General features: G+C 45.9%; 8 protein-coding genes and 1 pseudogene across 9 annotated transcripts; 4 read left to right on the top strand and 5 right to left on the bottom strand.

Annotated features, from left to right (window-relative positions):
- The first annotated feature begins 13,090 nt into the window (after positions 1–13,090).
- LOC133895630 (probable 26S proteasome non-ATPase regulatory subunit 3) lies at positions 13,091–16,559 on the top strand. Its single transcript, XM_062336087.1, has 8 exons — positions 13,091–13,375; positions 13,475–13,665; positions 14,538–14,675; positions 14,751–14,887; positions 15,001–15,055; positions 15,142–15,252; positions 15,468–15,707; positions 15,782–16,559. The coding sequence occupies exons 1-8, from the start codon at positions 13,288–13,290 to the stop codon at positions 16,292–16,294; spliced, it is 1,473 nt and encodes a 490-aa protein (XP_062192071.1). The 5' UTR covers positions 13,091–13,287; the 3' UTR covers positions 16,295–16,559.
- Positions 16,560–20,303: 3,744 nt separating this feature from the next.
- On the bottom strand, positions 20,304–21,222 carry LOC133895893 (uncharacterized). The gene has a single exon (XM_062336417.1). It carries the CDS (start codon positions 20,896–20,898, stop codon positions 20,476–20,478), a length of 423 nt encoding a protein of 140 aa, XP_062192401.1. The 5' UTR covers positions 20,899–21,222; the 3' UTR covers positions 20,304–20,475.
- A 2,489-nt stretch (positions 21,223–23,711) lies between these two features.
- On the bottom strand, positions 23,712–24,301 carry LOC133895220 (uncharacterized). The gene has a single exon (XM_062335376.1). It carries the CDS (start codon positions 24,072–24,074, stop codon positions 23,712–23,714), a length of 363 nt encoding a protein of 120 aa, XP_062191360.1. The 5' UTR covers positions 24,075–24,301.
- Positions 24,302–29,718: 5,417 nt separating this feature from the next.
- LOC133896085 (protein FD-like) lies at positions 29,719–31,687 on the bottom strand. 2 transcript variants are annotated; one of them, XM_062336598.1, is made up of 3 exons: positions 31,127–31,687; positions 30,944–31,024; positions 29,719–30,231 (listed from the first exon to the last, which is right to left on the bottom strand). In XM_062336598.1, the coding sequence occupies exons 1-2, from the start codon at positions 31,478–31,480 to the stop codon at positions 30,947–30,949; spliced, it is 432 nt and encodes a 143-aa protein (XP_062192582.1). In that variant the 5' UTR covers positions 31,481–31,687; the 3' UTR covers positions 29,719–30,231; positions 30,944–30,946. The 2 variants fall into 2 exon arrangements, with proteins under 2 accessions (XP_062192582.1, XP_062192583.1); XM_062336599.1 differs by lacking the exon at positions 29,719–30,231 and having other exon boundaries at positions 30,479–31,024; positions 31,122–31,687.
- A 1,476-nt stretch (positions 31,688–33,163) lies between these two features.
- LOC133896252 (small ribosomal subunit protein uS15-like) lies at positions 33,164–35,322 on the bottom strand. The gene is made up of 6 exons (XM_062336826.1): positions 35,300–35,322; positions 35,135–35,207; positions 34,997–35,030; positions 34,403–34,407; positions 33,429–33,528; positions 33,164–33,351 (listed from the first exon to the last, which is right to left on the bottom strand). The coding sequence occupies exons 1-6, from the start codon at positions 35,320–35,322 to the stop codon at positions 33,164–33,166; spliced, it is 423 nt and encodes a 140-aa protein (XP_062192810.1).
- Positions 35,323–41,909: 6,587 nt separating this feature from the next.
- Positions 41,910–44,391, top strand: LOC133895877 (acyl carrier protein 3, chloroplastic-like). Its single transcript, XM_062336398.1, has 4 exons — positions 41,910–42,067; positions 43,036–43,134; positions 43,474–43,596; positions 44,003–44,391. The coding sequence occupies exons 1-4, from the start codon at positions 42,020–42,022 to the stop codon at positions 44,123–44,125; spliced, it is 393 nt and encodes a 130-aa protein (XP_062192382.1). The 5' UTR covers positions 41,910–42,019; the 3' UTR covers positions 44,126–44,391.
- Positions 44,392–46,989: 2,598 nt separating this feature from the next.
- On the bottom strand, positions 46,990–50,758 carry LOC133895218 (beta-galactosidase 11-like; annotated as a pseudogene).
- A 4,324-nt stretch (positions 50,759–55,082) lies between these two features.
- Positions 55,083–59,101, top strand: LOC133895326 (probable L-ascorbate peroxidase 4, peroxisomal). Its single transcript, XM_062335567.1, has 9 exons — positions 55,083–55,356; positions 56,352–56,476; positions 57,108–57,157; positions 57,306–57,371; positions 57,450–57,498; positions 58,135–58,217; positions 58,294–58,373; positions 58,471–58,573; positions 58,696–59,101. Exons 1-9 carry the CDS (start codon positions 55,244–55,246, stop codon positions 58,900–58,902), a joined length of 876 nt encoding a protein of 291 aa, XP_062191551.1. The 5' UTR covers positions 55,083–55,243; the 3' UTR covers positions 58,903–59,101.
- A 5,273-nt stretch (positions 59,102–64,374) lies between these two features.
- On the top strand, positions 64,375–65,792 carry LOC133895327 (myb-related protein Zm38-like). Its single transcript, XM_062335568.1, has 2 exons — positions 64,375–64,965; positions 65,051–65,792. The coding sequence occupies exons 1-2, from the start codon at positions 64,703–64,705 to the stop codon at positions 65,367–65,369; spliced, it is 582 nt and encodes a 193-aa protein (XP_062191552.1). The 5' UTR covers positions 64,375–64,702; the 3' UTR covers positions 65,370–65,792.
- The last annotated feature ends 3,430 nt before the right edge of the window (positions 65,793–69,222 follow it).

Raw genomic sequence — 69,222 nt, 5'->3', positions numbered from 1 at the left:
ACCCACTCGCTAGCTAGGTTCCCGACACTAAGGATGACATTTAGCACAACAAGCCTTTCGGTGGCGACCAGCGCTCGATCCGAGCTAGGGTTTGTAGCATCGTGGTAGTTAACCCTCAGGCGCCTTCCCCTTGGCAGCATCCGAGCGGTCAACTTTGGGTCTTGTCCCATCAACATGAGAGAGTGGGCTAAACAAACCTAGCTGAAAGAAAACAAATCACATATCCTAATAATTCTAGCCCCCGACTGTCTGGTCGGCGAAAGAAACTGCCGACCAGGCGGTCAAGTTCTTGAAACGGAAATACTTACAATTTGGTAAGAGATCGCGTTTGTCCATGAAGTCCTGTTACACAGAAAGCTTGGTTTCTTGGATTTGAAACACTTACAAGTCATATCCACGCTCGTCCGGAAGGTCCTGCAAAATAGAAAAATAGGCTCATCACCGAGCAGCCTCATACACAGAACCGGCATTTCACGGGTTGTGTAATTTGCGGCCGACCACCTTGGCTAACCTAACCCCGTTAGGCTGGGAAACTGTAGGTCACTTTGGAGTACCCCTGCCTCCCGGAGAGGAGCCTATTACGACATGTCCAGCCTTGGACTGAACCTAGGTCGAGGTTGCCCATGACCTGTGCAATTCCCGCGCCTAGTGGTCGCGGTAGCCCCTGAGGCCTTGTTGGGACCGGGCTGCTCGAACCTTAGAGCATGTTTGCGAAACTCTTCGCTCGAGTTTTTATCGTCGTCCTCACCTGGCCACCTGGTCAGGCCTAGATGGCTGGCCATTCGAGATGACCAGCATGCAATTCCCAACTGGCGAATCGAGTTCCATTGTCCGTATTTATGCGACTTGGACTGCCAAGCCGCACTACCAGCGCACGTTTGGACTTTAATCGTTGTTGTGGTGATGATCTCCCTAACGGGCTCGGTTTCGATCCACCTCGTGAATTTGTCAATTGCCACGAGTCGGAATTTAAAACCGCCTGGGGCTTTAGGGAACGGCCCCACGATGTCGAGCCCCCAGAAAGTGAAAGGCTGGGAGAGTGGTATGGTTTGCAGTGTCTGGGTTGATAGGTTGGTATTTTGACCGTGGTACTGGCACGACTCACACCGTTTTACCTGCTCGCAAGCATCCTGGAGGTGGTGTGAGGTTTGGCCTCCACGTATGCCTCTAAGGATGTTAGAGAACGTTGTGCTCCCCCATCCTGAGTGATGTATTTCAGTAAAGAGTCATTGCTCTCTTGGTGGTAGAGGCGTCCTTCTACCAAGGAGGATTCTCGAAGTCTGCCCGTGTGACCCTTTCTGTTGACACATCGTCGTAGAGGCAGCTTGATTCTGAAGGTAGTGTAAGATCTTGATCCATCTAGGTCATACCCGAATCGAGCAGGGTGACCACATGATGACCACTCGAGGTCGACGGCACCGAGGGAGGCAAACCAAAGGTGTTGCCTCTAGTGTTCCGTTTCCCAACAGAGCATCCCTTCCACGTTGGATCGAGAGCGCGGTGGGTGGTCGTGTGAATCTTTTTTCAAAGACTCTGATCGGGGCGGGTTTGCAAGAAGAGGCCAGATGGACCAGCTCATCGACCAAGGAAGTAGTCCTTGCGAGGGACGTACGTGACATCCCGTTCAATGATGCGTCACTCTAGCTTTCTCACTTAGGAGTGGTATGTCGCCATCGTCTGGTCCTAGCACTGGGAAACCCTTTGGTACTAGGATCACAGCCAGTAGCAAGTCTCTCATCGCTAGCAGGTGTTTCTCCCTCCGTGCGGGTGCTGCTTGTGTTCCAGATAAGAGGCCTTCATACTCTGCAATGCTATTATTAATTGGAAAAACATAACTAAACCATGTACCTGACGATGCAGGGTCCTGTGCTTGTTCGTCCCTGGTCGGGGGAAGCGTGCCTCGCGTAGTGACCAGTACTGCGCCCGTGATCCCTTGAAATCCTGTAAGGTAGGACAAGGATTCCCCCTTTGATCAATGGGTGGTCAGCACCGGGGGAGGAGAGAGTTACCTTTCTGAGATCCTGGTAGGCTACCTCCCTTACTGGTATCCGACGGGAAGTGGTCATTACTCATATTAGAAGTGCAAAGTGTAGACCCTTTTGTTCGTCCTCGGATTGAACCTGCTCAAAGAAATAACACACCCGATTAGTTTCAGGGTACTCTTTTACCTGATCGGATCATACCTGGCCGATGGTTTCGGTTTGCGCCACGAGGCTGGGTGTTGGCTGTCCCGATGTGGTGAGCGCTCTTCCGGGTGGCACTGCCGTTGATGTGGCTGGTTCCCCCAGGGCTTGCAGTCCGTGAGCTCCCCTTGGCCCTAGGAACATGGATTCCTCTACTACTCTCTGTCGAATCTTGAAGCCTTCAGATCCTGATCCAATGTCCTAAATCTGGAACATATCGAGTTCGTCTAGGTCGTATCTAATGAAGAACACCTCGCATCGACTCAGATCCTCGGAGGGGACTCGTCGGCCATCAGGGATTCTAACATGGGTAGCCCAAATTAAATTAACAGCACTTACCAGAACTCAAAAACATGCCCCCCTACCTGGCACATCAAATGTTGAGGGTTAATCCATGACAATGATTCTGGAGTGTATCGAACGGTGGGTGTGTGATCTGCGTTCTGGGTGTGCCTGCGGAATATGCATGTGTGTGTGTGTGTATGTTGCTCAAGAACACCAGAGATATCCAGGTTCAGGCCTCCTGTGGGGTAATAACCCTACATCCTATGTATTCTTCTCCAGGAGTCTATTCTCTCCAAAAGATATCCCCTTTATATTCCAGAGGGGTAGGAGTCGTACATGTGGGCCCAACAAAAGACCAATGCATGCCTAGATGATCAATATAGACTATCATTATAAGATACACATGCGTTGTGCCTGTTCTGGAGCTAGGGATGGCAATGGGTCTGCCCCCGCCGGGTTTTGCTGGAACGGATCCAAACCCGAAACCCGACTCGAACCCGAAATCAATATCGGGCGCAAAACCACCCCCGCCCCCGACCTCGACGGGGACCCGAATCCCGACGGGGCAACCTGAAACCCGGTAGTGTGACGACGGCAGGTCGGGGCAAGGCGGGCGAGCGGGGCGGGGCGGGGCGGGAGGGGCGGGCGCGGGCGAGGGGTGGGCGGGGTTTCGGGTGACACCCACAGGTGAAAAAAATAGACCCGAACCCGAACGCGACTCGAGTTAAGGACCCAACCCGACCCGACCCGACCTGATAGCTTCGTGGGTTTTTTTTTTTTTGCACCCAAACCCACCCCAGTCGGGTCTGAAACCCGCGGGGACCCGACCCGACGGGGGAAATTGCCACCCTTACCTGGAGCATTGCGATGCCCGTCCCATCCATCGGCTGCCTCCCAGCTTGTCACGCCCATGTCATCCAGCCTGCCCTGTCCCATCGTCGGTTTCCCACACGTGCCTGTCACGCCCCCTGCTACATCTGCGAGCTTGTCCCATAACAATTAATATTGCGGGATGGGACACGGTAACTTTGCGTCGGCCATGCCGCCTTAGCCAGAGCGAACCGCCTAGGGAAGGAAAAATGACATGAGTAGCGGCATTAAATGAGGTTTGATTGGCTAGACAAGTACTTGCCCCACGACCAGAAATGGCTGGTCGCGGGAAATCTCCCGAAGGTCAGGGTTGTGGTCGTGCCGGCATCGACTGGTCGTGCGGTGGGCCCGGGCTAGAGAAAGAAAGATGATACTGCTGAAACTGGCCGTTGCAGGCAATCCCGACAGGGGACCCTTATATTCTTTACATTGACAAGTCTAACCATTGTGTGGTTGAGTTGGAACTTCACGTGTCCATGACCATGAATATGACTATTCGAATATATTTATATTATGTAGAGGTTGTACACTGTACCTACATGATATGCTTAACCTCCAACTGTTGTAGGTAGTGGAGCGAATCATAACGAGACCCCTTTCCCGCCCAACTCCACAAGACTTTTTCCCATGGGAATACAACAGGGGATCCTGATCCTCAAAAAGATTATGGCCTCAAGTCAGATCTCAAGCCTCACATAGAGCTTTCAATCTTTTCCTTGTTCCTGCTTCACTCAATCCTCCATCAAGTGGAGTCAAGGTAAGGTAAGGATCAAGACCTTGCTCATAATCTAGGAACATGTGATTGCACGGGAGTAGCTTAGCACGGTGTCATAGTGATTTAGTTTTTATATGGCCAAAGCAAGTATCTTCATTAGCAAAAATACCACAAAGGTAGATTTACCCCCAAAGACACCCTCCCTCCCTGCAGGATCACCTTACTCACCCGTGCCAAAAGTGGTTTTCATGTTTTTATTCCAACACCCTACCATTCTAACCCAACACACCACCAACCACCAAAACTCAACAACAGCAATTCTAAGGAAAATTGTTGAGAAACTGCTGCTACCAGGTGTAGTCTAGCAATCTCTCTGGAACAATTGCAAAAGTAGACACAAGCGTAGGGGAAAAGCTGTCTATTCTTTATTCATCTGTGTTTATAATGAGGGGTGCTGCCCCATATATATAGTGCCAAAAACCTCTAAGAGATAGAATCAAATCTTTCAAGAGATCGAGACGGGCCCACATTCGGTTGTGAAACTCCAGGTTTCCTAACACTCCCCCTTGGGCACTTCTCGCGAAATGCATATGTCTCATCAAAACTTCCCAAAAACCCAATGGGAAAAATTGGGAGAAAGAGGACATAGCTCGCGACATGGTTACGCGAATTGCTTCGTTAAAAACCTTAACAAGAGAAACTTCAAAAAACTCATCTAAGGGAAAGAGTACAATCCACCCAAAATGCTTCATATAATCTTCATGATTAACATTGGGCACTTAATCTTCTTGAGTAAGATTTAATTCTTAATACCAGTATTATGTGAAAAATCTCCCCCTGAAATGTGCAACTCTCTAAACCTCATCATCCCAATGCCACAAACACATCTTTCAAATCTAGATGCAGGGAGAGACTTAGTGAATAAATCTGTAAGATTTTCACATGACTTGGTATGCATTACCTTTATTTCGTTCATTTTATGCAATTCATGAGCATAAAAGAACTTGGGGTTGATATGCTTCTTCAAGTTGCTTTTCATATATCCCGATTGTATTTATGCAACACATGCAGCATTATCTTCATAGATAATGATAGGGGTGTTAGTAGTATTCAAACCACATAACTGCTGGATATGATTGATCACTCTTCTAAGTCATGCGCATTCCCGTGTGGCTTCGTATAAAGCTATTATTTCCGAGTGGTTCGTCGAAGTAGATACAAGACTTTGCTTCGATAATTTTCAGGATATTCCAGTTCCACCACATAAGAAAACATAGCCAGTCTGTGATTTCGCTGTATACGGGTCTGACAGGTACCCAGCATCTGCGTATCCAACCAGACTTAGATCCTGATTCTTTTTGTAGAACAGGCCTAGATCTTTGCTACCTTGCAAGTAGCACAGAATATCCTTCAAACCATTCTAATGCCTTTTAGTGGGTTCTGCACCGTATCATGTAAGTAGGTTTACTGCAAACGCTATGTCTAGCCTAGTGCAATTAGCCAGATACATCAGCGCACCTATTACACTTAAGTATGAGAATTCTGGTCCCAATACTTCCTCCCCCTCTTCTCTAGGTTTATAGGGATCTTGATCTGCTTGCAATGACCTTCCGACCATGGGGGTTTTAGCTGAAAATGATGTTTCAAAACTAAACCGCTCTAACACCTTCTGAGTGTAGTTTGACTGATGTACAAAGATTCCATCTGCCACATGCTCTAGCTGCATGCCTAAGCAAAATTTGGTTCTACCCAAATCTTTTATTTTAAATTCAGATTTTAAGTAGGAGCTTGCTTCTTCTATATCTTCTTTTGTACCTATGATATTCAGATCATCTACATATACTGATATTATGCAAAATCCATTCTGGGACCTTCTTATGAATACACAGGGACAATCCGCGCTATTTGTGTAGCCTCGTTTTCCAAGAAACTCACTCAAATGATTGTACCACATTCTACCTGACTATTTTAACCCATACAGTGACTTCTTCAATTGTACGCTAGAAAGATGTCTATTTCCTATATCTTGATTTGGCAATGGTATTCCTTCAGGTACCTTCATATAAATGATCGAATCTAGGCTCCCATAAAGGTATGCGGTCACAACATCCATCAATTTTATTTTCAACTCCATGTTGACTGCCATTGAGATTAAATATCTAAAGTTAATGCCACCCATCACTGGGAAATAGGTTTCTTCATAATCAACGTCTGTTCGTTGAGTGAAACCTTGTGCCACTAGTCGTGCTTTGTACCTCACAATTTCATTCCTTTCATTCCTCTTACGAACAAAAACTCACTTATATCTGACTGGTTTAATGTGAGAAGGTGTGCGGCATACTGGCCCAAAAACCTCTCTTTTGTTCAGGGATAACAGTTCAGCTGTTATTGCCTTCTGCCAGTCTTCCCAATCTGAGCTCATTCTACATTCAGCGAGCGATGCAGGCAAAGGGTCATGATCTATATGACCGTGATAATTTTATTTGCGAAGTATGTGTCGACTATTGTAATTGCTCTATTCCAGGATTCCCCTAAGTTCACATATTTTATTGCTATTTCATCATAGGCTGCACTTTCAGGTGCTTCTTTATCTTGCTCTTCATAATTTCTTACTATTGGAGCAAGGTCCTTTAGTTTACCAGCGTCGATTTCAGTGCGCGCATTTTCACTAGTTCCTTCCTGCGTGGGAATATTCAAATCTAGTATACCTACTTCCTGAGATTTCATACCATCGTCAGGTCTCAATTGACTCCCCTTCTTTTTTCTTTGGGGCACTTTTGCGATCGGTTGTGGTAAGCTCTCATTTCCCACCTTCGTCGGACGTCTTCGGCTATTTGGGACTTGGAAAACTGAATTTCTTGTCCTTTTATTATTTTTCAAAGCTCCTAGGACAAGATGAGGGGTACCTTCTTTTGGTACTTCCACCCTCTCCGGTGCATTGCGTGCAGGCATATGCGACTTAATCACGCTCTTCAAATCACAAAAATGATCAGGAAAATTGTTTGCTAATTTTTGCAAATCAATAATTTTCTGTACTTCACCATTTGCTTCAGTACTGTGAGGATCATGTGCCACAATTCCTTCAGCCTGTCATATAATTTTCTGATATTTTTCATCCAAGGGTATATTTCCTCCCCCTAATGACGGAAAATTATTTTCATCAAAAATGCAGTCAGCGAAGCGGCCATATGCAAATTTCCAGTTGTTGGTTCTAAATATCGGATTATGGATGCAGTCTCATAACCGACATATATTCTAACTTTCCGCAAAAGTCCCATAGAGGTTCGCTGTGGTGGCGGTATTGGCACATAAACCATACATCCAAATTTGCGTAAATGGAAAATCTTCGGAATTACCCCTTACATTAGTTGCATAGGTGACTGAATGTTGTATGAGGATGGTCTATAATTAGTGAGAGTTGCCGCATGTAAGACTGCGTGCCACTAATATGTAGCAGGCAAATTACAATGCTGCAACAAAGGTCTAGCAATGAAATTTATTCTCTTTATCAGCGCTTCGGCTAGTCCATTCTGAGTGTGGATATATGTTACAGAATGTTCAACTTTAATTCTCATACCAATGCAATAATCATCGAACACTTTAGAAGTAAATTCACCAGCGTTGTCCATTCTGATGGATTTCACACGATGATCCAGAAAATTATTCCTGATTTGTATGATCTACGAGATCAACTTCGCAAAGGTGTGGTTACGGGTAAATAATAGACATACATGTGACTACTTCGCGGATGCATCTATTAATATCATAAAGTACCGAAACGGGCCAAAAAACGACTGAATATGACCACAAATATCCCCCTGGATTCGGTCCAGGAATGCAGGGATTTCATCTTGTAACTTCAAGGTAGACGGTCTTATTATTAATTTTCCAGTAGCACATGCAGGGCATATAAAATCTTCATGATTCAGAAAATTCTTCACATTTAAGTCATGACCTTGTGAGTTAATAATTATGTTCCTCATCATTCTAAGACCAGGGTGACTGTCGGAGGGTGAACTCCACAAGCGGGGATTCAGAGGGACCCCCTTTGGATTCGGCCGGGGGGATGATTCTGAATTCGCTTTGCGGGTGAAATAAATGGGAGTAAATGCGATGCAGGTGGAATGAAATGATCGGATGCAGAAAGTAGTAAATGCTCAGGGAATTTTTAGACAGGTTCGGGCCGCACTGAGCGTAACACCCTACTCCTGTGTGTATGTTATAAATGCTCTGAGGATATTTCTCTGAGTGTTTGCTCGGTTACAAGAATATTTCTAGTCTAGAGCTTCGTGCTCCTTGTTCTTCGGTGATCTAAGCTTCTGTGTTTATCTTTGCTACTGTCTTGAACTTGACTCTGTCTTGCGATCTTTCTTCTTCGTCCGTCAACTGAACTCTTTTCTCCTCCGGAGAGCCCGCCCAGACTTTATACTCGCCAGGACGGTAGCGTGCCCAGAAAGGGTGGCGCGAGTTCCGAGGCGCTATAAATGGAAAGCAACCATCATGGGCTGCTGTGCGAGGTGACAGGGAGGGTTGAAAACGCGCCCCCGTCTGGTCTTTTCGTCGTCATGCCGCTTTTCAACGGGCGCCGCAGGGAGGGCCCATCGGGCAGCTACCGAGCAGCCCGGCGTGCTCGCCCGGTCAGAGCAAATTCGACACAGCAGGGCGGCAGGCGGGGCGCCTTGGGCTTCGCGACGCTATCCCGAGGCGTGCCGGATGACGCGGGATGGGACCCGTGCATTAAATGTCCCCACGCCTCCCTGCCAGGCCGTGGCAGGGACTGTCAGCAAGCGTGGGGGGAGCAGTTGGAAGCGACAGGCCACGCACCCTCTTAAATGCGGCATCGGGCCTCTCACCAGTCGACACCTCACCGCTGACCTCTGTGGGGACCACAGGCGAAGGACTTCTCCGGCCCTCGGGGAACTGTGAGTGCTCGAGGGCTATTAGCCGCAGCCCCGAGCACTTTCTCCCGGATATGCCCTCTCTTGGTCCTCGGGGAACTGAGTGCTCGGGGGCCACTGTTCATGGCCCCGAGCACTCTCCCGGAACTGACTGTTTGGGTCCTCGGGGAACCGAGTGCTCGGGAGCCACTGTTCGCGGCCCCGATCACTCTCTTCCGGAACTGGCTTCTCTTGTCGTCGGGGGACTTGGGTGCTCGGGGACCACTGTTCGTATGGCCCCGAGCACCCTCTTCCCGGTACTTAGTTTTCTCGGGTCATCGGGGAACTCGGGTATTCAGGGATCACTGATCATGACCCCGAGCACCCTCTCCCGGAACTTGATCTTCTCGGGTCATCGGGGAACTCAGGTACTCAGGGACCACTGATCATGACCCCGAGCACCCTCTCCCGGAACTTGGTCTTCTCAGACCTCGGAGAGATATCCCCCGAGGGAGGGCGCCATGTGGCACTCTGCTGTTCTGGTCTCGGGACTCGGAAACCCCTGGTTCCTGTGTCACCGACAGTGACCTAACCTATCATACCACAAGAAGAATTATTCTGCACTACGAAACACAGTCTTCAAGATAGTGAACACTTCAAGTGCCCTAATACGAGTGTAGTAAAAGCCATTGCTCATGGAGGGAAGTTTTTTCTAGTATTCTCACTTCGCTATCATGCTTAGTGATGTGTATGTACTCTCTACCATCTTCTTCACCAGTTTCTACATGAAAACCGTTAGCGCGAATGTTTTTAAAACTTCAGAGATTTCTTGTAGATTCAGGGTATAACAATGCTTCCTCAATGTGCAAAGTAGTTCCCATAGGTAGTATGACTGTGGCTCTTTCAGAACCTACTATGTATTTATCACTTCCAGTGACAGTCATCATCTTTCCAGAGTTATTTCTAATAAACTAAAAATACATCTTTTCCTCTTAAGATAGTGTTTGTGGTTCCACTATCCACAATACACACTTTCTCCTTGCGGGCGCCACACATATTCTATAAATAAAATATTCAATCATTCACATGCGAGGAAGTAGCAACAAGACTAAATGCTTCATTAACTATCGAAAAAAATATTGTTTGCAGCTAAGATTTCTCTTCTAGAGCTTACATTTATTCATTCAATCCTCCTAAATTCAGCAATTAATTGAATGGCTAATTACTCTAATTCTAGATAGAGTCTGCGAAATATTCGGCCACTTCTGTTTCAAAGGCTTTCTTTCCTACTTCATCCTTCATGGCATCTTCTATGACAGCGGAGGAGGGTAAAGTAGAGGTCTCCGCATTCTTCATTGGGAGGTCTTTTACTGTCATTGCAGGAGCGTCATCAATTTCCATGTGAGATGCATCACTTTCAACTTCAACTGCTTTGTCCTTTTCCATCCCCACTACATTGGTGAGATGTGCTTCTTGCTGCTCCTTTTTCTTCTTCTGGTATGCTTCCACAACGTGCTTTGGTGCTTTGCAGATTCGGGACCAATGGCCTCAAACACCGCACTTATAGCATGTCTGGTTCTGCTCACCATATGACTTGACTTTTTTCTTTGTATTACCATTATCATCACCAGGCTTGACTTTATCTGCCACCACTTTCTTTCCTCCCTTCACCTGCTTCATATTGCGGTTCTTGCGCGCTTTGAAAGAGCTGTGATTGACTTCTAGACCACTGCTTTTCCCTTGCGACTGGGATAAAAAGTTCTTGTTTATGACTTCGTCATGAACTTCATGGAGTTTCAACACATCAATCAATTCAGAATACTTCTTGTAATTTGATTGACGGTGATTGCGTGCAGATTCTGCCGTATTTGGGTGGAAAGTGGAGAGAGCCTTCTCAATTTTCTCATCTTCTTTGATCTCTTTCCCACAGAGACACAGTAGTGTGCAAATACGGTGCAGCACGGAGTTGTACTCTCTGGCATGCTTATAGTCACAGAAACGGAGCCGGACCCATTCTTGCTCTGCGAGAGGCTTGATGGTGTACTTAAGACGCTCAAAACATTCCTGCAGTGCATCCCATAGTGCCTTAGCGCTGGTCATTGCCATGTACTCATCCTTCAAAGTGGGAGAGAGATGATGGTGGAGAAAATGAAGTGCCTGATCATTCATATCCTCCGTAGGAACAATTGCACTACTTGTTCCCAGGCCAATTGCAGCACAGAGCCTTTTTGCTCCTAGTATAATCCGAATATCCGATGCCTAAGTGAGATAGTTGTGGCTATCAACACTCAGCCTAGCGAACTCCTTGTTCGTGATGCCAGTTATCTACATATTTAAATGATGAAAATATTACTACTAGTAAAGTTGCTTCATGTTGCTAGATTGGATTGCTAAAAAAAAAATCGATATTTTCTGTGCTATTATGTGAATATTACTAAATTTAAACTCATTACAGGTAATTTAAATAGTAACAATAACATAGAAATAAATACCGTATAATAGCTAAAATATATGCAAAATTCATCTAGAGGTACTTTTATACAAGAAAAAGTACTTTCAGGATTTTCTGCAAAGTCCTAGGATTTATACGCAAAATTTCAGAATTTATATAATTTTTTAGGAATCACAGGATCTAATTTGTGAAATTTCTGCATACCCTTTTTCTTTTCTATTTCTATTCGACCGGCCGGCCTAACCCAAAACGCCCTTTCGTTCTTAAGGGGTGGCGACGCGTATGGGCAGGCCGGCGGTGGCGCATACAGGCGCGGCGAGCATAGCAGTTCAGCGCGGCCCAGGCACGTAGCGAGTTCGGCACCAGGATAAGGTGCTGTTCACGTGGTGGATCGGCTGCGTGCTGCATGCATGCATGCGGATCATCATGACATTACATGGAGATGGTCTGCTGGTGGATGCATGCGGCTTTTGCACAGAGGCACGGCCACAGGGACGGTAGGGCCCTCGGCCATGCGGAACAGCAGGGGCGCGGCGCAAAACTGCCGGCCTATAGGGCTCCCAGTTCCAACGCCAGGACCGCTGAGGGCTCAAAACCGATCCACATGCATCAGGAACGTCTCTCCACGTGACCGCTGAGGGCTCCCGGCTCCCGGCCGAGGACCGAACCACAAACAGCGCCAGAACGACAGCAGTGGAACGCGGCCACACCCGCGATTAATGCTGCGACGACAACACGCCATGCTTCACCAACAGATCAACACGACGGACCGGTGACCAAAGTCCAAAGAACAGAAAAAACGGCGGCGGAGTTCAACGCCGGCGCGGCAATACAGAGCCAGCGACACATCGGTTGAACTCAAGGAAATACAGATCGATGGCAGCCCGCCACGCCGGCCGTTCAAACGCGGCTATTACATACAAATCGTGATTTAGCAAACATATCAATTTCATAAAACGATCTATTTGCTCAGCATACACATACTGTTCAAGCGATTCACTATGGTTCATGCGCTGCGATTTTAGATCTATTTTGACGCAAAACAGTAGTGGCTAGGATACGTACCGAATTGATCGTAGCTTTCAATTCTTGCGAACGATTCGTGCTGCGTAGGGCATATAGGTTAGGCCAAAGATCTGTCCGCTTGATGTCGATACCGATGCAGTGCAGATCGGTCGTAGGTAGATTCGTTCTGCTAGCTTGATCTCCGACAGAGCTTCGTGCTGATAACGTGTTGAGAAACCAGTGCTACCGGGTGTAGTACAGCGATCTCTCTGGAACAATTGCAAAAGGAAATACAAGCGTAGGGAAAAAGCTGTCTATTATTTATTCACATGTGTTTACAATAATGAGTGTTGCCTCATATATATAATACCAAAAAACTCTAAAAAATAGAATCGAATCTTTAAAGAGATCGAAACGGATCTATATTCGATTGTAAAACTACAGGTTTCCTAACAAAAATAACAAGTTGAATAGCAGCACATACACAAGCCCAGTAGGCCCATACAGAGACGATGAAGACCAGCAGTCCACAGGCACAAATCACGGACCGGGTCTGCACCCCGACCACAAATAGTTGCCGCATCGCCGGCCCGGCCCGTACAAAACCGCCGGACCCCTCGCCCCCCTTCCTCTCGGCCCACCCGGAGAGAGTTGGACTGTGAGCTGCGGAGGAGACGCGACCCGGAGAGAGAGAGAGAGAGAGGGAGAGGGAAAGAGGAATCCGCCGCCGCTGCCGCTGCCGCAGGTAACCCCACCCAGAAGCGACCTTCTTGTGGTAGAAGCTACGACACCACCAACAGCTCCTCCGGCTCAGCTCCAGCAATTTCACACCGATCCGCCACTACACCTCACCACACCCCCTCCTCCTCGCCGCCGGCCGCCCGCCCGCCCGCCGCGACGATGCTGGAGGACGTGCAGATGAGCGACTCCGAGCCCCAGCCGGCCGCCCCTCCCCCCTCCGCGGCGCCGGCGCCCTCCACCCTCCACCGTAAGCACCCCCCACCCCCCCCAAAAAAAACGTCCCCAAAACCCTAGCTCTCTCAGAATTCCTCAGATTTGGTCTGACCTGATGCGGTGCGCGTGCCAGATCTGAAGGAGATCGCGTCGGTGATCGATTCCGGGTCGCTGTCCAAGGAGGTGCGCCGGATCTCCCGCGCCGTACGCCTCACCGTCGCGCTCCGCCGGCGCCTCGCCGCGCGGGACGTCTCCGCCTTCCTCGCCTTCGCCCTGCCCGCGGCGTCCGACCCGTACGCACGCCTCACCGCCCTGCTCCCCAAGGTAAAATTCTCTCTCTTTCTTACCGCTGCTGTTGTCTATCATCACTAGAATCACCCTACGCTAGACTAGACTGGAGCAGCTAGAGAGTTTGGTGGTCACGAGTAGTGCTGCAATTGCGATCATGAAATTGCTTGGAGGATGTTACAGTTGCTTGCTGCCAAGATATGGCTGTGTCACAATTGGATATGCCTGTATTATGTCTATTGGATATGCTTGTATTATGTCTTGCCCACCAATGCTACTTGCTGTGAATATTTGATTTGTCACTGCACAATTTGGCTGTTCTACTCTATGGCTGATGGAAGCCATACATGTTTTCTTCATGCTGTTAGTTTTACTTCTGAATAAGATAACTATGCAGCACTTACTAGTTTCTTTGATTCGCTGTTACTAAGCAGTAATCATGTTGGGTAATTATTTGGATTGTTTCATTTTGTGCTTCAACTTTGAAAGGCACAATGTTCTCTGCGTCATGTGTGTGTAGCTTTATTCCTTATCTTGCTGTATGTGGATGTTTATGCTATGTTTAGAACATACTGAAGGGTTACTCCCGAACTTGTAACCTCAGGGTTTAGTTTTCCTGATTTGTATGGGTGTATTCCTGTGGTACCAAAGAATTTGATGAACAGTATGACGAATTGCTTGCATTACGAGATGCTTAATTTATCTGTTTTTCTTTTGTATGGGAAGCATCGAAGAAGCTCTTGATGTCCTGTTAGTGTAGATTATGCTGTTTCTGCTGCTTATTTCAGAGTTTATGGTTAAAGCCTACAAGCATATTACCCCTTTTTATATGTAGAGTAAAAGAACAAGGAGTTTGAGGTTTGATATCATATTCAGTGCTCCTGATGCTCATTTGTAATAACTTTTAGGAAGATGATGCTGAGATGGAGGTTGACACTGCGGCTCCGGCAACTCAGATTTCAATCAAGCATGGTCTCCCTGAGATTGAAATTTATTGCTACTTGCTTGTCCTGATCTTCCTTATTGATGAGAAGAAATATGACGAGGTACACCTAAGGCTGCTGATTTCTCTTATGTTCTTTGTGAAACATAACTAATTGAAATCCTCCACTTGTGTGAAGGCTAAAGCATGTGCAAGTGCAAGCATTGCTCGTCTGAAGAATTTGAACAGGAGAACTGTTGATGTTTTGGCTTCTCGGCTGTACTTTTATTACTCTTATGTGTATGAGCTTACCAACAGCCTTGCTGAAATCCGTGGGTAAGTCAATTTTTGCGTTCATGCTCACTATTCATTGCCAAAACCAACCTTAATAGTTCCTCGGTTCCAGTTATCCTGCTATCTCAACCTGCCGTGCATTTGTTTTTTTTCAGGAATCTGCTTGCATTACATAGAATGGCAACTTTGCACCGTGATGAGCTTGGTCAGGTAATTCTGATTTCCTGGTCCTCACTGATCTGGTGTTATGTTATGGAATCCTGATAATTTACGGATTTTTTGTTTCTTGATTGCAGGAAACTCTGCTCAATCTTCTACTTCGCAATTACCTCCACTACAACTTGTATGATCAGGCAGAAAAGCTTAGGTCAAAGGCACCACGTTTTGAAGCGCATTCCAATCAGCAAGTAATTCATCTCGTTATTGCATCGATTATGCTACAGCTTGTGGATTTACTATGTTTAGGATTTAGCACATGAAAATTCCATCTGTAATTATTCCTGCTATTTCTGTTAATATGCATTTAATGGTTGGTTTCTGATGATTGAAGTTTGAGATCTTTCTTCAGCTAATTGGTTTATAGGGAAGACTAAGAAGATGCTGACAATTGCTTTCGTTGCAGTTTTGCCGATACCTGTTCTACTTGGGCAAAATTAGGACAATTCAATTGGAGTACACTGATGCTAAAGAAAGTCTCCTGCAAGCTGCTCGAAAGGCACCCACAACAGCTTGTGGTTTTCGGATTCAGTGCAACAAATGGGCTATCATAGTAAGGCTACTCCTTGGAGAGATTCCAGAAAGAACGGTCTTCATGCAGAAAGGAATGAAGAAAGCACTGACACCATATTTTGAGCTTACGAATGTAAGTTATTACGAGTCCTCAATACTACGTTACGATATGTGAAACATTTTAAACTTTAAATTTGTGTTCTCTAGGCTGTCAGGGTTGGAGATTTGGAGCTGTTCAGGGCTGTTGCAGACAAATTTGCAAGCACGTTCAGTGCAGACAGGACTCATAATTTGATTGTGAGACTGCGCCACAATGTTATCCGAACTGGACTGCGCAATATCAGCATTTCATATTCAAGGATATCCCTCACTGATATTGCTAAGAAGCTAAGACTAGACTCTGAGAACCCTGTTGCTGATGCCGAGAGCATTGTAGCCAAGGCCATAAGAGATGGTGCAATTGATGCCACAATAGATCACACGAATGGTTGGATGGTGTCAAAAGAAACTGGTGATGTCTACTCGACAAATGAGCCGCAAATTGCATTCAACTCCAGGATTGCGTTTTGCCTCAACATGCACAATGAGGCGGTCAAGGCGATGAGGTTCCCCCCTAACTCACACAAGGAAAAGGAGAGTGCTGAGAAGCGCCGTGAAAGGCTTCAGCAGGAGGAGGAATTGGCCAAACACATGGCTGAGGAAGATGACGACGACTTTTAAATGGGTATCCTTTTTAGCTGCCACTTGCTATGTGGAGTTGGTTCATTTGAGATCCCTTGATTCAAAGCAATTCCTCCAATCCCCGCAGGGTTACTCGAGTTATGCAAACATTAAAGTTTAAATTCATCCGCTGTAATTTTATGTTGATCAGGATTTTGTATTAACTCCGTATGTGTCTACAGGGTTACTTGCGTTTGCCTCTTCTTGAAATCTTTGACGGGATAATTTACACCTAGCAAAAGTTATTTCCTGATTTTTTGGTCCCTGTTCGGGCTTTCTGACTTGTATATTTTTTTATCATGTTTGACTTTCTGATAAGCTATATTCGTATGAGTTCCCCTGTGTGTCATTGGTAAAACTCGTACTATGACAATGATACAGTTAGTCTGTTAGCATGAGTTAGTGCCTGTCGCGCATGCAAATGACATCGAATATGTCTAGCTGCAGCTCATATGGGTTCAGCGACCTTGCAATCTCTTTGTGTTTAAGAAAATGGTAAGCGCGGGTTACTTACCTACACGATAGAATAACGGTGTTGATAGAACTGTCAAAAAGATATTAATCGTTGATTTTTGTAGTCGGGACCACAATAATTCCACAAGCATGTCAAGAAATAGAATTTAAGTGGACTTAATAAAAAGTAAATAGAATTTAGAAGAGCGTCATTGAAGCACCGCCAACGCCAACTGAGGGGATGTAGGTCAGATGGTAGAGAGCTCGCTTAGCATCCAATTTTGTGCCCTTTTTGTATTTTTAGGGAACTCTAGTTGGGTACTGGCAGGCGGGCTGGAGGCCGCCGAGGTGAGTAGCGGCACCGCCGGCGACCGTACGCGCGTGGCAGAGGATGGCCTGAGATCGACCAGGGTCTCTGCCGGCGTACGGGGGGGATGGAACGGCCGCGCGACGACGTGCATGCGGGTGTGGGGATCTGGAGGTAGCGGGCACGCGGCGGGAAGAAGACTTGAGAACCATGTAACACCACCTGCAAAACCATCACGATTGCTCACCTCCGTTGTCGTGGAAGGAGACGACGATAGGTTCTTCTCCGCCTGGATCACATCCTCCATGGTGTACCCCGTCTCCGTTGCCGTACGAATGAATTTTGGCGTAGTCGATCATTGATGCCTGATCATCTTCCTTCTCTTACCCATCTGAAACATCATCCGCCAATGCCTAGAATTTGGAACCACGTCGCTCGTGCCGCCAACCAGGGGGAGGCTCCATAGATTCCGGAAGCGACTTCCCATGTCGACTGGCACCCTTACGAGAGAAGACCGGCCGGAGTCCATTAGGAGGACTGGCCTTCCGTGGCCTGGCCGACGGTGATCTCGCCGGCGCTCCTAGATCATGCCTCTGTATACCGTTGCATGCACCGCTGCCCTGTACAGTGGCTCCAGTAGTCCGACTACTGCAGCAGCAGCTTTCGAGAATGGAGAATTGGAGATCGATCGATCGATCGATATAACCAATGGCGGTGGAATTTAACATAGAGAAACGCCTTTGCATCTGAAAGGAGGACCGAACCGATGGATCAGACCAGTAGTCGTCCATCTCATCAAGGTAGACTGCTCTAGATTTAGTAATAATAATTCGATCACGTACGTCTCTTTCCAATTAATGAATTACTCTGTTTGTGTTAAGTAGATGATCGTGTTTCGATTCAGATGGAGTCCATCCTGGAGATACGTACGTACTGAGATTCTTCTGTCACGAGATCTGTAACAACGATACATCTTGTCATCTCTAGCTCTCTCCCACAGCCAACTATATGGATAAACTAATTGCATTTGCATGGGCCGTTGAGGATTTTCGGATAAATTGCGTGCGCGCCAGCTAGCTTGCCCGCCAGATCCACAGTAAGCTCATATATAGTCGATCGATCAACATATAAGAGCTCATACTCAAACAAATTAAAATCCATGGAGGCTAGCTTATCAACCAAAATTACATAGATCATCGAGAATTCTCAGTCTTCTCTGGATCACTGATGAGGATTCAATAATTAATAATTAAGAATTTATTAGAAAAACGATATATCCTAAAGGTAGATTATTGTCGTACATGTGTTTTACATCTGATACGGTAGGTTTCATAACCATCATAAGCTAACTAAGGTTTGTGTCGATATTACAGGTAATTCATCTTGTTCTATACGAAAATCATCCACTACTACATAAACATGCAATCACTGTCCATTTTGAAACCGACGATGAATTAGCGGCAATGATAATCATAGATTATCACTATCGACTTATGAACCGGCAGTGATAATAAGTTTCACTGTCTGTTCAAATTGATAATCGGCAGTGATAATACATCTATATGTGTAAAAATACTCTACTTCAAACTCTTCAATATGAGGATCTGCCTCAATTTTGATCTCAAACTTAACACAGAGATCCCGTATCAAAATATTCACGGTAGAATATTTTATATCTAAATATAAATTCGCAGTAGAATCTCATTGATCATTAGGATCAATGTGCCATACGGTGCAAAACTGCTCTGCTCAAGGCACACTGATCCTCATGCTCAAGCTTGATGTTAATTTGAAATTACAATTTTGTTTAAACCGCAATGACAATTAGGAACAGATGTTGCAAAGTTGCTATATTAGGAGCTCTCTAGCTTGGGATCTAGGCTTATATTATTGCACCATACGCCGAAGAGCTCCTATTACAAGAATATTGTGCCATTCGTTTTACATCTTGTACTATCCGAGTGATAATAGTATATATAAATGAATGTTAAAAACATAATTATTTTGAAGCAAATGTGTTTTCTACCACTCATTTAGATATGCCTATTGTCACAATCTTAAACACTCTAACTTGCCACTCGTTTTGTTAGGGAGATGGGGAGACAAGCTCGGGAAATGGGGTAGACGAGCTCAAGAGATGGGGCAATGGGCTTAGGAGACGTGACGACAAGCTCGGGAGACAGGTAGATGACTCGAGCTTGAGAGACGACGAGGTCGGTGACAGGCTCGGTAGACGGCGACGGGCTTTGGAGATGGCTCAGGCTCGAGGAGAAATGAGGGTGGCCACGAGATCGACAATGGGCTCGGAGGACGTGGAAGATGAACCCAAGGGGTAGAGATGGTCAAAGTGGCGACATTATCGTACCACTTTAACCGCCACTACTCCCCGGGATCGATTTTTGAAAATTGGGAGCGAAGTGAGATGATGAGCGGACTGAGGAAGACATGCTCGTGATGTATAAAAAGATTATCACTGCTAGTTCATATTCACTCAATTATTGGTTTGTCGGTGAGCTTATGAACCGACAATGATAATCCTTATCATTGCATGTTTGGAATACGAGACGACATATATAAGGATTATCACTTTCGGTTCATATTATCTCAATTATTGCTCTAACCATGAGCTTATGAACTAGCAGTGATAAAGATTATCACTATCGGTTCTTAACGGCTCATGGTTAGATTTGTTGTTTCATCTTATCACTGTCGGTTATTTTTGAACCGACAGTAGAATGAGAGTAGGGATGATCCTTTCTATAGTAGTGATCTCCGTATTAGAAAATAATTCTCCAGATATTTAGAAGTATTACAATTAGGAATATCATATTCAGAGACTCTAAGTATGATAAGTATCCTCAACCTAACTTATATAAGGATAAGAAGGGGTAGTCGAGAGGAATCGAAAGGGGGCCAACAGAAAACCAAATATAAAAGAGGAAATCAAAAGAAGCTAGAAGCCAAACAAGCCATACAAAGTAAGTCTAGTTAGATAGAAATATATATAAAATAACTCATTGGGGTCCACGATAGATTCGAGAAACAATTGGATTAGACACACCATAATTATAATTGCTTTCTATTAAGATTAATTAAGACAAAATATGATATATATCTATTATTATAAAGCGGTCTCAACATGTAAAATCTCATATTATACTTTTCGATATCCTACCGTTGATAAGTTATCACTACCTTGAACAAATATTTATATAATAGATTTTCCCAATCTTGAACAATCACATATCACGGCACAAGAATACTAACTCAAGAACTTCGCAAGATCAAGCATGTCAAGCAGACTGCTGGTTTTATTGGGGATACAGTACTTTAATTTACACTTCATCGAGCTCACACCTTTCTATATCAAGCTAGTCCCTGCTAATTATCCATAATTACAAACAAGTCCAGCACACACTCTCTACTTCGTCGCCTCTACCTCCTTCGCGGCGCCGGCCGGCTTGGGCCTGTCCTTCCTTCCGCCGCCGCGCGCCCCGATCGGCTTCGGCTCCATTGCAGCGTAGATCTCCGCGATCGGGCGGTACCGCTTGTTCCTGCGGCGCCTCCCGCCCACCTCCTGTTCGTCCTCGTCGTCCTCCGCGACGGCGCGCGGCGGCAGCACAGGGGCCGCCGAGGGCGCGTTCACGGAGCGCGGGGACGAGGAGGAGGACGCCGACGCGGCGGAGGCGCGCGGGGTGAAGGAGGAGCTGCTCTCGCTGAGGTGGATGAGCTGCTCGGCCGCCGCGAGCTCCAGCGGCGTGAACCGCACCGGGGACGGGGACGGGGACGACGAACCCGCTCCCAACGCCGCCGGCGCCTGGCCGCGCAGGTTCCCTTCGTTCATGGCGGCGGCGGCGGCGGCGGCTCTGGTGGGTGGATGATTCTATCGCCCCACGGCGTGAAGGGGTTGGGCTCCGGTTAACCCCTCTCTTTCTCTCTCCTCTATTTTTTTTTGGGTTAGGAAAGGTAAATGGATGGCTTGGTTGCTGCTGGCAGAAACCGACTTGGATGATCCCGCAAGATTGCGCTCCCCCCAAATAAAAACGGAAAACTGGAGGGGGCTTTCTGGGAAATGTCTAAACCCGGCGATGAGATTCAGAGGTCCTCTGACTATATGCTCGTGGAGCCCGAAGAAACAGTAATTGTGAGAGAATGTACAATAATTACATTCGACCACCGTAAAAAATATTATTGTTTATGAGATACTGTAGCAAATATATTGTTAAAAAATACCCTATCATCAAATCTTATTACTCTATTTGAGATGACGACTCACAAAAAGTGAAGTCAAGGATTCAATTGCCGATGAGCCAACTTGGTTGGCTTTTGGCCGTGCAGATGGAATGATCGGTTGCTTATCGTGCGGACCAAGGCCACCAATTTATTCCGCGTGCGCGGATGGAGAAGCCATCCATCCATCCATATGCACGCAGCGATATTTGGACAAGTCCTCGGGTTGTTCTTGTGAAATGCGCTGTGCGGGAGGATCCTGCAATATTTCTACAGCTCCGGGGCGTATATGGAACAAGTGGGGCGAGGATTCGTGTGGAGGAGGCCAATTAACAGGGAGGGAGCCCTGCGGAGGTTACTTACGGCCACGTCCCCGCGGCGCACTTCACGTGGTGCGCGGCGCAGCCGGCCCGGTCGCGTCGGCGTCGGCGTCGCCGCCTCGTCGATCGCCAGCCACTCCACCGGCTACCACGTACGGCCGGGCACGTCCGTGTAGAGGTTGCAACATGCGTGCTCAGCTCAGGTGCTACAGAATAAATACCAGCTAGGTTGCTTTGATCGATTCCAGCATGCGCTTTCTTGCGAGAGAACTAAAATTAGGAACGCTTTAATTTATACCATAATACAGCACACAGACTTAATTTCCCTAAAAAAAGCTAAGATACATGCAACCAATATTGCCTATTGATTGGACGTTCCTATTTATCATACGTCTGAAATCGATGATTTTTTTATAGACGATCACAGTTGTATGATTTTTATCCAATGGCTATCCACTTTCCTCTTTCTCCTTCCCTCCTCGCTCCGCTCCCCTACCACCCGCCCACTTCCAACCGTCTCTAGCAACATTTCCACTGTCGAATCAGCGCTCGCCACCCCACCGCGCTAACCACTCTATTTTCGTGCTCCCCCACCGCCAATCCCACACATCGCCCACAGCACCAGCACCGCCGCCATCACCTCACTGCACCGCCAAGCTACCGCCCCCAGCCTCCCTCTAAATTTAGCACCCCGAACCACTCACCCCCAAAACCCCTCTTTCCTAATTTGGTGGTGGCATGTTCACATGGACGTAGATGTGTTTATACGGATGATTGAAATCTCTCAAACGTCTGAAATATAGGAAGTGCGATATTGATTTCTTGTTGTCTGCATGCTTCATCACGCAAGCAACTAATCTTGCATGTACCGACCCCTCTAATTTTATCATGAGAATTATGGGACGTGTGCTACCTTTCAGTCCCCTGAAAATCCTATATCTTTCACTCAACGAACTTGGTTCATCTCATCTCCAGCCAATAGCAGATTTCTTTTTCTTCTTCCACCAGCAACTATTCATTTCCTTAAACACGACACAACCCAACGCTCCTTCGCCTCGCTGGCTCCCCCGTCTCCAGCAACTCTCCTTCGCTAGATCTATTGTCGTCACACTCCTCATACCAACCTAGCTTCGTCAGGCCATTTTTCTACTTCCATTGTTATTGGCACCGCCCACCAGCCATCTCCACCACATATGGCTAACGGCGCCCCACTCGTGGCTCGCCTTCTTCACCAATCCATCTTGTTGTCCCGATAATTCTTATAAGCCTGGGGACATCACCGGCGCACCTGACCGGTGGAGTTCAATCGCATATACCATACAAATGAAAAAAAAATCGCCCGAAGTGTTATTTAATTGACGCCTAGCAAGTTACTAGCAACAAGCATCAATGGTCAACATACAAATATCCGACAGCAGTGAAATTTGAACATATGAAATTGTATGAGTGGATTTGTTATAGTTTCTTCTTTTTAATGTGTGCGTCTGTTTTATCTGAATTCATGGCACTCCCAAAAAAAAAATTACAATCTGCCAAAGTGACATCTCGTTGACTTTGAAAAGTAAAATTAGTACACCACTTTTCATGAGTGGGTGCTTACGAATCAATTAACCTTTCGCTCTGCTCCATCACTAGGTGTAGACCATCGAATGTTCGTTATATTGAATCAGTCCAAAACTGAATTCAACCCTCGCAAAATTCTTAAACGGCGCTGTTGAAATTTCTTAGTTCATGTAGGAAAGATTTGCATGTTTCTGCTCTGCCGTACGTGTTGCTACAAAACAAATTCATATACTAATTACAAAGGACGCGTACGGGCATTTGCTTGCAAACCAAGCTTAGTCATTTGCCGTGTTAATCCAATTGACAGATCTATAGAGAGAGAGGCGTATACATATACACACAGAAGGACTTGTAGTAGTTAAGCTTTAAAATTTGAACACTTGTAAAGTTCAAATTTGGAATTCAAAACTTTCTGGAACCGAAGCAAGTTCTGAAAACTGTACACAAGCGAACACCTATACAGAAGAGAAGAAGAAGAAAAAAGAGAAAATATTTACACAAATAGGCTCAACCCAACCCTGCATTTCTCTTGGATCTGCAGAGCTCAATTCAGTTGTCTATCCTGTCCCAGGCTAGCTCTTCCGCTTGCTGCCCCCGCCGCCTGCCTTGACCTGCAGCCTCGTGCCCTCGTGGCGGCGTAGAGCTCCGACACCAGCCGGTACCGCTTCCTGGCCCTCCGGTCCACCATCCCCGCATGCTCTTCTCGCTCCCCAGCCACAGCGTTGTTCACGGACCGCGCCGACGAGGAGCAAGCCTCCTGGTCCTCCTCCTCCCCGCCGCCGCTGACGCTGAGCTGCATCAGCTGGTCCGCCGCGGCCAGGTCGGCCTCCGTGAACTCCCCGCAGCCTGTCCCGGAGACTGACGCCGACGAAATCGACGGCACGGCCGGCTTCCTCTCCACCTCCATGCCTGCGCGCCTCTATCTCTCTCTCTGAACGCTCGAGTTGGTTTGAGAGAAAAACGGGTCGGGTCGGGTCGGGTATATATACCGCCGTGACCCGGAGCCGGAAACCGACTTATCGCGCTGCCTCGCGGGCCCAGGCTGAGGGGCGGGCACTGACGCGTGGGGCCATACGACCGCGGATGGGTTACTTCCGTCTGGGATGTTCTGTGGCGTCCGTGGGAGCATCGTCTAGAATAGATTAACCATGCACCATCTACGCGTGTCCTGTTGCCCAATTTTTGCTTCTAATCTGATTACACGAACACACGCGCATTTGTTTTTGTTTTTGTTTTTGTTGCCACCAAATAGGGAGAGAGAGAAATAGACTATCAATGGCCACACAAGATCCGGACGGAAAGGTGGCTGCGTAAATTTTATGCTGTGAAGTCAGGATAGACCAGATAAATAAATGAATGAATGAAACAGCCAATTCAGATATTTGTGAGTGTCCAGGTGTTTTGGGTTGACAGACCACAGAAGAGGATCCGAGTCTGTGGACTGACATGTATGTTCTCGATCCATCCATACTTTTCCTGCTGGCCGTGTTTCAGTCCAAACCATCACAAGGGCCCTGGGCCCATAAAGAGTTCAGGTTGGTGAAAGCGTAACCGGTCGAATCAGCGCCTAGTCTCAAGCCCATTTGGTCTATCTCATGCCACCGCGACAGTTGTGGGACCGCAATACGAAATAGGGATGGTAATTGAGTCCGTGGGTTTACGTACTCATGAGTTCTGTGTCTGATGGGAATGTATTTGGATGCAATTTTTGGTCTACGGGTTTGACAGGTTGGGTACGTGATATGGGCGTGGGTCAAACACTGGTTTCTAATTTCACCCGTGGGTATAGTCCAGTGCCTGTGAAGAGCTTCGACCAATCCCTGTGCTCAGGCTTGCGCTCATGCTCAGCCCATTGCCCCCACCCAATCCCCAAGACCCAATCCCTAATCTGAGCACTACGCTCTCCCTTCCATTCGCCACCGCCGCCATCATATCACGGATCTGAACCGATCAAGCACATAGAGATAGTCAGGGAAGACAGAGATGTCGGGATATAGGAAGAGACCAGGGAGAGGGAGAATTCCAATGACCGGCTAGGGATGCAATAAGATTTGCATATTTGAGGCGAGAGTTTTGAGTTTGTTATCCCTATGATATTGCGTGAAGGAGGGTTGCAATTGTACATACTCTATCTTATATTTATTGTATTTGCATTGCATTTCATCATATAAGATTATCATAGTAGTTGAGCTTTGATTTATATATCTTTAGCATTTTTAGTTGCTAGACTTGAATTTGGACTAAGTTGAGTAGTTATATGAAGTAATCTTTTAAACTTAGACTCATCTTGATGCTTTGACATGAATCACTTCAAGCAAGCTAGCTTTTTAAAAGATGAAATTTGATAATTTTATGAATCATGTAGACTATGAAATGCTACATTCTTGATCAGCATGTTTGTAATTGCTTTAACTTAGTTAATGCTTGTGTTAAGGCTAATTTGATAAATATTTTACTCTAAATTTTTTGGTTCAAGATAGTGGATTAGAGAATATTGCACTATATTTTCTATCTTTGTCAAATATTTAGCTTATGATAGAATCTTGGGGGGACATGTGTTCCTCGTGTCGCAAAGATACTGCTTGACTTGATCTTGTATAAAACTCGATATATTGTGCAAATAAAATAATCTTGAACAATCAAGTTTCATGTGCTCAAATGTATTCCAATAAAGTTGCCTTGAGGCCTCGAGGTGTTTACCGTACCCAGTCGTGCGACACTTCGTTTGGATAAGGGACAACTTGAGGATAAAATAAATTACAAAATAAAGTACTTAAATGATCAGCCTTTCTAATCACTTGATTTAACTAAATCTTGATTTTATATATGAGCGTTTGCAAAGCCTAATATCGTGAATTCTTGTATGTCTAGTTTGATATTGAAGTTTTGCTAGTTCTTAATGTTTATATTCCTCGGCACGAGTGGATGCTTATGTGGTGGTCATTTTTAATATGATTTGGCTATATGAATTTAAATGCGTCAATAATTCTTCAGAATTAGCTTGTCAAAGCTTCATGACTGTCTCTTTTTCGAGCCTTTATGCGATTGTGAGTTCCACATTATACTCTCCATAGTCCTTTGATGTTTCTAGATTGTGAAAATGCTTTATGGGATACTTGTAAAAGCTCATTAGGTTTACATATTAGTACATTTTATAAAGTTTTTGTCCTTGGTGTTTGCATTGTCAAAGGGAGAGAACATGTGCACTAATTCACAAAGAAGAAGAATCATGAAATCTGTACATCCATTAAGGGTGAGCTTTTGCATTTGGCTTGTCTTTGCCTCTCTTCAAGCTTTTGCAATCCTTCTAATGTCAAGTAACATTTTCTGCCTTTTTTTGAGTTTCTGGTCACTTGGATGAGCTTCTATTGTTGATTATCATCAAACCAAAATCTTTGTACTTCGAGGGTTGTTAATGCACCCATCAAGGAGAAGATTGAGATACTAAGTTGAAAAGTACCTTGGTTTATATGTGATGAGTGATTGACAATATTGTTATTTTGGTTTGTTGATTTATGGGATTGCATAAGCATATTTTTGCACTGCAATGATGATAATGACTAACCAAAGTTGCAGAGAAAATTGAGTTAATGTTTTTATTTCTAAGTCCAGGAAAGTTATATATGCCAGGTGATTCGACGCTGAGGAAAATGAATACACCTGGACCATCCGATCATATGCAGTACACGTCGAAGCATTTCAACGAAGAAGCAAAAAATTGAAGTACACGCTAGATAATCAGGCATTGGGTATCAGTGAACGTTGAACCTTTTCTTACAGAGAGGTTACAAACTGGCTCTGACGGACTTGTATACACCGGGTGGTTCGGTAACAATAGATACATCGGATGGTTCGGCGATGGGTGTGAATACACGCCAAACTATTTCTTGCATAAAGGATTTCTGAGTTGAACACGTCAGATGGTTCGGCGCTCAGGAGGAGTGAACGCTGGCGTTCACGATTTTTTCAGAGATGTGTCATTTCTGCAGGGATTTTGATTTCCACTAACTTGTGATGGAGTTAAATAGTGTTTGAAGTACACGTTTGCTTGTCTCATGATGTGCAGGTGGTGGGTGCAATTTGATGACCGATGGCGGGAAGATTGGGGCTAAGTGGGAAGCTTGGTGCCGGACGATCGAGCGAGCCAGACGGAGTCAAGGGTGATACTAGCTGTGCACATGGAGGTCAAGAGAGAGCATGGAAAGAAGGATGAAGACAGCGTGTTGACGAAGTCAATGAAAGGGGATGTCTGTACAAGTGATAAGGTGATCAAGAGGGATTGAGAGTGGGAGAGACTTGTCATCGGTCAAGATCACATGACAGAGTACACGGGTCGACATCTAGATGCTTGCTTGGGGTAAGAGCAAGCAGCAGTGAGTAATGCTTTGAGGAGCGTGTGAGGCAGTTTCGTGGTTTGACCTCAGAACTATGGAAGGGTGAAGTGCATGTAGCATCATCGCAAAGCTTGCGTCAAGGTGAAACTAAGTCGTGCAAGCGCAAAAGCCGTTCGATGGATGGGGCGAAAATTAGACCAAAATACCCCGGTGGTATGTAGGAGACCATTAGAAGAAAAATGTATTTTAGGAACAAGAAAACTTAAGGATTAAGCTATCTCCATATGTCTATAAATAGAAGGGTAGGACTGTATGAGAGGTTTAAGTCAGCATTTTTAAGTATTGAGAGATAGGTTTTATAGGACAGGAAATGAGAGCTTAGCCTTTGTAATAGATGAGAGTTTTTTGTGAGAAAAATATCTTATAATCTACCAAAAAGATGGTTGTCCTTCATAAGAAATGAAGAGATTGTTTCTTTCAATACTTGTGTTCATCTTTTTCTATTTTGTTTTTATTAGCTCTATTGCTTTGTTGCGAGTTTTCTTTTTTTGTTATGTTTTTTATTTTGGTTGGAGGCTGATATCTTTTCAATTTAAGAAGTTATTCTTCTTATTGGTAGAGGATAAATCTTCTTATATAAGTTGATCTTGAACTATCCTAACCCTCTGAATCTATCAACTTGGAGAATCTATTCTTTTGGTGACCAATTCTCTTGTGTTCAGAGTATTTCTTTAAGTTGATTGTTTTCTTGCAATGTGACTCTTAATATAGCCTTAAATGTAATCTAGATGTCTCATTCATCAAAGAGGAGCATTTGTTGTAAAAGCCTTGTAATATGTTTTTATTTCCTTTTGTTTCCTCATATGATTTTGAGATACGTTGAATTTAAGATAGGAGATGATTATCAATTTCGTAAAAAATTTACTAAGAGGTTTATACACGCTCTCTAGTCATCCATCACGGTATAAAAACAACTTATAATTAATGTGAATATAATATCAATGTAAACTCAAAAGGTTGAGCTCATAGCACGAGGAATCCAATAAAAAACATCGTTCGTACGCATGTGGGAACCGAAGGGACAGTCTAACACTATCCAATGAAAAACATCGTTCGTACTCATGACGAGTGTTCGATCAGTGTTTGTGATGCGCGCCTCGATCATTCGATCCTAGTTCTTCAGTGGATAACGTTAGACTGTCCCTTCGGTTCAGTGTCCGTGATGCACGCCTCCATCATTACTGTACACATGCAGAGCAACGCACTCATACATCGTTCCTACGGTAGCAAGTAGGAAATGGAACGAATCCTATCATGAAATTGTCTGTTCGAGGACTCCCAGATCGATGGCGCATGATGATGATGGATGCTTTTATTTCTAATTACTTGCACCGAGCAGCACCTTTTTTTAGAAAGGAAATTTTATTGATTTTTATTATTTCATTAAGTAATATAAATACATAAGAGTTTGAGTAAAATTTAAAAATATACAACTATTTTAACATATATTTAAAAAAATACAACTTCTAATATATATTTCAAAAACTACAACTATTTTGACATATATTAAAAAAAACTAGATTTCTTACCGTGGATCCACCCGTCATACTCTGCCAACAAGTGAGTCTATAGTTAATCTTCCTATTACATACCATAGAGGATGACAGGTGAGTTATGATAATAAAGTTATAATTTTTTATAACATATGTCAAAATAATTACATATTTTTTAAATAAATATCAGAAGTTATAGTCTTTTATAATATATATCAAAATAGTTATAAGATTTTGAAACTTACTTAAAGAGGTTTCTTCAGTCTCCGTCTCTCTGGCTCTGTATAGCTCGGCAACACATGAGCTTGCTCGCCGTTTAATTTCATGATGATGGCTCCTTGGTCGATGTTTGCTGCTGTTGCTGGAATGCTTATATATGCAGCGCTACGAGTACAATGGTTGGTACGATACGATGGATGTCACTGCCGGGATTAAATTAAGTACTAAGAAAGCTCATCATTCTGTTGGACCATGCATGCTTCAAGCAAAGCAAAGGCGACGTGAAATCTTTTGAGGATCTACCGAGACAGTCGCAGGCCCGGTGGCAGCAACTTATCCTGGTATCCGAGAAATGGCCGTTCCGAGATGCGATGCGACGTCGGCATGCGACATATGCGCCACGACCCAAAACCAAAAGGCTTCTTATATTATCAACCCCGACACATGTGAAAGCTGAGACGCAAAGAATGCAACCAGCAGTCCTCAGTTAGTACTATTCTTTGCAAGAAAAGTCGTAAAACCCTCTATAATTTCAGTTCGCAGAAACTTGGACATGCATGCACAATGGATGAATTGGATCGACATGGAGCTGATGCTGGCTTGATCGAGCTATATATTTTGGATGAAACCGTACGTTTGCAACAAATTAATCAGAATTCAGAAACCTGCATGTGAATTGAAGTAGTAATCGACGAGCACAGAGGGGCGCGCATGCGTGGGGTCAAAGCAGACAACAGGAAGAGAGAGAGAGAGAGAGAGAGAGAGAGAGAGAGAGAGAGAGAGAGAGAGAGAGAGAGAGAGAGGCAACGAGGCAGGCAGCATCATTTCACAGTGGGTACGCTACCCTACCACCAGCTCCATCAATCATCGGCTTCTTCCCCAAAACGTGGTGTGTTTGAGGAAACAGCATTTACCATTTTGTGCAAGCGGATGCACCCTCCCTCCACCGAACTTTTTTCTGAAATAGTATTTTTTTATCAGAAAATTACAAAAATAATACTTAAAATTCAATATTTGCAGAAATAAGTATATGTCCGCACTCTACGTGCTAACATGGTACCGACACTTTTTGATATAAAAAATAGTTATAAATTCTGGATCGAAAAAACTAGATCTAAAATTCAATATTCTCATATATAAACAGATTTAAATAGAAAAATGTTCAATTACAAAGTTGTATATATCATCGATATGTACAATTTTCATATAAAAATTATCTCCATTCAAGATCATATGAAAAAATTATATATTTTTTTTAATATCATCTACAAAACATAAGACTTATCGGCACATGTAGTGCCGACATGCTATAGGACCCACTGTCACGTATAATCGATATTCTACGTGCTGACATGTACATATTTTTACAAACATCGAATTTTAGATATTATTTTATAATTTTCTAATAAAATAGTATTATTGAAAAAATTCCCCCCTCCGCCGCATGGAAAACACAGCAGCACCCTGCAAGCGACCGAGCGGATCACCACTCCAAATTAGTCCAAACTACTGCGCTCGCTAGCTAGTGCATGCGCGCTACTCTTGCTGTCCACAAGCTTATTTTGTCATCCAAACTAGGATCGAATGATCGAGGCGTGCATCACAGACACTGATCGAACAAGCTGGTGATCATGATCTGATCAAGAGTTCAAGACACAAGCTTTTCTCACTGGCTAGAATGGCGCGGACGACGTCCTCTGCAGATGGGGAGTCCTCTTCACCGGCACCGGCACCTCCGCTGCCTCCTTCAGCTGCATATACACATGGCCATGCGTTTTCGCAGACGCGAATGAGTGAACCGAAATAATGCAGCTAGTTAAGCACGCAAGGCTGAAGTGAAAAGTCGACCTGACCTCGTCGCAGAGCTTTTTTAGCTGTTCGTTCTCCTCGCGGAGGAGGCTCACCTCCTTCTCCAGCTCGTTCGTGTACGCGTGCCTGCGCGCGCGGGACCGCGCCGCCGACTCGCGGTTCTTGATCATCCGCTCCCTGCGCCGGTCGCCGCCGGTGCCAGCGCCCTGCAGCTGCAGGTCGGCGCGGTACAGCACCTCCTGCTCCAGCGCGATGCGGGCGGAAGAAGCTGCCGCCGCGCCGGAACAGAGGCCAGCCGCTGCGCCGAGGCCTGCGGCGATATCTACAGCGCCGGCGTCGTTGCTGCCAGTGTTTCTCTTCCCCCGCACCAGCTGCTCCTCTCCTCGCTGCGGCTCCATGCTTGTTGGTAGCCAAGCTAGCTATGCAGCTCTGGGTCGTTCTACTGCCCGTGCTCGTGCTGTGTGTGTGTGTGCGCCTTGAATGAATCTTGATCCCTAGTTACTCAACGAGGCTTTGCACTTGACACTTCAACAGTGCATCTGCCGCCTGTGCCGGAGCCAGTCTGTTAAGTGTCCGAGGCACTCCGCGTGATCTGGGCGTTCTCTCATCACGTGAATTTTCAGGCAGTTGGATCCTATGATGTGTTTAGTTGGAGGGTTATTCTGAGATAACCATCTAGTATTTTTGAGATGTTTGATCATAGATCAACTTTGACAGGATGTCTTTCTAGAAAGAATATTTTTATTAGATACTAGACGGGTAATTCCGAATACGTTATTAATGTGGATTCATCAGTGACATACATTAGTGACAGGTCTGAACCCGACTCGTCAGAGATGACTGAACATCAGTGACGGATTGTGTCCAGACCCGTCACTAATATGTGTTTAAAAAAACGCAAATTGAAAATATGTTTTATTCTTCCTCTATTCTATACGGATACAACATACATACACACTGATAGTATGTATCCAAACTACAACTACAAACTGAAAATAACAAGTTCTATCCAAACTACAAATTGAAAATTGGATATGCAAATCCTTCTGAAGTCATCTGCTCATGGTTCAAAGATAGAAAGCACAATTTAGTTCCAGCTCTTAGCAGTATGTTCTCTCCACTCCCAGTGGTAAGGTAGATGAAGCATCAAGTGATTAGTTTAGGAAAAGCATATATACACTACTAGAAATTCATTGTCCGCCATAAGAATGCAGCTTCAGGACATAATTGGAGTGTAAGTAGAAAATACACATGCCATTCAGTATGAGAAGGAATCAATCTATACTGACTAAATAAACAATGGGATTACTAAATTAATCATATTTAATAACTTATATATATTAAATAAATAATAAGAAGGCATCCTAGAGATACGGTTACATGTGCATTTAGAATATGAAAACAAAATGTAACTGCAAAGATTTAAATCCTGCTAATCTAAAAGTTCTAAAGAAGTACATAAATGTAACATGTTTATGCTATCAAGGCACAAGCTACAAGTGAAATGTAGGTCACCAAATGGTTTGTTTAAGAACATTTGTCTTTACTCAATCTAACATTTCTATTCTGGAATTAAAAATTTCACAACTACAAAGTAGCAAAGATAGACTTTAGTTGTCTTCCATGCATATAAAAATGACATGGTAGTCGTTGCAGCCTTAAATTTCAAAGAAAATAAACTTAGTTTTTGTTGTAAATTTTGGATATCCAGCACTAATGCTAAGGATATCAGTGTCCTGGACAATACACTTGCATAAATCTTCACTCCAAAACAGCATAAGAACACACTCAACATGCCTGGCTAGCTCAAATGGATTAGCATCTAAAACATTTGCTGGAGTACTGTGCTTCTACAACACTTATAACAGGCCATAAAATTTCACATACAACGAATCAAGAACAAGTCAACATACAACTCCTAATTAGCAATTGGCTCACATATAACTTGCTAAGGTTAGACATAACAGTTACCAAGTTAATCGACTCACACTGCAAGTTAACTAACTAAACTGAAGATTTTCAGAGTTACAGTTCCAAGGCACTGACAACTAAAGAAGACAGGAATGGGCTCAAGTCACTTACTACTTCGAGGTGGGCGGGAGCTTCTTGGTGTGCTTGTAGTAGCGGGTAAGGCGGTAGATCATACTATCAACAAGAATAAGCCTGAATTTGGAGTCCTTGTCCTTCTTGTTCCTCTCCAGATGCTTCCTTATCGCCACCACCTTCTTGATCATGAAGTACAGGTCCTCCGAGATCTCTAGCACCAGCTCTACACAAACACGTCCACACATCAATACACGACACGCCGCGCACGCACGAATCTACCAATGGAGACCTCGTTTTGACCATGTGCCTTGAGAATGCGGAGGATCTTGCCACCAGTGACGCTCTTGACGAGCAGGATACCGTGCTGGTCACGAAGCAGGACGCTGATCTGCGACGGCATCTGTCGGTGTATCAAGAACCGGGGGTCCCTGAGTCCCGAGGCTAGGCCAGCCATCCGCCACATGGCGCCATCCCGCGAGGTCCCTCCCGCGGGGTGAGGAAAGTTCAAGTCCCGGGAGAAGGTGCTCGGGGCCACAGTCATTGGTCCCCGAGCACCCCAGTTCCCCGATGATCCGCGGAGTCTAAGTACCGGGAAGAAAAGTGCTTGGGCCGGTGCCTGGTCACCCCCGAGCACCCTAGTCCCCCGATGACCCAAAGAGCTAAAGTTTCGGGAGAGAGTGCTCGGGGCTACGAGCAACAGCCCTCGAGCGCTCGGTTCCCTGAGGTTCCACGCAAAGAGTGCTCGAGGCTGCACGTGGCGGCCCCCGAGCATTCGGTTCCCCGAAGGATCGTGCAAGAGTGCTCGGGGAGGTGAACAGTACCCTCGAGCGCCCGGTACCCCGAAGACAAAGATAGGTATTCTCGGGAGAGAGTGCTCGGGGAGGTGAACAGTACCCCCCGAGCACTCGGTTCCCCGACGACCTAGAAAGCGAGGGACCCACCGATAAGGTGTCCGCCAGTCAGAGGTCCGAGGTCGCATTTAATGAGCGTGCGTGGCCTGACACATCCAACTGCTCCCGCCGCAGCGTCAGTTCCTGACATGCTTTGGCAGAGGGGCGTTGGGCTATTAATTGCACGGGTCCCGTCCCGTATCACCCGCATCATCGCAAAGATCGCGTTCCGTCTGCCGCCCTGCTGTGGCAGAGAAACAAGACAGGGCGGGCAAGCCGGGTTGCTCTGTGGCTGCCCGGTGGGCCCTCTTCATGGCGCCCGTTGCCAGGGCGTTTATAATGATAGGTGACCGGGCGTACGGCGTTTTTACACCCTCCGGTCACTTCACCTAGAAGAAATGATGACGCCTCTCCCAGTGATGGCGTCTTGGGCTTGTGCCCCCGTCCTTCCCGTTCGGGGCATGTCACAGCCGGCGAGTGCTTAAAAGAGCCGGTGGCACAGAGGAACAGGGGAACCGAGCCCAACCAGACCGAACCGAAAAAGAGAGCAGGCTGAATTAGTAGAAAGGACGGAGAACCCGAACAAGAGCCACAAGCATCCAAGCATCAAGAACCGAACCATAGACGAACACAAATCACAAGACCAGAGCGTAGTTCCAGAAAAAGAACAGAGAGCCTCAAGCTCTTAGTTAGATCATATTTTTTGTAACCAACAACATCCTTGAGGGACTTCCTCATGACAATTATTGCATCCATACAAGAGTAGGGTATTACGCCCCCGTGCGGCCCGAACCTGTCTAAACTCTAGTGCATTTACTTCTTTTTGCACTAGGTCATCATCCCCCACCACCGGCCGTTGCATTTACTCTCATTCATTTCTCCGACGAACTTATTCAGGATCATCCCCCCGGTCGAATCTCTAAAAAGGGGTCTCTCGGGATCCCTACGACAGGAGTTAATCCTCCGACAGCATCTGACCCTTCTTCACAACCTTCGTAATCATCTCATCCACCTACCAACGCAGAAAAAGCGCGTCCATCAACCAACCACATCAAATCAAACGATGCCCAATTCGAATCCGAATAGGGCGAAGCGAAGGCACTGCTCAGTACTCACATCGGAGGTGACAGTCTTGAGCCAGGCTGGGGGAGCCCTCTTGTACTGCAGCGCCGATGATGAGATACCATTCCTGTATCACGGAGCCGAGGAGCCGCCATTAACACGTAGATAATTCACTAGACTAGAGGGCAAGAGCTTGAAGAACAGAGGAGCGAGGGTTACCCTCGGCTGTGCATACACCCCATGGCGGCGGCTGGGTGTTTGGCTGCGGCTCCGGCGGTAGGTGCCTTGTTGCGGCGTCGCGAAGGGCGAGAGAGGTGAGGCAGTACACGTTGGGCATCACGCCGCCTTGACCCGTGCATCGCACCACCTCTGGCTTCCCTCCACTGCCGACCGAAGCACCATGCTACCCCACGCCCCTTGGCTGCTGATCGGCACCGGTCTGGAGCAGATCCAGATTGTGGTCGTCGGATCCAACTGCCACCGCGCGCCACCACGAGAGCCCGCCGCCGCCCCCTCCGCGAGAGCCCGCCGTGGCTACACTTCCCCTTAACACCGCGCGAGTCCTGACCTCCTTGTCGACCTCTGCCAGGCCAAACTGCCTCGTCGTCGGCAGCATTGAACCACGTCGTTGCCGCCCTCTCACCCGCCAGTCTCTCTCTCCCCCCCTATGTGTGTCTCTCTCTGGCGGGGGAAACCCTAAAACCTCCTCTCCTCTCTGTGTGCTCTCAAGTCCTTACTCCACCGTTGTGTGCTCACTGGCAAGGAGCAAGCTTCGTCGGTCGCCAAGGATGCAACAGGCGGGCAGGCATACCACAAGCTACAGAGAGGACTCTAAACCAAGGCTAGACCATCATCGAACGCCGCTACTTATACGGTACTATATTGCACATCACGTCGAACATGACATGACGTGATTTTTTTATTATAAAATAACACACGCAACTATTATTCAGCACGCATACCATACTTACGCATGTAGTAATATGTCAGCTAAAAGCACTGCATGTGCGTATATCGTGGGTTTGAGAATTTGAGACGACCGAGACTTGTTTTTGCAGAAACACCACGCGCCCACACCGAACGTTCTGTCTCGCTGTTACTGCACTCTCGACTATATATATATATATATATATATATATATATATATATATATATATATATATATATATATCCGTCCACTTCCAATGAACCCAAAACTACTAGCACGGTAGAGACGTGGCTGGCCGCCGCTGGAGACGACGACGACGACGACGACTGTTGTGGGCGGCGAGAAAATTCAGCCGACATAAATTCCCAGCGGACCCAGCTTTAGCCCATGTGACATGCATGCACCCCGTCCGTATAATTTATGGATAGCACGTGCTGCCGCTGCTCGATCCGCAACGACACAAGAGAAAACGCGGATCGGTCATGCGCAAGTTACGGTTTCCCTTAATGAATCGCGTTGATCTGAGAGTAACAAGTAAGTGAGTGAGTGCCCATCTTTGTGGATCGATCGGCCGCCGGCCCCAGCTTTGCTGCAGGCGCAGGCATGCATGTGCGACGTATGAATGCGTCGGTACAAAGCCGGCCGGCCTTCTGATCGAGATCGCCTGGCATGCATTCACGCATGCATGGCTGGCGCTGCTGTGGCCAGGCAGGGAATCGGACGAGTGCGGTGTCCTTTGGCAGCAGGCCCGGTTTCCGATGATCTCAAGTTGCCGAGTCGAGCCGAGCGGGCACCTGTGTCCGTCTCCTTCACTTCCATCCGATCGGTAGCCAAAAGAGACACAGCGGTTGCGTTTTTAGTTTTAGAATCTTTTAAAAATGAGTCTTTTTGCAGAGCCAAGGTTCAAGCCCTAACCGGCCGCCTTCTCACTTGGAGCCTTAGCCAACTGAGAATCTTATTATTAGCCACCTTAGTGCGAATCGTCGTACGCGGCTAAGGCTAATAGAGTCAATTAAAGCAGGCGTGTTGCGTAAGGTAAGAGCATGCATAAACTCGTGCTGACAGTAAAAGGATTCAATCCCCAAACTTGCGGGAAACATCAAGTGTTGCAGCGTCATGTTTATCGGCAAGGATGGACATAGGAGCGAAATCACTTCTTTCTCTACCTCCTCTTTCTCTTTTTCCTTCTTCCTCTTTCTTCACCTCTTTCTTTTAATGGCATTCCAACCAGTAGGAGGACTTAAGCCCCCTACGAATCTGCCCATGTATAGATGGACTGATGAACCACTAAACACCTCATCACAATAATTGCATTGCGTGACCGACAATATAAGCAATCAACAACACCACCATTCCACCTTCCAAGTGAATGGCATATTTGATCCAAAGGTCATATTTTTGAAGGAGAAAAACAAATGACATGTACATCACTTGACGCAGAATCTCAGATAATCCTATTACATTATTTAAAAAAATGACATGTATATCAACAAGTACTTAGTCAAATGTTCATACGTTGCAACAGATTTAAAATAAATAACTTCTTATAAAGCATACACAGGTAATGCGCTCAAAGCATTCATTTGAGTTATCAAGTACCATGTCAACCATGGTTCTCAACATATGAGCTCAAATTTTCTTACAAATTCTGGCTACACAACATGTAGTGCAAAATTCAAGAACATTATCCGGCCACATCTAAAATGAAAAACAGAAAATCATATATATATATATATATATATATATATATATATATATATATATATATATATTCCTTAGTCTTTAAACGCTCCTCCACTTCATAGCATTAATGCCATGCTTCCAATCATCAAGACAAACCCGTCGAGACTCTTCCAACATTCACTACTACCTCCGTTTTTAAATAATTGACATCGTTACTGTACCAACTAGTAACTTTGACCAATAATAATTTTTAAAATATTTAAGCAAGTAAAATAAAAATAGTATTTTTAGATTTATCATAAAAAATAGTTTAAGTATGTTGTATACTTAGAATGATTTACGTGCGTATTTATGAAAAATTGACGGTCAAACATTGATATTTGAAGTCAATGGTGATAGTTATTTGAAAACGGATGGAGTACTATCTTTGTTGGAGAATACCTACGAATGCAGTGCCATTTTCACAAGCACAACATAGTCCCCGATTGTTCTTCTAGAAACATCCCATAAGCATCAATTTAATTGATAGCCAACCGACCATAAGAAAACAAGAAAAATCAACTCAGTTCAAGGCTCTTATATGCATGAACATAAAAAGCCACTGCAAAACCATTGAACATCTTAAAACAATTACATGGCCAAAATATCAGTAACACAGATGGCAAAATGAATGGACTGGTCTTTTAGGAATGTGTTTGTTGGCCTTGGACAGTGGCAACCGAGACTCATAATCGATTGTAGTAACAAGGAAGAGTGATCAACTGATCACAAGTAAGAAGCTTAGTGTCGATAATTTTCTAAAGTGGAATGTCTTACCTTCAGTTAGTATGGAATATGATCCTAGTATTGGATCTTGAGCTCTGCAAAATCAGGACCTTTGGTACTCAAAATCTTCAATAATGATCCTCTGAGCATGTCAACAATACGGGCAGCAAGAACCTCCATTTCCATACCACAACATATCCACTTATTGAGGCTTCCCCCAAAATGTCAGTAAGATCCTTGCACTGGAGAGGTAAAGCAATAGTACGAATTGAGAAAGAAACAACTTACACATAACAGTCCAAATTCTACAAATACATCAAGACGAGCATTTACAAATACTCTACTGCCACTAAGTTGATGTGCTACAAGGAGAGCACACAAGTTTCTGAATCCATTCATAATCGAAATGCATGGAGAACCACTTATTTATTGAGCAACATTTTAAAAATTGAAGGGCTTTAATCGGAATGCAAAAATTGGATCTTTACTTTATGCTTGGTGGAATATCAGAAAGAGAGAAATAGGCGCGCGTTTGAAGGCCACGAAGAAGATCATATCAAGGTGGCACTCAGAAGCAAGGCGGACATCAACATCCGACTATTGGCTCCAACGAATGATACACAGGACGCCTAGTGTTCTAGGGCTCTAACAACGTTAAGTTATGCTTCTCACCTAATCTTTTTCCTCTGTTTTTGCCCGTTCTGTATCGCTTTATCTGGCAGCTTCGTGCTGCCATTGTGAACCTTTATGCTCGTTGTACTCTTTTTATTCTCTATCTTAAATGAAAAGGTGGAGCACCTGCCGTTTTCTTAAAAAAAAAAAAAATTGAAGGGCTCACGTTGTTATCATGCCCAACCGTTTTCCTTCGCGGACGAAAATCCCGTCGTGATGGGGTTTTTTTTCCCTTCAGTGCTTCAACGGTTTTCCTTTACGGTTTCCGTCACGAAGAGATTCTAAAGTTATTCCCTCCAGAACAAGATTATCTCTCATTTCACTTCGCGATTCCCCTCGAAGGAAAGCTATTGGAGATGAGAGAAAATAAAAAGAATAAGAACGGAGAAGTGAATCGGGAAGGGAATGAAATGAAGAGAATATGGTTGAAGATGGTCTTTATTTAGTGTGGTCGGTAATCTAAAAAAACTGTGGATAATTGAGAAGCTGGAATTAGGCCTCCTAACCATACGTGCTATTGCTATATAGAATGAAAATGTTGAGATCAACATTCAGTGATAATTAAAAAAACTAAAAAGTATGTTGAGAGATTTTTTCATTAAAAAAATGTAAAGACTACTCCTGTAAGGAGCTGGCAAAAATTCTCCGAGTCCACAAATAAAAAAGTTTTGAACCGAGACATGTAAATTTCAAGAGAGCTACAATGACACTCCTATTGTATTTGTTGTTATTTTACTAATTATTGTTCCATGTTAACTAAACCAAAAATCATTGGCAAGATTAAGAGAAGATTATTACAATGTACCAGGCTCCTATCCATGATTTTTGTATCCCTTGTTTGCAATATATCGAAACAGTGATGCTGATTTGGTGTAGTCCCATGGCCCTCCTAGAGATCCATGTGGCAACGAAACCCAGCCGCTTATCACATCCAACCCAAACACAATCTTTGCACTGCAATTCCTTAGCCAAGAAGACACTTTAACTGAAAATTAAAGACTAAGATTCAGCTCACACGACGCCATAAAATTAGTCTCTACTATATAAAATACGAGTTACATCCATCCTCATGTGTCACCCCTCCGTTCCCCCTCCCACCACCATGGATAAAAAAACCCACCCGAAAAAAACAACAAATTGCAGCTGCTCTGTCTAGCTCACGATGAAACCACCCGAAAAAAAAAAACAACTCATGTCTGCTCAGTCTCAGATTTGTCCCCGCCACCCTACCTCTCACGGAGAGGATCCCCAATCCCCACCAAGCGACTCGGCAGAACCGTAACCCTAGATCCGCCGCTCCGTGCCACTTGTGCGTGCCCACCGCAATAGGGCCCTCAAGGAGCTCCTCCTAGCATCCAAGACATCAGCGTCCACGTTCTACAACCACAACAATGACCCCTAGTTCAAGGAGTGCTACGACGACGAGTCCGTGCAGTCGTTCACTGCTGCGACCACGGAGAAGCCTGTCCCTTCATACAGGAAATGGTCGTTCCTCTGTACAGGAAGCGAGTGGGATTCATATTGCTCTGGCCTGAGGATTTCGAAGATGGTGGCACCTTCTTGGAGATCTACATCATGCAGTACCCACTCGGCATGGGTTATCGCGACGAGAAGGGCGGGTCCAAGATCCTCGCACTCATCATTGACACGCATGTCAGAGTATCCTTTGACGCCGTCGTGAAGCAGGGCAAGAACGCCTCCAATATCGTCTACTCCAAGCATAGTGACCTCGTGCCCAAGATCGCCATAGCTGATTCTTAGGCGGTCGACGAGGAGAAGGAGGAGGAGGAGGAGCAGATGGAGATCAAGGAAACCACCAAGCAGACGAAAACAAATCTGGTGAGGCGTACGAAGGAGGGTGGGGCGATGCTGAGGCGGGGAACAGGAGGATCGGAGAGGCAGGGGAGCTTTTCGTCGTAAGCAGCTCTGGATCAGATGTCCACCCTTTCCCTCCACGCGTGTCTCCATCAGCCACCGTTGCATCCTCCTCCTACTGCCGCCCCTCTTCGCAGGGTTTGTCGGCGTCAGCTTGGGGGCCTCCTTCAAGGACGAGCCGTCGCTCCTCGAGGAGCTTGGCATCAACACCGCTAGATCTAGCGGAAGATGCTCTCCATCCTCCACCCGCTTCAATCCACCAACCCTTCCCTTCATGCCGACGCTAACCTCTCTGGACCGTTCCTTTCCCTCCTCTCCTTCGGCATTTTCCAGCTCCTCACGGGGAAGTTCCACTTTGGGATCGTGCTCAGCTGGGTCACAGTCTCGTCCCTCTTCCTCTACCTTTTTTTTCTCATTGTACAAGTAATAGTTTGAGTTGAAATATTGCGAAGCGCTAGATGATAGCATTCTCTACACATAAATTTTTTTTAAAGACTTTTTCATAACCATTTAGATAGTGTTTTGAAGGTTGTGAGCATTGGAACACGATATTTTTATGATTTTTAAATAAATCACCCTGTGAAAGGGTGACATGGAAATATTTTTGTGAAATTTCGAAATGGCCGCCTATTTTTATAATATTAACAAATAAAACATATATTTACAAAAACATCAGTATTTGTTTTTGACAGGATCTGATAGTTGATGGGCCGGTAAAGCAAACAAGAATGCTGCAACCGCTGGCCCAACCAAAACTACAGTCCTTTGCACCTCCCTTTGCTCGTGCTCATTAAACGCATCTGATGGACCCCACCACCCAACTGCATGGTGGGCCCTCCCGCCTCGTGGACCCCGCCGCCCGTCGATACTCCCGATGCCCGCGGCGTCGCCACCCCTCCCTCCTCCGCGTATAAAATCTCCGGCCCGGTCCGGCAGCACCCCACCCCATCGCTCTCACGCGCTTCGTGCTCGCCGCCTCCCCTCCCCTCCCCTCCTCTCCCCTCGCGTGCGTGCCCATGGCATCCATCGCCAGATCCGCCCTCTCCTTCGCCAGGCCCGTCAAGGTAACCCCGTCGCCAGATCCGCCACCCTGCGTCGTCCGTTGGTTGGATCGATCTGTCCGCCGCGTGCCTGATTGGCGCAACGCACGCGGGGTTGGGGTTTAAGGTTTTTGCTGCCCGTGATCTGGGCGTGCTTGTTCGCTCGATCTGCGTGCGCGTGATCTGGGGCTTAAACCCCTTCATCGTGTTCGATTAGCTTGTGGATTTGCAATTGCAGTAAGGTTCCAGTAGCGATTCGGAGGCTTACTATGTGAGTGAACTGTGCAGCCTCTTTGTCCTTTTGGCTCGATGGGAAAAGTCACCTTTGTGCGCAGCAGAAACTTTACCGAGCCATTCATAGACTGGATTTGGGTAGATCTGCACTTCTGTAAAGTTGACAGCCTTTGACGACGGCTGTCGTGTTGCAAAACTAAGATTTTTTTACACGGACACGAGGAATTCCGACTTAATTGTTAACTATATGCCCGTTTTTGTTTTACTGCATTGCTCTGAACTATTACAGCCTTAGGTCGGGGCACGCTCCAGAGGACTTTTGCAGTATAGTTTCTCTTCTTCAGTAAATAAATCTTCTTGTGGAAGATTTATAGGGATGTGAACCGACGGGGATGGTGTTGGAATGCTAGTACTGAATCTCGTGTATGGATTTCCAGTCATCAGTGGTCACATCCTGTCATGTTACTTCTTCTTCATGCGCCCTCACTTGTAATTTTTTATAACTATGAAAATAGTTTCCGTCGAATTGATATCGTATATCAATCAATATCACTCGGTACCTCCCTGCCCTGCCCTACCCTGCTGGGATCAAATTAGTCTTATAGATTGAAACGTTAGAACAATTGAATAGTCGTGGTAACTGATTATTAGTGCGGTATAATAAGCTACATATGTTTTTTATGTCAGGTTAACACAAGTGCTAGTCCTTGCATTACATAAGTTTTGTTGTCTCAAGAAGTTTGCGCCTTGAATTGCAGGCAACCAACACGAACTCACTCTCTTTCTCCCCTGTGAGGAAGGGTAATGCATTCCTCCGCATGCAGCCAGTGCCGATGAGATTTGCTGCTTGCTGCGCGGTGAGCTTCATCCTTTCCCTTGACGTACAATATACCTGAAGTGTTGTTTTACTATTAGAAAGCTAGTGATTTACTGCTTATGTGGATTTCAACTAAACTAGTAATGTATACTAGCAGTAAGTAATTACCGATGTTTCTTATTTTCCCCCCTAACTGAGTTCGGTTTTCCCTCCATTTATGCTTGACACACAACTTCTATCTGCTGTTGGTGTTGTAGCATGGCAATTAATTTAGCAAGATAGGCATATCATCCAATGATAAATGCCCTTTTGCGTTGTATGTTCTTACTACGGTTATAGCAATATTTCAGTAACCATTTTAATACATGCATTCTCACAGGCCAAAAAGGATACAGTGGACAAGGTTTGTGAAATTGTGAAGAAGCAGCTTGCTCTTGCTGACGACACTGAAGTTTCTGGTGCCTCTAAGTTCTCCGAACTTGGTGCTGATTCACTGGATACGGTAACCCTGCCCTCTATTTTTTCACTAATGTCATGTATTTAGATTGTTCTGAATCATGTAGCACCTTGCCCAAATGGGTCTAGGTCCTCAAGGCTCCTAAAAAGTCACATTCTTTTTTGTAAAGATTCTGGATTGGAAATGTATGATTGTGCCAAAATCTGTCAATTCTTACTCCCTTGACTTGTGTAACTGCACTTTCTTTCTTTCCTTTTTTTTAAATGTAGTTATTAGCAAGGGGATGCAATATCATGTCTCCACTGAATACTCAGCAGCTCTCTTTCTTCAAAACATAGCACCTTAAGCTTCCTTAGTTTCTTATTCCTTGAGGACCTTAAGATAGATTATCAGAGAAGCTGTTTGAACTTTGTAGTATTCATGAATTATAATTATTGTGAATTTGTTGCAGGTTGAGATCGTGATGGGCCTCGAGGAGGAGTTCAAGATCAGCGTGGAAGAGTCGAGCGCGCAGTCAATCGCGACAGTTGAAGATGCTGCTGAGCTCATCGACAAGCTTGTTGCTGAAAAATAAGTCAAAAGGCATAACATTGGAAGCTGTAATCTAGTTCTATCTTGGCTCTACCCACGATCTAGGTTTCTATGCTCTGAAGGCTTGGTGATTTTCTCCGGACCGTTGTTCCCCTTGTCGTAATAATACCGAGATATTTTAAGCTGTTGAACATTCCGGTGGTGTATTCTGTTGCTTCTGAGGTGCATATTGTTGTATGAATTGTGACTTCCCGGAAGAAAAGTCCGGGGGCATGACACTACTACCAGAAATTCGTCGTGTTCTTGTCATAGCTGCTCATTTAGCTTAAGATTAGCAATGCTGCGTACAGCGATTGCTTTTGATTCTCGTTGTGTTTGGCTGTCGTTTTTTAAGTAGCTTGGTTCCATTCCAGTCTTTGCCGATACTTGGCTGACTAAAATTTGATCGGTCGATTGAATTTGGCAAATCATTTGGGATGCTACCGAAGTTTAGCAATATTTTCTCTCGAATCGCTTCGCTTCTTCAATCAGTGGTTTAAGAACTTAAGAGAGAGGGAGGGAGTAGCTAGAAAAAAGACTTAGCTCCATTTGTCCTAGCTACTGCTAGCATTAGGGAGAAGGGGAAGAGTGTGGCACAGAACTCACACAATCGAGAGGAGAGAAAATTAGAGTTGATCATCTGTTTTAGTAGGGCTGTAGCTCTCGACCGATAAACTACAAGATTTGAAATGTGGTTGAATCGATACCAAATTTGGTGAGCGCAATCACGCCTAGAATACTTTAATTTGGTCAGTTAATTTGATTTAGATGTGGGCAGTCTCGGTAGACGAATAGATTGATGAGTCAAATGTTGTCAGATGAGCTGAAATTTTGGCAGCACATTGAGAAACTCATTGAGCCACGTTCTTCCCAAATTTCAGTCAATTAGGGGGCGTTTGTCAGGAATTCTTGGAAGCGTTTCTATCCAGGAACAAGAGAATTCTTTTCAAACGGGTAGTTTGGTTTTTGATTCCAGAAAGAAACTAAGAGAAACATTTTGTTTTTTCATTAGCAGGAGAATCACTCAAAAATATGTTCTCACTAGAATCACTTCCCCATCTCACGTACCATCTTGAAAAATCTGAATCTACTAAACTAGCCAAACGATTACACAAATTGATTCACCATATAAACGTTTCTAGAGATAAATCAAATCTAAAATGTTTCTAGGAGAATACAGAACCGTGCCGAAAAGAACCGTAGAATCATTAGTTTGCAAGAGATGGACTGAGAACCGAAGGGACAGCAACACCATTATTCTCTGCTTGAGCTGAGTTTTGCTACCTCATGTCAAGAGTAGTGGTGGTTGTTGTTTTGCAACTTGATGAAGGTGTTGCTGCCGTTGTAATTCTCTAAAAGTTATAAAGAAGACTCCTATACTCTAATTACTCATAGCAAAAGTTTGGACTTGACCGTTGATCCATGGTTTTACTCTTCACCTTAAGGTTTTTTCACGTAGATTGTTGTGTTAATCGAGTATGTTTGTTGATCTTCGAAAGTCGTCACAAGATGAAAAGGCTTAATTGTTGCTCCTGTCCTAGCATCCTTATCAACAGGAAGCACTAAAGGTGAACAGATCGCAGTTCGCTTCTCAGTTGCCGACAAATTAGAATTTATGTTAATTTCATTAGAAAACAATAGTTGACAAGGGCACTTGGTCTAGTGGTATGATTCTCGCTGGGTGCGACAGTTTGTGAGTTCGATTCTCGCAACGCCTTTGTTTTGTTTTGTACTTTTTGGTTCTCTTAAGCAGATCGCCGGTCAAGCCAACTTGGTTAAGAGATCTCTGAACCTGCTCATTCATGACGCCCCTAGTTCATATTCATATTTTTTTAATCTGGTTAATTAAACTACAGAGATAATCTTTAATTTGTCAGTGCACTAGGCTGTCTATTATTGTCATTATGAATCACTAAATGGAGCATCTGCATGCATGTCATTATGAGTAGTTGTCGTTCTACCGTCTGCTACAGAGAAAGGCTGTGATTAATAGCACTCGTTTTGACATGCCTACCCCCGGTTAATGAACCCCATCGCCTCATTTCTGCACCGCTCCACGCCTCCACCTCACCTTAATGCCGAACCCAGGTCCCAACAAACCAAAGGTCGTGGAATGAATTGGCCTCCGCGTCGCGAGATTGGGCGCGCGGCCAATCGGCTAGCTGTGATGCAGAGGAGCAAATCCGGTGGATTGCCGTGCTTGCTGTGATGCAGAGGAGCAAATCCGGTGGATTGCCTTCTTTCTCAATCTCATCTTCATGCTTGATCTCAGATTGCTTTGTTTCATCTTCCAGGTTCACTTTGATCTTGTCTTTGCGTTCGTCTTCGGGACTGATCATCTCCTCTTTCACCTTGACGTTCAAATCCGGCGACATATCTTGCACTCTCTCACTAGTATTAGTATTTGGCCTGGTGTTCTTGGATATTATGGAATCCAAACGCCTGGTTATACAGAAGTGTGATATGGAGAAAATTAAAAATGCTTTGGATGGAGAGAGAAGTATCAACTTCTATTGGGAACAGAACAAAATGGTTGGGAATATAAGAATTGATTTAGAGTTGTGTCACTAAAACCCATAGCTTTTAATAAGGGCTATTTGGGAAGAAAATGACTAGAAATCCGAAAAGGATATCTATTTAAGATCGAAATGAGAAATGTAAATGATATTTAAAAGAGAACAAAGGAAGTATGTAAAGCTTACAATGAGATCAATATGAACATTTTCCCCCCCGCCGAGGCACGCATGACGCATGGATGGTCCGGTCCGATCGACGTCTCCGGCCAGGTCATCGGCGGCGAAGCAAGCAGTACTGGTACAGCGCCTGGAATGGAAAGATCACAAGAGCTAGCGGATCGACGGGACTGAATTATTGCGCGTCGCTGGGCAGCCTCTTAGAGCACTTGGCCTGCACGGCGAGCGTGGCCGTGGTACCGGGGGAGTTGAGGTCGCCGCCGTACACGTCGTGCGACACGGTGAGCTCGCAGCTCCGCTTGCCGAGGCAGGCCTTCTCCACCACCTCCTTGGCGCGCGGCGTGTGGCAGCTGCCCAAGGTGTAGTTCCCGCAGATCCCCAGCGGGTTGCCGTAGCTGGCGAACACCACCTGCCGGATGGCCTTCTTGGGCGGGCACGACAGCACCGCCCGGGGCTTGAGGTCGCCCGGCGCCACCGCCGTCAGCTGGCTGTCCTTGCGCTCCACGACCGGATGTGCGCCGGGTTGTTCTCCGAGATGAAGCTGCAGATGTTGTCGCGCTTCACCGTCAGGATCATGATCGCGTCCGGCCGCCCATATTCCTCCTCGAACAGCCCAGCACGTTGTTCTTCTCACGCAAGAAGGCCCGCGGCACGTGGTACCTGGTTGATCGGACAGCATCTCCTGCGGTGAGGCTGTACATCTCTTGTCCTTGGTGAGGCTGTACATCTCCTGCGGCCTCTGCGTCCTGATCTTGGCCTGCTTGTACTTTGGGATCTTCTCCCCGTCGAACATCTCCCACACGTTGTTCTGCACCGTCTGGTCCGCGAAGTGGAACGTCCGCTGGTTGTGCTGCGAGTTCACCTGCATGCATCCATGCCGCGCGCCGCCGTCACAGACTGACCGACCGCCGCCATTCTCTTTCTCACTCGTGCGACTACCGGGATGAGCTCGGATCGCTTACGTGCTGGGTGCTGAAGACCACGGTCTTGCAGTCGGCGAGGATGCTGATGGAGTGGCGCGGCACACAAGCAAACGTGAGATTAGGAATACGGGGCACACAACCAGATGAGCTGGTGGGCATAAAGTGACACAATGAAGTGACTCATCGAGTGACACAATGAAATGACTCATCGACTTTAACTTTATACTGTGAGCCTGTGACTCGTAGAGTGACACAAAGTACCAAAACAAAGCAACGGGCAAGAGCAGAGTAAACGGCTACTTCTCTGTTTCTATTTAATATTCCAGTCCCGCGCCACGCCTGCGTTTGCGCTGACACACGGCGCCCGCGCCAACACCTCCTGCTCCGTCCCGCGCCATGCCCGCGCCCGCGTCGACACGCGGCGCTAGCGCCCGCGCCCTCCCGGGCCCTCCTGCGCCGACACGCGGTGCCAGCGCCCGCGTCGTCCCGCGCCAGCTCCCACCCACGCCGACCGACACGCGGCGCCGCGCACGCGGCCGCGCCGGCGCGCCCTCCAGTGCGGTGGAGTGTGGCGGTGCTGGGCCCGTGCCAGCCTGGCCCGACGAAGCCCATCGTGCATCCGTGCCGGGTCTAGACCTAGCTGAAGGTGACTTGGATCAGCCCGGCCCAGCACGAACAGTTTCTCGAGCCATACTAGCACGGCCCGGAAGGCCCGAGGCCCGAGGCCCGAAGGGGTCGGGTCGGGCCGGACCGACCCGGCCCAAGTCCCACCTCTAATTACTGCAGGAAAAGCTTACTGTGCTGTCCAGTTCTCCGTCCACAAGAGGGGCTTCGTCTTGTTAGCTGGACCTGGCCATGTATCTCCACAGTTCCTCCCGTTACAGGTAGGGATCTACAGAGAAGAAACCAGCAGATTAAACGAACGATTGTATCAGGGTATTTTTTTAAAAAAAAAATTCAATGTACAAAACAGCAAAAATGACCATTTTGATCATGTAGTAAGTAAGTACGGATGCTACTCAAGTTCTATGCTCAAAGTCTGAAAATGTTTGCCTGCTGAGCCTATATATAACACGGCCACAAATCTAATCGCAACAGTTGTTCCGTTGGACAAGGGAAGAATAACATGTTTGATCACAATGATAAAGTTACCACTTCACCAGGAGCTTTAGTCTGCTTGCACATGATCCACGGCATTCCCGTGTTGGTCTTGATGGCCATCTTGGCTGCCCATTCGATGTATTTGGTGCCTTCCTCTTTGAATGCCACCTCCAAGTGCTGGTACTCGTTCTCAATCTGCCGCAGAGATTTGGGCATAAACAAACATTTCATCTAAGATTCATCAAGCCAAGAACAGACTACAGAGGCTATATAATTATCTGACTGAATAACCTGTGATAGAATGACGGGGCCTCCTTGTGAAGCAAACAGGTTGGCATCCTTGAGCTTCTTCACTATGAGATTCACAAACTTCTCCATGTATAGGGATAATGATGAAGATTTTGATAACCTCTCATAGATCAGCTCTAGAACTGAGGATGGGGAAAGCACCCAGGGGTGGGTATCAGCTGACAAGAGGAGGGTTAAGAAGCCCAGCAAGAAGAAGGCCCCTGTGTTGGCAACCAGAGCCAGCTCTAGGATATCTAGAGATGTAATATATATCCATGCCAAGGCCATAAAGAGAGCTCAGGTGAAAAACAACACTGGAGATCTAGCGTGGGCCATTTGGAGATCCAGGAACAACATGGCGATCGAGAGGAAGTTTTCAAACAAGCTACACGCAATCTTACACATTGCTATATCGTTCGTGCAGAACTGGAGACCCCTCCTCAAAGGAGAAGACATAATCAAGGTGGATGTCAGCACTTCGAGGGCCAGGGATTGGCTGAGCCGCTTCATCTCGGCTGAGGGCTTACTGTCTGATGTGTATGAACTTTGAGCTCTGAGCCCTGCTCTTTCTGGTGTTTTAGGATCTTTTGGCGTCCTTTGGCCCTCCTAGCTGTTTTTCTTTTTCTGGTTCTGGTCTTCGTTTGCGTCTGTAATCTTCTGTCGTGCTGGTTCCTTAGCATGTTGTTTCTTTTACTACCTTGTAATTTGGTTCTGAACTCTTTGTGGCTTTTAATATAAGCCGAGGTCTTTCTCTTTAAAAAAAAAAATAGGTCATCATTTGAGAGGTTGAAAACTCGAACAAAACTTTCTTACATTTCCAATCCAGTTGCATCTAACTAATGTTTGCGGGGCAATCGACAAGTTTGAGAAATTGAAACGATTAGTTGTTCCACAATACACAAAAAAAAAATTGTTTTGGCCATCACCTTGAATGGCTCGTTGTTCGTCCGGAACACGATGTCAGGGGCCTCCCGAAGCCAGTACGGCAGCCCTCTGCAAGAATCGGCAAAAGAAATGGAAAAAAGATGCAGATTATTACACAAGACTTGGAAGAATGAAAACACAATGAGCGACTGAATGAGATGTGGAAGGTACACGAACAAACCCATGGTTCCATTCAGCCTGGATGAAGGGCCCGATCCGGACCATGGCGTACATGTTGTGCTCCTGGACCAGCTTGAAGAACTTCACCAGGTCGTATCTCCCCTCGAAGTTGTACTGAAAACCAATCGATCATGCATATATGCCAATGGACAGACGCCATGGCTCATGAGCATGGTCGTCACAGATGAAACCAAATGCCGACGCGCCATGTAGATGTGCTTATCACACCCTTCTCTGGCTCATGGATGTTCCAGAAGACGTAGCTCTCGATGACGTTGAGGCCGCCCTCCTTGGCCTTGGCGATCAGGTCGGGCCACTGGTCGGGCGGGCTGCGCGGGTAGTGGATGGACCCGGAGAAGAAGATCTCCCGGCGGCCGTCGATCATCAGCGAGCGCCGGTCGTAGGTGATCACGGTGCCGTTCTTGGTCAGCTCGTACGCCGCCGGGGCGCCGGAGCGAGGACGAGCGCGGCGACGGCGACGAGCGCCGCGGCGGCGGCGAGTCGGACGCGGAGGGACATGTCATGCATGCGGCCGGGGGCCGGACAGAAAGGGGTGGTGCGCGCGACCGTAGGTGAAAGAGACTAAGGGCTACGAGTTGGCGGTCCTATTGATCCTGAAATAGGAGGGAGACGGGAGAGGAGGTGCGCAGAGGCAGCAGCGGGGGGTGAGTGGCCGCGCTGGAACGTGGACGCCAGCCACAGCAGCAATAGGTCCAAACATCTGTATCAAACCGGCAAAAGAGAGAAACATAGTGCCATCTTTAACATCAAAGTGAAAGAAGCAGCATATATAAATTGAGAAGCTGTCTATAGGTGCATCAGAATAATATAGCAATAGAGGGTAACATCATAGGTATTAACTCAGCCCTAGGAGGAAACAAGAGGGAATAAAAGGGCAACAAGCAACCAACAGCCTCATCTCACCACGAACATAAACCAAGAACAAGCAATCCTGATGAACCTCCCCGACCAACAATGCCATCAGTAACATATGTCACCATTGTGAGGATCGGTGATGTTTTAAAAGGGGGTAAATTAGAACACTTAAAATCTAATTAGTTTTAAAAACTTTATAAGATAAATCTATATTAAATTCTATCTAAATATGTTCTAGTTTTATCTAGTGTATCTACTCTACCGCGTAAAGGAGTTTTGAAATCTATAGCTAATCCTAACAAACTACTCTAAGAAGATAAATACATAAAGGTAGATAGTAAGTATGTAAATATGGAAACGTAAATAAGTTAGAGAGAGCAAACTCGGCACCAGAGATTTTTATCCCATAGTATCGATAGCATAAACACCACCCATAATCCATGTCGGAGCTCCACCAAAGATATGCTCCCGATCTGCACCCGGTCACGACTCCTGAGCCACCACGCCACCAAGACAAGACCTCAAACCGAATGAGCCACCAAGCCACTAAGGCAATGTCTCATTACTAACCTCTCTTCTAGTCACTTGCCCCGTGATCATTTTAGAGCTTGAGCCACAAAGGCAAGGATCTCCTCGTCCCCGCACAATCGTCTTGCCGCCACTTCACACCAAGTCGGAGGGTCCACAAGCTTGCCTAGGAGTCACCAAGACTCCAATGTGCCGGTGTACCTCTTGGTACAAGTTAAGATCACTCTTTGATCCCCTCTCAAAGTTGCAACACCTAGCTACAACTCTCTCTAGACATATAAGCACCAATTACTTTTTAATCTTGTGTTTAATCGTCTTGGATGATCACTTTAAATACTTTGGTGGCTTTGATGTCTTCTCAAGTGTCTATGAGATTTTTTGGACTCCAGCAGCATGTCACACATTCAAATAACTGAGCGGTAATTTCTTAGTCCTTGTCATGGTCTAACATAAAAATGATGCGGTAATTTCTTAGTCCTTGCATAGGTCCGCAGTAGAAGTTGAGTAATGGAAGTCTCCGTCATTCGCGAGCTACATGATTTTCAATCACTGTTTCAAATGAATGATAAGTTGAGATGATGAGTTGGTGAGATTGAAAAGAGATGTGGGCGGTGTTAGGGGCAATTCAGGAGAGGAGACCCGGGTGCTATAGACTGTTGTGAGTTGGAAAAATTGAGATGAGATGTGGGTGGTGTTAGGGGCAATTCGGGAGAGGAGACCCGGTTGCTATAGACCGTTTGTATCGTTTAAGCACCATCAGTGGTATTATTTGGCTTAAGCACTTTCACGTACTAACCACATATCCGAATATGGTAAAGATAAGCCGAATACCTTATGTTACTGTGACTCTTTGGCTTGAACGTCTACGGTGTTGTGGGCTAGCGGGCTTGTAGAGGTATCTAGGTTGTTCTGTGAGTGGACCTAGCTGACCTCCGCATCAAGAGGCGCATGTCCTAATCGGCCAGAACTTATTTGAAAAAGGTTGTCACAGGTACCCCTTGTGTAACTAGCAAGTTGCACAAGCTGAATGGTCTGGTGTTGTGTGGGTAAAGAAGTACCCCCAGGATGTAAGATTAATTTAAATTATCGCGCTATCGGTCATGAGCATACTTAATGTCTATTGAGTATCATATTAGATTTTTGTTCAGTTTTGGAAAATGGAAAGTACGTGGATTTGGGGAGAAGCATCTGTTGATGCTTATTTGAAATGAGTAAGTTTACATTTTCATGGAGATTATGTTTTATTGTCAGTTATTGCTAGTTGTTCAAGTTATTATGTTGATTAAAGTGTTTTTCGACGAATCAATTTAACTTGTGGCTATTTCTTGCTATTCAACTAAATGCATTATTCTTGGAGTTGAGATAGTATATACTCATATTGTATAAGTTTTCCGAGTACATTCGTACTTAGGGTGCTGCTCTTAAGTTGATACATGTAATGATGAACTTGTGTACTGATATTTCTATGCTACCAATGTCAGTGATGGGCAGGAGTAGAGGAGGAATGTCTGAGCTAATCTCGATAGTAACTTATGGGCAATAGCACAACTGGCCTTTTATTTTATTAATATCTTTTCTTTGATGTATAAAAAACTCTGATAGTAAATATAAACTAGAATAGTGAACAAGGCATGTAATATAAGTTAAAGTCTTCGCACTCTATGCAACTATATTGTAAATGGTATATGCTGTGATATTGAACTTTGTTGAGCATATATTGAGACAGTCAAAATTGCTCTCATTTTAATCAAATAGTGCCACAATGGATGTTTTTAGATAATTGTTAACCCTCGACGTGTCAAATGATAGGTGCGTGATAGCTCTTATCTTTATAGATAGCCGACACTATGAATTAAGTCGGGTGTGATTTGGACGAGTCTGACATTGCTATGGTGGAAGAGGAAGGCACTCATGTTCTTGGAGCCTCAAACCTTCAAGACAGAGAGTGAAGGATTTTGCACTCCATGGTGCTCGGAGGCTTAGGCCTCGACCCTGGGCTAGTCGACGACAATAGGGGCAGTGTGATCTCGAGAGAGAGAGAGAGGGGCAACCGATGGGGTGGGAAGGTGGACAAACATGCGGGGTTTGTAATATTGAGTTGTTGTCACAGACGCAAATTAATCAACAGATAATGTCGAAATGATATGGCATCCTCTCGTAGTCTCGTTCCCTAGATGAATGGATTACTAATTTTCTTGGCACGGGAGACGAGGAATTGTGAATTTGGGTGGGGAGGAGTTGCGAGTTAGGGAGGATAAGAGGAGACGCGAATCAATGGCCACTAGTTAGGTTATTGCCACCTCACCAGTCACCGTGCCTATGATGGAGACTGGAGAGAGCTCGATGCTTCAGTAGCATGGGACAATGGCGAGCCGACGACTGAGGAGGCGATGCGGTGTTGATTTGAGGAACAAGACAGGGGATTGGGGGAAAGTGCGAGACAACGGGAGTGGAGATTTGGGGAACGAGACTAAGGATCTTGTGCCTGGTTTCGATTGTGGGGCATGGAAAATAACAAAGGAGCAGTGCATATGGTGGGCTACGGAAAAAAATGAGCCATGTCGAATAGGTTGAGCTTGGCTCATTAGAACTCGTGAGCTTTTAGTTAGACTTAAGCTTAACTCGAAATCCAATAGAGCTGAGCTTAAATTAAGTTTTTAGCGAGATGAGTTCGAGCTTGCAAGTCTCGAGTTTTTTTAACAGTCTTAACGGGAGATGGTCAAGAGAGTGGAACAAGAGAAATGACTAGGTTGAAATGAGGGTATTTATGTCCAATATGTGTAAAATACATATAACATATGTATACCAGTGGTAGTTTCAAACCCGACTATAATGGCACTCTCCCGATTTCAACCTTCATAATGATATTTTCAAAATGGGCAAAATTATAATGTCATGATCTAATTAACCCAAGAATAAATGGCACCGCAAGCACTGGCAAAATTATTTTATCTGACATTGAGCCTCGCATATCTTGGGACCACATGCTATGACGTGTCCATACACCTATGGTTGTAGGTCTAAGGTCTATTTGGTTTGCTTCGTCGGAGCCTGCATATACGAGAAACTTATATCCACTCATGCATTCGCGTATAGAAGTTTGTTTCGTTGCCTGCACGGCGGATACAACTTGCATGAGTCATCTTGGCCTATCTTGACTATACGATAAGTTCAAATCGAGCTTCACTCACATTTAGATTGGACAGTAACACCCACTCGTCAGTCTTAAATCACATAATCATTTCATCCGCTCATATAGATAATCAAACATATTCACATATTCATTACCTTCTATATTACATCTACTCATACAACCAATTAAATACTTTCTTTAAAAACTATACGACTCATCTAATCTATTTTTACTCAGTCAGATATAATGTCTGCTATGCAATGCCAGGTCTCTTTGGCAATCAAACACACCCCTAACGTAACAACCCAGTGTGGCGCAGACGAGACGAGACGAGACGAGGCGACCAGTGGTTGGTTCGTTGGCGCCGGAAATTGAAGGCCAATCGCTCGGCCGCGTCGCGTTATCTTCCTTGTCGCCTCGGCCGGCTCCCCTCCAGCTGCTCAGTCCCCTCCTCCGATCTCTAGAGATTCGCGGCGATGGCGGCTCCGGTGGTGGACGCCGAGTACCTGCGCCAGGTCGACAAGGCGCGCCGCGACCTCCGCGCCCTCATCTCCACCAAGGGATGCGCCCCCATCATGCTCCGCCTCGCGTACGTCCGCCCGACCCCCATCACTCGACCTCCTCCAACTCCCTGCTGGCTCCCTCCTCCTACCGCTTGGTTTTGTTTGCTCGGCTGCTCCTGGTTGACATGGAGTCCATGCTTGATTGGACTCTGGATGGCTTAGTGTTGTGGTCTGTGGCGCGCTTGCTTGCTTGCTAGTCCCGTGGTTGACGGTTGAGCTTAGTTGCGTGTGAGATTTGCGCGTCTGGTCTCATGCTGCCGGTATGATGCGTGGTTTGGTTTGGTTGCGCACCTAGCTCTCAAACGGCTCCTAATTTTAGCTGCGCGGCAACGGCTGTCGAACTGACGAGGGAGGGATGATGCTTGATTCACATCCGGTTCCGTTGATTGGCCTTGTTAGGATCGTGAAGATAGTCCTCAGTCAAATGTGTAATGTACGGTAACAGGCCGGCAGCGCAGCTGTGCAAGGCCAAAACCGTTGTTTCCCAGCCCCACATGCAAGCGCAAAGGAAAATTTTGAAGAAAGCTAATAAATTACCTGTTCTAGCTCCACTGGGATCCCCCGTTGAGCTTTTTAACTTGTGTGGAGTTGCTGAGAGTCTGAGAGATGGGTAGGCTGCTTTTATACACTCTTAGAACTCAGGACAAAATATTTGATCCACTACTTCTATGGAGTTGCTGAGAGATGGATAGGGTATTTATATACACTCGTATGAGGTAGCTAGCACAAAATATTTGATCCTACTATAGAAGATAGTAAGTGTTGGGTACCTATGAACGGCTCTTGAGAAACTGCAGTAAAGCACAATTTTGTGAAGGACCATTTCAAGAGATATGGCAACTAGTTTATTCGTTGGAGTTTTCATATGTTTTTGGATACATTAGGTTCCTCTGTACGATGTAGATCTAATAACTAGTTAAATCTGCATTTTGAGCTCCATTTTCTACATGATCCAGTATTCTGTTTTTTATTATGCCCTTTTTCGATATTGAAGACTTAGTTATTTTGTTTTTCCTTGCAGATGGCATGATGCTGGAACTTATGACGTGAATACAAAAACTGGTGGCGCAAATGGTTCGATTAGATTCGAGGAAGAGTACACCCATGGTTCAAATGCTGGTTTAAAGATTGCTATCGATCTCCTTGGTATGTAAATATCTCAACAGCATCCTTTACACCAAGTATGAGCTATATGATTGATGAATTTGAAGAAATCAATTTGCACCTTTTTCTAGTTTCTTTCTTATAAATTGAAATTCCTTTTCTGTTGTTGTGGGTTTCTGCTGTATCTTCAAGATCTGACTACAAAATATTGGAATTTTCATGCCAATAATTCTGGGATGGTAAGTTGGAAAAACTATATAGTGCCCTATTATCCACTCAGGGAAGAGATCTTCCCTATAAATACCTGCTTGGTCAGAATTATTAATTTGTAGTTCTATGCCCTATTAGCCACTCAGGGAAGAGATCCTCCCTATTATTAATTTGTAGTTCTATGCCCTGTCGCACGGTTACTTGATGTATTCATGACAATGGTTACTTGTACACCATAAATCCTTAAATGTGCTGATTTATTCACATCATCGCATGTAAAATCGGGAGGTGTCATAAAGTAACTGCATCATTCTACTTTGAGTGTAAATCGTACTCCATGTAGAAAGATGGTGATTTACCTGTTTCAGTTTGTCTGTTTATTGTTATGTTCTTTCTTTATTCACTGCTGAAATAAATGGAATCACTACTATTTCTTATCCAACTGCGTTTTGTATTCCACTAGAGCCTGTCAAAGCAAAGAGTCCAAGGATAACATATGCAGACCTTTATCAGGTAATTTGGGATTGCTTGAATTTGCTCCTGTATAGGTTAAGGTATCTGGCTTGTTTTTAACTCTCACATGTGAGCTTTTATTTCCTATTGAGAAGTGTGGAACTGTTAAATTCAACATAAATATTAACATGTTAGAATTTACTCACAGCTTGCTGGAGTGGTTGCAGTTGAAGTGACCGGGGGCCCAACCGTTGAATTTGTTCCTGGCAGACGTGTATGTGAAATAACATTTCTTTTTTAAATGGATGCATCTTTCCTGATGCTCAATGTTTAACTGCTTGACATGAATCAGGATTCTTCTGTGTGCCCCCATGAAGGGCGGCTACCGGATGCTAAGAAAGGTACTTACTAAACATTGTTTCTTGTGTTGGTCGATGTTTTTTTCCATCATTTGGTTTGGAAGGTATGGGCAAGTATTAGTCTCATGGAATTTTGAGTTTTTGACTGCACTGTTCACGTTGATCTGACATGCGTGTTTGGGTTTTGTCTCAGTCTCTCAGATAGGGCATTTGATGCGACACGTGTCTGGTCTTACTTTTCTTTCTTTCATACGTGTGCAGAATTTTGTCACCGAGAATGTAATTTTTGCCCAAAAAACCCTGTGCATGTGTGTGTTTGTGCACACTTGCATGTGTGTAAGTGTGGAGGGAGGGAGGGAAGGAGGGGAAAGTACTTGTGCTATTCACGTGTAAAACCTTCATCCTGCTTCTCAGCACTTAACTGCTACGTGTATCTGCCTATCTGCTTCTGGGCTCTATGTTAGCTGCGTGATTTCCTTGCCCTGAAGTTTTATTAAGCAACAGAATATCATGAGCTGTTCTTTTCTTTCTCCGTATAACTAGTATTATATACAACTGGCGTGAGGATCCTGCTTTGATATTTTTGATCTAGTGGTTTATGGTTGTCATTCCTTGTTATTTAATCATATCTGTTGCTGACGTACATCTCTTGGTTTTTCTACTTCTTTAAATGAATAGGTGCACCACATCTACGGGACATCTTTTATCGGATGGGCTTAACAGACAAAGATATTGTAGCTCTATCCGGAGGCCACACTCTGGTAATTGTTATATTCTCGGATGAAATACTCATTTGTTGAAAGGAACATTATTTTATACCTTTGTTTGTTCTTTTAGGGAAGGGCTCATCCAGAGAGGTCTGGATTCGAAGGTGCTTGGACAAAGGAGCCTCTTAAGTTTGACAACTCGTACTTTCTGTAAGTTGAACACAAGGCAGAATTCTACTTGTCCTGGAGACTTGATTTGATACAGTTAACTAGTGCCGTTGTAGATTATTTTTTCATTTTACTGCAGTGAGCTGTTGAAGGAGGAATCTGAAGGGCTTTTAAAGCTCCCTACCGATAAGGCACTGTTGGCAGATCCTGAATTTAGGCGCTATGTGGAGCTTTATGCAAAGGTACAACTGGACTTGTGATATTCTTGAGTACAGTTCACATGATCCTTAGTATGTCGGTGCCTTGTTTCATAATACAAGCTTCAGACCATTGCTTCAGAACCTTGTCTTTATTCATACCACAGGATGAAGATGCCTTCTTCAAAGACTATGCTGAATCACACAAGAAACTCTCTGAGCTTGGCTTCACTCCCCGTAGCAGCGGCCCAGCATCTGCAAAATCAGATCTTTCAACTGGTGTTGTACTTGCACAGAGTGCCTTTGGGGTAGCAGTTGCTGCAGCTGTAGTTATCGTGGGCTACTTGTACGAGGCTTCCAAGAAGGCTAAGTAGATTGCTAAGTTCTTGATCGCATGGCTTCACTTAGTATCAAGATCAAATAACAAAATCCTAGTAATGAGGTACTGCAGGATCATCTAAAAAATATTTCAAAATTCTTACGGACATTCCTTTCATCTTTACACCTGTACTCACTAATCATGCATATTTCAATGACAATATATGGAGATGGCATAGCCTACTATTGAAATTACTTGCAGTCTATGTGTAACATATACTTGATTGCATTTCAAATATCTGTTTGGGATAGGGAATAATGTTTCGTTGTCGAAAGTGCTTTTTAGTGCTATCATGTTGTCTTGGGCTGGGCATAATGAAACAATGTTTTAAATAGCGTATAGCAGAAATGACTAAATGGACCACTCGGGCCCGCCCGACATGGACCTAGCTCATGGACCCAGCTCGGCACAGCCTGACTACGGCACGGGCCGATAGGCCCGATTACTGTAACAGCTTGTGCCGTGCCGGTCCGCGTGCTGCGTCTCCAGCCCACGACATGGCCCATCTTCCACCGTGCCGAGCCGGCCCACGGCACGGTCAGCACGACGGGCTCGGTCACGGTGGAGGCACGCTCGGCCCACCAACACTCCGAAAATAGGAAAAAATCAAAAATAATAGCAAAAAATTCCAAAAAAGTTATAGAAAATAAATAAATAAGAGCTTTATTGATTGGTTGTCTCGTTAAAAACCTTTCTACTAGAAGAAAAAAGAGTACAACCTATGATTATGCTTCGAAAATTATATGGTTTCATTAGAAACCCCAGAATTTTGCTTGCAATATTTAATATGTTTCCTCAAGTGTCCTATTCCATTTAGAGATCTGGCACCTAATTCATTGCTACATATATTACACTTAGTAAATCTTACCTGTTCCCCGTTAATTTCTCTAAAGAACTTTTCAAAATGTTGCATCACCCATGACCATACATATGAGTTCTCAACATCTTGATTCATGAATTGAAATATGGAATTGATTTCTTGATGTGAAGTGGCTACTGCCTACTTGGCTAGCAACTAGGAAAAGAGAGATAGGTGGCCGATGAGATCACATGGAGTTTAAGATGGTATTTATAGGTCAAGACGAGAGGTGGGTGGGGCCGTGGGGGTCATTTCTGAAAAAATAAAGAACAAACAATAATAAAATAAAAAACTTAGAAATAATAGGGACACATAAGTAATTCTAAACATTATTGATAGGTTGCCTCATTAAAAACCTTTCTAGCAAAGGAAAAAAGAGTACAACTTAGCTCAGAAAATTTAAAATTACACGTTCTCATCAACATCTAGACACAAATTTTGGAATAATTCTTCAAGCTCAGTGTTCTCTGCAGTGTGTTGCATTCGTACTTCAGCTTGTTCCCAATCTGTTACTATGCTGAGTATTTCAACCATCTCACTTGACAGATTTGTTCTTCTCTCTTTGATTATCCTTCCAGTAAGACTGAAGACAGCATCAGAAAAAACTGTAGATACAAGAACTGTTAACAAATCTCACGCGTGCCCGTAGTGCCCCCACGTGTCGGTCGGGCCCACAACAGCTACTGCCGGCCCAGGCGTGCCCGCGGGGCCGTGCTGGGCCAGGCCGGCCGTGCCGCCGCGAGCCCGCTGGGCTGTGCCGTGCCGCCTGGGCCGTCGCGTGCCCGTGCTAGCCCGAAATATCCATGCCGGGCCGTGCCGGCCTGCTGTGCCGCACGCTCGGCCCAGGCATGATCCGAGGTCTCGTGCTGTGCCGATCCGGCCCATCTAGGCTCGGGCCGGGCCGGGCCAACAGTGTCGTGCCTCGGGCCGGCCCATATTGCACGGCCCATTTGGACATCTTAGCATGTAGCTGGGTTGTGTACTGGCAAGTCGTTTTTATAGCAGATATATATTGGGTTGTGCTTCTATGCTTCAACCTTGAACAACAGAAGTTACGCATATATATATATACTTTTGTATTCAAAGCTGTAAGTAGTTGCTATCAAACCTTGACTGTGTTTTAAAAATTGTGCAACTCTCAAGGAGTTGGATTCAGTATGTTTCTTAACACATGTCAAGCATTGGAGTAATGATTCAAAATGGATGGCAGAAAGAATACACCACAGATGGATCATATGGAGAATCTGAAATTTATTTACACTGAAAGCGCTGCACGCCATGGCTGTTTCTGGTTTTATATGATCATATCTTGTTGTTACAAATAAGGGTGGCAACGGATTGAGTTGGGGCTAAGTGGAGCGAGAATGCACCCGACTCGAAACCTGAGATGTCAAACCTGACCCGGCGTCGGTCGGGTGCAAAACGCCCCCTCGGCCCTGGTGGGGACCTAAGACCCGGCTAGGACCCGACGACGTAATGCGGAGCAGGAGGGTAGCGGAAGAGGAGGGCGTGGGTGAGGTGGAGGGAGCGGGTGAGGTGGTAGCGGCGGAGGGCGCATGCCGTGTGATGGGCATCCGTGCCACCACATGCTCGAGTGCTAGTGTTGCCGCATCCCCACCCTTGCGGGTGGCCTCCAGGACCTCGAGCAGGCCCAACTCAATGGTGTTCTTGAGCGTCATGGGTAGGATGGAGCCATGGATGTCGATGCTAGCTGCATCACGTATATGCACGCCTCCTCATCTGCGACAGCGACCATGTCAGCGGTGGTGGACCCCAAGGCTAGATGGATGGATCGACAGAACTGCCTACAGTGGTGGGAGGGGAGTGGTGTTGTTGGCGTGAGCGAGGAAAGTGGAGTGTGTGTTGGGAAGAGGGAGTGGACGGCGGGCGAGTCAGGGCCTCTCGGGTGGGGGTGACGCAGGTTGGGCCATATTCGGAGCCATGGGTTCTCCACAGGTGTAGAACCTGCCCTGGTCCCGTACCTAACTCGGGTTGGGGCCCCGACCCGATGATCCCGTGAGGTGATTTTCCCACCCGAACTCACCTTCGTCGGGTCTGAAACCGCGGGGACCCGACCCGATGGCGCAAACCGCCATCCCTAGTTACAAACAAAAGCAGTCCTGCTATATCAGGGCACATTTGGTCAAAACCTTTTGGATATATTAACCAATAGCTACAACAAAGTGGATTGACATGTCTGAAAGGATTTCCAGTAAAAATATAACCAAGGTGCTATACCATGCCCATGGTTTCCTTTTTTGTTTAGGATCAGCCACCACCTCTTTTATCGCAATGAGTATTGTAAATGTCACTTTTATTGCAGTGACTACCAAACTTTATAGCACTCAACATATTTGTGATGAAAACATTGCACAAACAGTAGCAATACACATATAATTTTGAATTCAAAATTTCTTATACCAATCATTAAACATTTGTTTAGTACAGACATTATCAGAGACCAGCAGCAACAGCAACCGCCCAATGCACGTTTATGGCGAGGATACGGACAGCAGTTCGTCAAGGAAACGATGTACCGCTGGTGCTGGCCATGAAGTTTTACGGATGGCAATGCTGAATTCAAGGTCAGATCAAGATTTGGAATGTGTGGATCGATGAAACGGTCGGGGTTTCAAGTCCTGGAGGCGAGGACCAAACCTACCACGTGATCAGATCACCCAAAGTCTAATAATGCTTCATGGGGAGAATGTGTTAGGTAGACGACACTGTGACATTGAATTCTCCATTCCTGGCGCAGCAAGTGATGTTCGGTGGAGCAAAGGGACCGCAGGACACCGGTGCAGCGCTGCCACTCGGGGTGGGGGAGCAGCGATCTGACCGGCCGCGCCCTGTCGCCGACGATGCCGGACGATGCTGCGATCTTAGGCCCATCGTTTGGTACACTGGTCAAAGAGATTTATGCAAGCCCGTTCAAAGATTTCTTGTGGATTTGTTAGTTCCTCCTAACGAGCTAGGTATGACCAATGGTGCACCAATGTTTTAAGCCCTTGATTTCATCCACCAACGGTGTCTGATTCACGCCCGTAGCCCCAAGCATGGCGGATACACATAAACGAAATCGAACTTGTAAAACTTGCTACAGTTTTTGAAAAAACCCGTGTTCTTACACATGTTGAAGAGGTCCTGATAAGGATGGTGAGTGCTGAAAAGGATTAATTTGTACCAGCACGTTGTTACGCAAAACTTAAAGACCTGCAAACTAAACGTGTGGAATTAAGGAGTTCGGTGGGGGTTTAAATTAATTTAGACTTGACCAAATAGATACACAAAACGTGCAATCTATGTCGGATTAGAAATCTAATTCCGATTCTGATTTGTCTACTACGTACGTACGCCGTGGTGATCCGATGGCAAAGGGGAAAAAAATTATCGCTGGTATCAAGTACCAACTCACGTGTTGTTAGACCGTGCTAAATACGTTGGGGCGCATGGATTTTCATTGGCACACCGAAAGGTGTATACATACATGCATACTACCTCGTCAAACGGAGAAACGTTGCCTGGTAAGTTATGATCAAGTTTTTCCTTTTCGATTCATCTGAATCGTACCGCGAACACTGGCTATCAATAATCAGACAAAGAGCACGTAGAGTCGCGGTAGAAAAGAGTATGCATCAAAGGCAAAAACAAAATTTCTTTGTCGTCCGTTACAAAACAATCTTCACTGTACTGGAACGGAGAGCGGCGAGGCGGTGGAAAATTAAGATGGGCATGCGCCACCGCCCCGGCGCCGCGGTGGCTCTTTCCTGGGTGCTTCATCGGTAGGGAGCTGTAGCCCCTCCTCCGGCGTGCGTGCACCTCACTCTACACCTACCTCCCCAGCCGTCCGTCTCGCGAGGGCAGCGGCCGTGGCCGCCCGCGCACGGTGAAACCCCACAGGAGCACGACCGCCTTTTGACTCCCCTTCCACCTCCATAGGTGCGGGTTAGACGAGGATTCAGAGCCAAGCAACAAATTTTTGTTGTTTTCTTCTCTTCTTCCTCCTCTTTCATATCTGAAAATTTTAAAGAGAGCTTGAGGTCTGTCAAGTGAGCTCAGGAGGTAGGGGCTTAAGCCCCCCTGCCCCTGGATCTGCCCATGGTGCGGTGAACCGAAGGAAAGCCTTACTCGGTTTTCTGTCGATGTCGATATCAGTGACATTCTCAAGTGTTGTGTTTTTCTGAAGGTGGTGTTGCTTCAGTGTTCCTAGTCTATTTCAGAAGGCTCTTCGGGTAAAAATCTAATTTCAGTTTTCAGAATGCACGACGACGGTATCTTTAGCGTCGTGCCCTGCTTAGATGTGTCGTATGGGAGTTGCCTTCCCCGCGCTCTCAGTGGCTGTCAGCTTTGTTTCGGGTTTCATATGCTATGCGGTATTATGGATTATATTCAGCCTATTTTAACCGGTTAGTTGTTTATGGGTTTTATGTCGCTATTACGATGCGTTAGACCTAATTTAAATATATTGTTTGCACATTATATTATAATTTTAGCTCGTTTTTTAAATTAATCGAGCAATCCGTCCACCAGACTTGTTTCTTGTGGTTAATACAATAGGCACCGCTTTGTTAAAAAAAACACGGGAAACGCCCGCGCCGATGCGGTGAGATGAGATGAGGTCAAGTCAGGTCTTCCGTCTTGGTGTCCACCTTGCGCGCGCCTACCACCGGCAGCAACCCATAGCCCCTGTCGCCGGATCTCCCCCACCCACCACCTCATCTCATCGTGTCACGGCGCCCAACCGCCTATAAAATGCCCCTCGCCGCGCGAACCGCCCACCCCTTTGAGTTCCTCCTCCAATCCAATCCAGGCGCCCGCCGTTTCTTGGCAGCGCCCAACCACGCCACGCCACGCCACGCCACGCGCCGGACAGGGGAGGGAGGAGATAGGCTCTCGGCTCTCGGCAACGCAAGATCGAGAGGAGAGGCGATCTACGATGGGGAGGTCGCCGTGCTGCGAGAAGGCGCACACCAACAAGGGTGCGTGGACCAAGGAGGAGGACCAGCGCCTGGTGGCCTACGTCCGCGCGCACGGGGAAGGCTGCTGGCGCTCGCTGCCCAAGGCCGCGGGCCTGCTGCGCTGCGGCAAGAGCTGCCGCCTACGGTGGATCAACTACCTCCGGCCCGACCTCAAGCGCGGCAACTTCACCGCCGACGAGGACGACCTCATCATCAAGCTCCACAGCCTCCTCGGAAACAAGTACGCGCCGGTACCTCTATGCCTTGCTCTGATTGGCTGGCTTGATCGATCGATCGACAACAGCTGACGATATGATCTGGTGCAGGTGGTCGCTGATCGCGGCGCGGCTGCCGGGGCGGACGGACAACGAGATCAAGAACTACTGGAACACGCACATCCGGCGGAAGCTGATCGGCAGGGGCATCGACCCCGTCACGCACCGCCCCATCGGCCACCCGCCCGGCGCCAACGTCACCATATCCTTCCAGCCTCAGGCAACGCCGCAGCCGATGGTGATCAAGCCGCCCAGGTGCCCCGATCTCAACCTGGACCTCTGCATCAGCCCGCCGTGCCAGGAAGAGGAGGAGCTCAAGCCCGTCAAGTGGGAGCTGTTGCAGGGCGGACACGGCCTCTGCTTCGGCTGAAAGCCTGGGCCTCCAGAAGGGAGCGGCGGAGTGCAACTGTGCAAGTGCAGCAACAACCACTTCTTGGAGCTCAGGGCCGGCACGCTGGACTTCAGAAGCCTCGACATGAAGTGAAACCAAACGAAATGAGCAGCCTTTTTCTTTTGTTTTTGTGTTCTTCGCTTTTGTTGCTTGGGTTCTTGGATAGGCAGTTTGTTGGTACTAGTTTTTAGGAGGTAAACACAGTACAGGATGAGGAGAGCGACAACGGTGAGGATTTGTGACTCGTGTTAGCAGAGAATCCTCCTGCTCTCTCCTCCTCCATTTTGTGTAAATTACTGCTTGAATGATGGCCAGGAGTATACTCTGATGCAAGCTAGGTCCATGTAAATTTTCAGTGTACTTGTCTCGTATCCTAAACTCTGTTTTCTGAAGATTATATCCTCTGTTCTCTGAAGACTAGATTCTGTGTTTTCTGACGACATATTCAGAGTGTGTCACGCGCTTATCGATCTTGTTATTTTCTCTGTCTTGCTTTGGCTTCTGAAGACAGATTCTGGAAACTGTTGGATTTACCCATACATGTGTTCAGAGCTGAGCTTGGCTTGGAGCTGCTGCTACTCTGTAGGGTCCTCTGAATTACTGAATACCTACGTACTTTCTTCCTGCTTCTTCGCATCCAGAAAAAAAGTGACTCCCTCCCGCTGTTGCTATTGTTTTTTCCCTCCCTTTTCTTAACTGAGTTGTTGCTATTGGTCGTCAGAGGGAGGACGAAAGAACTATCGCTCAGTTGGTAGTGCCTCTCGTCGAGGAGGCTACCCATCCGGTGACGGTCTCAAACCGGGTGCTCGCGGCGGGTACCTTCCTTAAAAATCTGGTTTCAGCGTAATCCTGGTCCGCAAGAGTTCGGCATCCGTATATAAAAAATCAAAGCCTGGAGAACATCTCCTCCCCTGGTCGAGAGAGAGAAGAAAAAGGACGAAAGAACAACACAACAGTGCGTCTCCGGCCAGCTAGGTAAAGCTCTCCTCTTTATGACGTTTCAGCAGCAGCTGCAGACGAAGAGTAGTCCTGCTCTGTTTTGACCAGGCACCCAGTCAGGGAGAGCGGTGGCAACTTGCAGGTGAGATGCTTCTGCGAAAACGAAAAGCAGCGGGCGGCTTTGGGCGGCCAGACGGGCTCAAGTTGACCCTGGTGGAGCTGCCTGCTCCAGGCAGCAGCATCCAGCCCCAGGGTGCTTGCCTCATTGCCTGCGCCAGGCAGCTGGGCACAGGCTCCAACCGGCTCCGCCATGAAGAGAGAGAGGGGGGTTATAGAATCTGTAGCTGATTTTCAGCTAAAGCTGGAGCAGTGTGGTGAAGGCATCGAACGAACGGCAGGAAAGCCAAGAACACCATCGCTCTGATGAACGGAGTAGACCTTGCAAGAAAGATGGCACGAACCACAGTGCAAAGTGCATGCTACTGAGTGCTGAGGAGAATAGGTCGAGCCCTTCTCCCTTGTCTTGATCAGTGACTTGCTAGGAACCTGTGCGCCTCAGTCTAATCGCAGATTTCCTGGCGAGCTTGTAGGCTGCAGAAGCTTCCAAATTTTCCTTGGCGATTATTCCTTCTTTCCGATTTCGTCCTTGTCCTGTTGTTACTTCCAGCTCCTCTGTTGCTTCTATTTTTTAGAAACTCGTTCTGCATTTCAGACATCCGTGTCCAATTTTTTTACCGAGTATAACACTTCGAACCCGAGAAAGATTTCCACGTGTACAAATTTCTTTTACCGAATCAGATACATAAATCCAAATCAGATTACGACACCCATATCCGTATCATATAACACTTTATTTCACCAGACACAAATTCCCAACTTACACACCGAGTTTGCATCACTCGTAATATGTTCGTAAGTCTTGGGCAAACAATTCGTATAAGAAACCTGACAGAAGTTCTCAACAAAAAAACATGACAAAGAGACCGTCCTAATCATTTCTTATCAGCTCAAGCTCAACTCAGTAGACCTCGCGGCAAATTATTCGAGATGGTACTGTTTTGCCCGTGCATCCGGCAGCCTAATGCGATGGAGACATCGAGCCTTCTTGATTCCCTCGTGTTCTTGGTAGGTACGAAAAAACCTCTCTGTTTCTTCCTGATTCTTGTGGTTGTTACAGGTTCTCTCTCTCACTATCTTTCTCAGTCAGTGAACCAATATCATTCGTCCAATCCTGCCTAACCTGCAATAGTATAATGCTAACATCGGGTCCATAAACAGAACTGAATGTGCCAAATCAGAAATAACTTAACAGGGAGGCCAAAACTGTTTTCTCAGTTATTGAAAAAAAAACTGATAATTACCAGCTGATTCTGGAGGCCTGAGACAAATAAAACGGGAGATAGTTAGCTGACGAGATTCACCAATTCCATTGGACTGCCAAACTGTATTTTCACACTCAAATCCGCGATCAGGAACACTACTGAGTAGTGACATGCCACAGTGACTGGGCGGCAAAGGCGCCTTGATTACGGAGCAAAAGAAAGTGAGAGGTGGAGCCATCGAATCGAGATGGATAGCGGGTAGAATCAGATGGATGCAGCTGATGGAGCTACCAGAAGTCCAGAGACCCTCACTCAATTTCCTAGGAGACAAGGACATTCTCCGGTGCCGACCCATAGGAATGGCAATCTGCCCGCGGGTGGTGGTAAATGGTGTCGGAAACATGCAACACATCCTCTCAAATTTGGGTGGCTTACAGTTGCAGCAGGGTTGTACCCTGTCCGGGGCAATTGGAATTTTTTTTTAAATATGGGATAGGCGTAGTTATACACTCACACTAAGCATGCACTTATACAGTGTTTTGAAATCGAGAAATGGAGTTTAGATACGAAATTAGTATACACGTCTCGTTATCGACGGGTACATTACCTGTCATTGAAATAAAATTCAACCATAATAAGACACAAAAGGAGTAAATATAGGATTTAATCTTTGAAGAGTAATAGATACAACCATCTTCACTAACCATTCAACCCAAGATTTAGTTATAGGGACCATTGGAAATATGACACTCAATTGGCGTGGCAATTCAGAATGTAACACTTAACGTTTCACTAACATGCGGCCTTGAATCCACGTGTCGGTGGAGTGCTACCGAATGTTTGTGTCAAATCCTGAAACAACCCTGAGGCGGGGCACCAACTTGGGATGATTTTTCTCAGATGTTCCACTCCTTTGAATAAAACTGGACGGTGAAGTGAACGTTTTGAATGTGATACTGGTTATCTCAGTTTATGTGCGGCGAAATCAAATAGAACAGGGATGAAAAATATCTACTGTTGTGTTCTTTGTCTTTAACAAGTTTGGTGCTTTTGGGAGCCCAGTCTCACTTTTTATATGTTGGCAACTAAGTTCAGTTGATACTCGTCTCTTTTTTCTATTTTTCACCGAGACAAATTGGATATCTCCTCGTCTCCACCAACCAAAAACACAGATTCATTGGCGACGCAGACAGGGACTTTATAACGATGGGACGCGTCATCCAATTTGGAATTTGGAATTTGGAATTGGGAATTGGAAGCTAGTAGTAGCTCACTTGAGGTCTCCTCCTCCTTATCTTCTCTGGCTGGAGTAGAGCAAATGGCGGCGGCGGCGGCGGCAGAGATCAGAGATGAAATTGACCTGCAGCTGGAAGCTTATCCCTGCCGTGTCACCGCCGTAAAGTTGCATCCTTTTTTATTCCGTTTCCATTTGTTATCACGGAATCACAGACGAGGCTGCTTATCTATCCATCCATCTGCATCCGGTGGCCAGAAACATTTTGTTCCGATGCCTGTGATGATTGATTGTTTAATAGAAAAGTTCTTGTTAATTTGAACATGTATCGATCTAT

Source organism: Phragmites australis, chromosome 16 (assembly GCF_958298935.1).
Source record: "Phragmites australis chromosome 16, lpPhrAust1.1, whole genome shotgun sequence".
Taxonomy (NCBI): domain Eukaryota; kingdom Viridiplantae; phylum Streptophyta; class Magnoliopsida; order Poales; family Poaceae; genus Phragmites; species Phragmites australis.
This window is presented reverse-complemented; position numbering and strand designations above follow the sequence as displayed.

What these genes read in the sequence shown, in the direction of transcription:
- LOC133896252 (XM_062336826.1), bottom strand. Translation starts at nt 35,322, where the DNA reads ATGGGGTGTATGCACAGCCGAGG. An exon ending in GGGTGTATGCACAGCCGAGG is followed by an intron (nt 35,208 to 35,299) that starts GTAACCCTCGCT and finishes TCCGTGATACAG; the next exon opens with GAATGGTATCTCATCATCGG. An exon ending in TCAAGACTGTCACCTCCGAT is followed by an intron (nt 35,031 to 35,134) that starts GTGAGTACTGAG and finishes CTGCGTTGGTAG; the next exon opens with GTGGATGAGATGATTACGAA.
- LOC133895327 (XM_062335568.1), top strand. Translation starts at nt 64,703, where the DNA reads ATGGGGAGGTCGCCGTGCTGCGAGAAGGCGCACACCAACAAGGGTGCG. An exon ending in CACAGCCTCCTCGGAAACAA is followed by an intron (nt 64,966 to 65,050) that starts GTACGCGCCGGT and finishes GATCTGGTGCAG; the next exon opens with GTGGTCGCTGATCGCGGCGC.
- LOC133896085 (XM_062336598.1), bottom strand. Translation starts at nt 31,480, where the DNA reads ATGGAGCCGCAGCGAGGAGAGGAGCAGCTGGTGCGGGGGAAGAGAAAC. An exon ending in TAAAAAAGCTCTGCGACGAG is followed by an intron (nt 31,025 to 31,126) that starts GTCAGGTCGACT and finishes GTGTATATGCAG; the next exon opens with CTGAAGGAGGCAGCGGAGGT.
- LOC133895220 (XM_062335376.1), bottom strand. Translation starts at nt 24,074, where the DNA reads ATGGAGGTGGAGAGGAAGCCGGCCGTGCCGTCGATTTCGTCGGCGTCA.
- LOC133895877 (XM_062336398.1), top strand. Translation starts at nt 42,020, where the DNA reads ATGGCATCCATCGCCAGATCCGCCCTCTCCTTCGCCAGGCCCGTCAAG. An exon ending in CCTTCGCCAGGCCCGTCAAG is followed by an intron (nt 42,068 to 43,035) that starts GTAACCCCGTCG and finishes CTTGAATTGCAG; the next exon opens with GCAACCAACACGAACTCACT. An exon ending in GATTTGCTGCTTGCTGCGCG is followed by an intron (nt 43,135 to 43,473) that starts GTGAGCTTCATC and finishes GCATTCTCACAG; the next exon opens with GCCAAAAAGGATACAGTGGA.
- LOC133895893 (XM_062336417.1), bottom strand. Translation starts at nt 20,898, where the DNA reads ATGAACGAAGGGAACCTGCGCGGCCAGGCGCCGGCGGCGTTGGGAGCG.
- LOC133895630 (XM_062336087.1), top strand. Translation starts at nt 13,288, where the DNA reads ATGCTGGAGGACGTGCAGATGAGCGACTCCGAGCCCCAGCCGGCCGCC. An exon ending in ATGAGAAGAAATATGACGAG is followed by an intron (nt 14,676 to 14,750) that starts GTACACCTAAGG and finishes ACTTGTGTGAAG; the next exon opens with GCTAAAGCATGTGCAAGTGC. An exon ending in CATATTTTGAGCTTACGAAT is followed by an intron (nt 15,708 to 15,781) that starts GTAAGTTATTAC and finishes TGTGTTCTCTAG; the next exon opens with GCTGTCAGGGTTGGAGATTT.
- LOC133895326 (XM_062335567.1), top strand. Translation starts at nt 55,244, where the DNA reads ATGGCGGCTCCGGTGGTGGACGCCGAGTACCTGCGCCAGGTCGACAAG. An exon ending in GATTGCTATCGATCTCCTTG is followed by an intron (nt 56,477 to 57,107) that starts GTATGTAAATAT and finishes GTATTCCACTAG; the next exon opens with AGCCTGTCAAAGCAAAGAGT. An exon ending in TATCCGGAGGCCACACTCTG is followed by an intron (nt 58,218 to 58,293) that starts GTAATTGTTATA and finishes TTGTTCTTTTAG; the next exon opens with GGAAGGGCTCATCCAGAGAG.